General features: G+C 39.5%; 5 protein-coding genes across 11 annotated transcripts; 4 read left to right on the forward strand and 1 right to left on the reverse strand.

Annotated features, from left to right (window-relative positions):
- The first annotated feature begins 6,044 nt into the window (after nucleotides 1-6,044).
- Nucleotides 6,045-7,990, forward strand: LOC117501487 (protein OSCP1-like). Its single transcript, XM_034160383.1, has 3 exons — nucleotides 6,045-6,197; nucleotides 6,279-6,446; nucleotides 7,589-7,990. The coding sequence occupies exons 1-3, from the start codon at nucleotides 6,045-6,047 to the stop codon at nucleotides 7,859-7,861; spliced, it is 594 nt and encodes a 197-aa protein (XP_034016274.1). The 3' UTR covers nucleotides 7,862-7,990.
- Nucleotides 7,991-12,274: 4,284 nt separating this feature from the next.
- LOC117501488 (protein OSCP1-like) lies at nucleotides 12,275-17,623 on the forward strand. Its single transcript, XM_034160385.1, has 5 exons — nucleotides 12,275-12,402; nucleotides 12,482-12,536; nucleotides 16,924-17,069; nucleotides 17,148-17,208; nucleotides 17,285-17,623. The coding sequence occupies exons 1-5, from the start codon at nucleotides 12,275-12,277 to the stop codon at nucleotides 17,405-17,407; spliced, it is 513 nt and encodes a 170-aa protein (XP_034016276.1). The 3' UTR covers nucleotides 17,408-17,623.
- Nucleotides 17,624-19,142: 1,519 nt separating this feature from the next.
- Nucleotides 19,143-24,896, forward strand: lsm10 (LSM10, U7 small nuclear RNA associated). Of its 3 annotated transcripts, none has more exons than XM_034161289.1 (2): nucleotides 19,143-19,214; nucleotides 23,697-24,896. In XM_034161289.1, the coding sequence occupies exon 2, from the start codon at nucleotides 23,713-23,715 to the stop codon at nucleotides 24,130-24,132; it is 420 nt and encodes a 139-aa protein (XP_034017180.1). In that variant the 5' UTR covers nucleotides 19,143-19,214; nucleotides 23,697-23,712; the 3' UTR covers nucleotides 24,133-24,896. The 3 variants fall into 3 exon arrangements, with proteins under 3 accessions (XP_034017180.1, XP_034017178.1, XP_034017179.1); XM_034161287.1 differs by having other exon boundaries at nucleotides 19,162-19,295; XM_034161288.1 differs by lacking the exon at nucleotides 19,143-19,214 and adding an exon at nucleotides 20,193-20,254.
- Nucleotides 24,897-26,341: 1,445 nt separating this feature from the next.
- On the forward strand, nucleotides 26,342-33,274 carry eva1bb (eva-1 homolog Bb (C. elegans)). 2 transcript variants are annotated; one of them, XM_034161286.1, is made up of 3 exons: nucleotides 26,342-26,862; nucleotides 32,000-32,118; nucleotides 32,266-33,274. In XM_034161286.1, exons 2-3 carry the CDS (start codon nucleotides 32,052-32,054, stop codon nucleotides 32,688-32,690), a joined length of 492 nt encoding a protein of 163 aa, XP_034017177.1. In that variant the 5' UTR covers nucleotides 26,342-26,862; nucleotides 32,000-32,051; the 3' UTR covers nucleotides 32,691-33,274. The 2 variants fall into 2 exon arrangements, with proteins under 2 accessions (XP_034017177.1, XP_034017176.1); XM_034161285.1 differs by having other exon boundaries at nucleotides 26,343-26,862; nucleotides 32,022-32,118.
- A 3,448-nt stretch (nucleotides 33,275-36,722) lies between these two features.
- thrap3b (thyroid hormone receptor associated protein 3b) lies at nucleotides 36,723-60,359 on the reverse strand. Of its 4 annotated transcripts, none has more exons than XM_034161282.1 (12): nucleotides 60,020-60,358; nucleotides 52,504-52,652; nucleotides 47,579-48,105; nucleotides 47,311-47,491; nucleotides 45,493-46,113; nucleotides 45,198-45,364; nucleotides 44,956-45,064; nucleotides 44,787-44,862; nucleotides 43,950-44,089; nucleotides 42,970-43,201; nucleotides 41,181-41,333; nucleotides 36,723-37,654 (listed from the first exon to the last, which is right to left on the reverse strand). In XM_034161282.1, the coding sequence occupies exons 2-12, from the start codon at nucleotides 52,617-52,619 to the stop codon at nucleotides 37,430-37,432; spliced, it is 2,547 nt and encodes an 848-aa protein (XP_034017173.1). In that variant the 5' UTR covers nucleotides 52,620-52,652; nucleotides 60,020-60,358; the 3' UTR covers nucleotides 36,723-37,429. The 4 variants fall into 4 exon arrangements, 3 of the variants coding, with proteins under 3 accessions (XP_034017173.1, XP_034017174.1, XP_034017175.1); XM_034161284.1 differs by lacking the exon at nucleotides 36,723-37,654 and adding an exon at nucleotides 42,191-42,192 and having other exon boundaries at nucleotides 41,187-41,333; nucleotides 60,020-60,359; XR_004558240.1 differs by lacking the exon at nucleotides 36,723-37,654 and adding an exon at nucleotides 42,746-42,858 and having other exon boundaries at nucleotides 41,255-41,333; nucleotides 60,020-60,359.
- Nucleotides 60,360-60,948: the final 589 nt, after the last annotated feature.

Genomic DNA, 60,948 nt, shown 5'->3' on the forward strand with positions numbered 1-60,948 from the left:
TTAATGAAGACTTAGAACAGCATCTAGACACATTTCACACATAACTAGATTTAAAATACATAATAAATGACAAACCAGATTTAAAAACAAGAGCAATCAGAGGTTTGTGATGTCAGCCAATCCGGATCCAGATCACCTCCAAAATTCAGTGGTCTTTCATGCCCTAATATCTACCTGTGTTGCAAATTTGGTGAGAATCCATGAAGTAGTTTTGAAGTAATCCTTCCAAGACTATATAAAGGGCAATCTTGATCCAAAATCCAGATCTGGATCCAGATCACCTCTAAAATTTAATGGAGTCTTCCATGGTCTAAGATGTATTTGTGTCAAAATTTTGTCAAAATCCGTGCAGTAGTTTTGACGTAATCCTTCAAAGCATAAATAAAGCAGGAGGAGGTGATGGTCTAGTGGTTAAGGCATTGGGTTTGAGACCAGAAGAGCATCGGTTTTATTGTTTTATTATTAATTATTGAGGATTTATTTCATTCATTTAAAAGAAAAACAGAAAAGCAAAATTAACAAAACATTACAAACCATTGAACGAAAAGGAGCAGTTTGGAAGAACAAGTCATATATTCTGCCCCTTTTTTACAATACAATCTTGCAAAGCATCATCAATCGACATCATTGCATTTCTATGACTTTGTCACATGCCACTGACTTCTCTCCTAATTTTAACCATTATTTAAAAGACTACATCCCTAAAAGATTACATTTTAAACTTCAAACATTCTAAACATTATTAACAGATTACATTTTTGGCTTTGTCACAGCCCACTGACTTATTTCATAGTTTCATACTTACGAAATACATCAAGTTTAATATGTTTTTTAAATAAGTTAAGCGACCTTGATTCTTTGATTTCTTTGTTGAGGTTGTTCCATAATTTTACACCATTCACTGCAATACTCTGTTCCTTTATCTTGGTTCTGAATCTTGTTTTTTTTTTAAAGACTTCTATGCCCTTCAAATTATAACTACTTACTCTTTTTTTTCAAACATATTTTGAATGTTTATTGGTAAGGTATTGTTATTCGCTTGGTACATTATTTGTAGTAATTTCAAATCAACTAAATCATGATATTTAAGTACCCTATACTTAATGAACAATGGATTAGATGGATCTCTAAATCAACTGTTGCCAATCATTTTTAAAGCTCTTTTCTGCTAAATAAATAAAGGTTGTGTATAAGTTGTACATGTTGATCCCCAGATTTCTACACAATAAGTCAAATATGGAACAATCAATGAATTGTACAATGTTAAATCCCAGCCTGACTGGAAAATTACTAAGGGCCCTTGGGCAAGGTCTTTAATCCCCTATTGCTCCTGGTGTGTAGTGAGTAACTTGTATGGCAGCACCCTGACATGGGGGTGAATGTGAGGCATTATTTGTAAAGTGCTTTGAGCATCTGATGCAGATGGAAAAGCGCTATATAAATGCAGTCCATTTACCATTTACCATAAAGTGAAACTTGATCCAGAATCCGGATCTGAATCCAGATCACCTCCAAAATTTAAGGGGTTCTTCCATGGCCTAATATCTATCTGTGGTGAAAATGTCATCAAAATCCATGTAGTAGTTTTGCTAACAGACAGACAAGTAAACACCAATGATTTTATTACGTCCTTGGCCAACGTAATGAATTAAATGTTAATTTTGTGAAAAATCTCAGGGACTACACCAGCCTTTCTCAGAATAATCCTTTCACCATTTGTGGTCTCTGAGTGACCCCTAATGGTCTGTGAGTATATTGGTAAAATATCAATTTAAATTAATATTGTTCTAACTTAAAGGACATGTCGCACTGAAATCATAATTTAGATTTAGGCTGTTAGTGACCATCCAATGATCCACCAGGATTACTTTGTGCACTTCTGTGACCGGTTTCAAAGTATACGGCATTAGCAGCAAACAGCTATGGAGATTTCCGAAAACAAAGTATTCGTGAGTACTCGAGTGTTTCCGACAGGTGACGTCGTTACTAGAAGTGTCCCAACGTGGGCTTCATTGTAGCTGCTAATGTTCATCATCATCAATCATCAATTTTATTTATATAGCGCCAAATCACAACAAACAGTTGCCCCAAGGCGCTTTATATTGTAAGGCAAGGCCATACAATAATTACGTAAAAACCCCAACGGTCAAAACGACCCCCTGTGAGCAAGCACTTGGCGACAGTGGGAAGGAAAAACTCCCTTTTAACAGGAAGAAACCTCCAGCAGAACCAGGCTCAGGGAGGGGCAGTCTTCTGCTGGGACTGGTTGGCGCTGAGGGAGAGAACCAAGAAAAAGACATGCTGTGGAGGGGAGCAGAGATCAATCACTAATGATTAAATGCAGAGTGGTGCATACAGAGCAAAAAGAGAAAGAAACAGTGCATCATGGGAACCCCCCAGCAGTCTAAGTCTATAGCAGCATAACTAAGGGATGGTTCAGGGTCACCTGATCCAGCCCTAACTATAAGCTTTAGCAAAAAGGAAAGTTTTAAGCCTAATCTTAAAAGTAGAGAGGGTGTCTGTCTCCCTGATCTGAATTGGGAGCTGGTTCCACAGGAGAGGAGCCTGAAAGCTGAAGGCTCTGCCTCCCATTCTACTCTTACAAACCCTAGGAACTACAAGTAAGCCTGCAGTCTGAGAGCGAAGCGCTCTATTGGGGTGATATGGTACTATGAGGTCCCTAAGATAAGATGGGACCTGATTATTCAAAACCTTATAAGTAAGAAGAAGAATTTTAAATTCTATTCTAGAATTAACAGGAAGCCAATGAAGAGAGGCCAATATGGCTGAGATATGCTCTCTCCTTCTAGTCCCCGTTAGTACTCTAGCTGCAGCATTTTGAATTAACTGAAGGCTTTTCAGGGAACTTTTAGGACAACCTGATAATAATGAATTACAATAGTCCAGCCTAGAGGAAATAAATGCATGAATTAGTTTTTCAGCATCACTCTGAGACAAGACCTTTCTAATTTTAGAGATATTGTGTAAATGCAAAAAAGCAGTCCTACATATTTGTTTAATATGCGCTTTGAATGACATATCCTGATCAAAAATGACTCCAAGATTTCTCACAGTATTACTAGAGGTCAGGGTAATGCCATCCAGAGTAAGGATCTGGTTAGACACCATGTTTCTAAGATTTGTGGGGCCAAGTACAATAACTTCAGTTTTATCTGAGTTTAAAAGCAGGAAATTAGAGGTCATCCATGTCTTTATGTCTGTAAGACAATCCTGCAGTTTAGCTAATTGGTGTGTGTCCTCTGGCTTCATGGATAGATAAAGCTGGGTATCATCTGCGTAACGATGAAAATTCAAGCAATGCCGTCCAACAATACTGCCTAAGGGAAGCATGTATAAAGTGAATAAAATTGGTCCTAGCACAGAACCTTGTGGAACTCCATAATTAACCTTAGTCTGTGAAGAAGATTCTCCATTTACATGAACAAATTGTAATCTATTAGATAAATATGATTCAAACCACCGCAGCGCAGTGCCTTTAATACCTATGGCATGCTCTAATCTCTGTAATTAAATTTTATGGTCAACAGTATCAAAAGCAGCACTGAGGTCTAACAGAACAAGCACAGAGATGGGTCCACTGTCTGAGGCCATAAGAAGATCATTTGTAACCTTCACTAATGCTGTTTCTGTACTATGATGAATTCTAAAACCTGACTGAAACTCTTCAAATAGACCATTCCTCTGCAGATGATCAGTTAGCTGTTTTACAACTACCCTTTCAGGAATGGGGTCTAATAGACATGTTGTTGGTTTGGAGGAAGTAACTAATGAAAATAACTCAGACAGAACAATCGGAGAGAAAGAATCTAACCAAATACCAGCATTACTGAAGGCAGCCAAAGATAACGATATGTCTTTGGGATGGTTATGAGTAATTGTTTCTCTAATAGTTAAAATTTTATTAGCAAAGAAAGTCATGAAGTCATTACTAGTTAAAGTTAAAGGAATACTCGGCTCAATAGAGCTCTGACTCTTTGTCACCCTGGCTACAGTGCTGAAAAGAAACCTGGGGTTGTTCTTATTTTCTTCAATTAGTGATGAGTAGTAAGATGTCCTAGCTTTACGGAGGGCTTTTTTGTAGAGCAACAGACTCTTTTTCCAGGCTAAGTGAAGATCTTCTAAATTAGTGAGCTGCCATTTCCTCTCCAACTTATGGGTTATCTGCTTTAAGCTGCGAGTTTGTGAGTTATACCACGGAGTCAGGCACTTCTGATTTAAGGCTCTCTTTTTCAGAGGAGCTACAGCATCCAAAGTTGTGCTCAATGAGGATGTAAAACTATTGGTGAGATAATCTATCTCACTCACAGAGTTTAGGTAGCTACTCTGCACTGTGTTGGTATATGGCATTGGAGAACATAACAAAGAAGGAATCATATCCTTAAACCTAGTTACAGTGCTTTCTGAAAGACTTCTACTGTAATGAAACTTATTCCCCACTGCTGGGTAGTCCATTAAAGTAAATGTAAATGTTATTAAGAAATGATCAGACAGAAGGGGGTTTTCAGGGAATACTGTTAAGTCTTCAATTTCCATACCATAAGTCAGAACAAGATCTAAAGTATGATTAAAGTGGTGGGTGGACTCATTAACATTTTGAGCAAAGCCAAATGAGTCTAATAATAGATTAAATGCAGTGTTGAGGCTGTCATTCTCAGCATCTATGTGGATGTTAAAATCGCCCACTATAATTATCTTATCTGAGCTAAGCACTAAGGCAGACAAAAGGTCTGAAAATTCACAGAGAAACTCACAGTAATGACCAGGTGGACGATAGATAACAACAAATAAAACTGGTTTTTGGGACTTCCAATTTGGATGGACAAGACTAAGAGTCAAACTTTCAAATGAATTAAAGCTCTGTCTGGGTTTTTGATTAATTAATAAGCTGGAGTGGAAGATTGCTGTTAATCCTCCCCCTCGGCCCGTGCTACGAGCATTCTGACAGTTAGTGTGACTCGGGGGTGTTGACTCATTTAAACTAACATATTCATCCTGCTGTAACCAGGTTTCTGTTAGGCAGAATAAATCAATATGTTGCTCAATTATTATATCATTTACTAACAGGGACTTAGAAGAGAGAGACCTAATGTTTAATAGACCACATTTAACTGTTTTAGTCTGTGGTGCAGTTGAAGGTGCTATATTATTTCTTTTTGAATTTTTATGCTTAAATAGATTTTTACTGGTTGTTGGTGGTCTGGGAGCAGGCACCGTCTCTACGGGGATGGGGTATTGGGGGATGGCAGGGGGAGAGAAGCTGCAGAGAGGTGTGTAAGACTACAACTCTGCTTCCTGGTCCCAACCCTGGATAGTCACGATTTGGAGGGTTTAATAAAATTGGCCAGATTTCTAGAAATGAGAGCTGCTCCATCCAAAGTGGGATGGATGCCGTCTCTCCTAACAAGACCAGGTTTTCCCCAGAAGCTTTGCCAATTATCTATGAAGCCCACCTCATTTTTAATATGACAATATTACAATATGAGCGCATGTGCGCAGAGAGACTTACAATCATGAGTACTTCGATATTGTGTTGCTAACAGGGATGTTAAAAAAGGTGAGACATGTCCTTTAAAAGTGTTTTACAACCTTTTTAAAATGACTCAAAAGTGTAATAGATAGTGTAATAGATAGTAATATACTCTTGGAGCGGTTTAGCATACCTGTTGTTTTTTGATATGGGGGAATTTGATGGCCTCTCTTCCGTGGACAAACTAATACTGTCTTATTTGCTGTGCACAAACATGGAACCCAGTAATAAATATATTTTCATTCTTTTCTTGGGAAAATTCATCCAAATGCAGGAGTTTGGTCTGAGAACGACAGGAAAAGAGGTACAGATGCTTTAATTCTTGGCTCTATAGTTCTTTGGTTATTGTAGATTGACTATAGTTTCTATTTCCACTATTTGATGAGGAAAAGCAGTAGATTTCTGTCTATGTCATGTCTGTTCATTTCTGTCCATGGTACATACTTCCACAAAATTAACCACACTTCTGTTTTTGTGCCTTCAACCTTTTCTAGTTATGAATGACATCATTGGTACCATGTTTAGCAAAGCCTTTATGGATGAACTCCTCAAACCTCAGCATATGTACTCTCACCGCACCCTGAAAACGGTGCTGGCTCGGTTAGCCCACAGCTCCATCATGAGGCTGAACCCGGCCAGTATAGACAGGGTATGAGGGGCCAGGAGTCTGAACCCTGTCATGTGTCTATGCAAATACTTCATGTGCTTTTGTTTTCCCACCTCCCTGTAGCTTTATGAGCTGGTTATCATGGCTTTCAAATATCAAGTCTTCCTCTGTCCGCGTCCAAAAGATTTGCTGCTCATCTCCTACAACCACATCGACGCCATCAGGGAGTTGGTCCAAGACACCCCAGTGGTCCAGAACCAAGTGGATGAGACACATCGAAAGATTATTGAGGTATTTTTCACACAACTACATCACTGTTTTGCTTTAATGTAAAGGATAACATGCATTTTTTTAATGGATTATAAATTTGAATTGCTTTATTGTTGCAGCCGGTAAATGTGATCATTTCAAATTATTCATATTTTTTTTTATTAAAATTAGTTTTAAGATATTTCTATATATTATATATTATTTTATCTAAAGCTGAGTAACTTTGTGAACTTCCTTTGTGGACCAGTAAAAGTGTTAATATCAGGTCTATATCTAGGGGTGTCCACTTTCACATGCTAAAATATCACTGAAAAAAATAATATGACCTAAACAGTTTTTCTTAGAAATTCCACAGTAAATAACATTTTGTAAATAGCATTTTGTATTATAGGTGGAATTTTCATGAAAACATATTCCATCCCTGAATGTGCTGGCTATGGGCCTGAATTTAAAAGCTCCAGGTGAAATTCTATTGTACCTCCATTCATTCTCATACCTGTACTAATGGCAAATGTACAGCAGATGGAGATATTGCTCCATTTCAAGGACCTTGGGACTCATTGACAACCAACCTGTTGCATAGTAGATGCATTGATTATATTTTATGTTGTTAATTGAACTAGTAACTGACTGGCTGACAGATAAATGTTATGGAGTAAAAAAGTACAACATTTTCCCCCAGGAGTATAAAGCAGCAGAAAACAGAAATAAATAAAGCACATGTACCTCAGATTTATACGTTACTGCTGCACACACAGTGAGGCACCTTCGAATTTGGCTATTTTTTAAAGAAACTTTGGTCTTAAAGATATTAATTTGGGTCTAGTTGATATCCGGTCAGGTCTTTTGGACCACAAAGTAAATTATTGTTCTTATTTTTATATAATGTCATTTTAATAATAAATAAATCAATAACACAATACAATACAAAACAGGTCTAGTGAATCATTTAGGTCAAAACATTTTGTGCTTCATCCAGAAACACTTCATCAAGGAACTAAACAAGTCTAGTTGACCTGACTCAACCTACTTGAATTCCGTGACCTAGATGAAGAACCTCCACAGGGCTGTTGATAGGATACTGGTCCCCTGGTGGGCAGTAGATGAATTACATCCTATGCAGGCCGTGAGGCCCATTGACCTGTTTTCTTTTGTTGATGTAGGTTTACTCGTCTTTATCAGAAGGTGACTTCCAGCATCTCAGACAAACGCTGCTCATATTTTTTCAAGACATGCATGTCCGTGTGAGTCCTCTGCTTTTTCACAGAAAGAAATGTATCCAAGTAAAGTATTTCTCATTCACCAATTCTATTTTTGTTTTCACTCAGGTGTCTTTTTTCCAAAAGACCCAAGCACAGAATCCCAACGGACGTTTTACACTTTCGACGTCAGGCCCAGTGCCTCATGGAACAGATGTTCCAGGGATAATCAGGTGAATAAGCAACAACTGCACAGGGCCAGTGAATGTGCAAAGCAGTCTACTGATCCTAAAGGCGACTGTTTTGCTTATGTAGCAGCCCAAAGAAAACCTACCACCTACTGAACACTGTCACTTGGTGGGTGGTTAGAGGAAGCTGGGAGAATGATGGAAATTAGGAGCAGGTGTGGCTGTTGGTATGTGTAGTTTAAAGCGAGTGTGTTTCCGAAGCCAAAGCCGCCATTTTTTATTTTTTTTTTACCAGTTATGATTTTTCCATCAAAGATAAAACAAAATACCTGCATATCATTTACAAAAATGCAAGCACAATGAAAGTGCATTCAAATATGTAAATGTGCTACAACCCGAACCTTCACAAATATCCAACACCAATATACGAACCACAGGCTCTCCAACATATGAAGAATAAAAATAAATAAATAAATAATCATTTCACACACACTCATTTTCGTGTTGCGGGGGGCTGGAGCCTATCCTAGCAGTCATAGGGTGTGAGGGAGGGTACACCCTGGACAGGACGCCAGTCTGTCGCAGGGCCACACATAAACAAACAAACACAATCACATCCGCATGCACACCTACGGACAATTTAAAGTTTCCAATCCACCTAACCTGCATGTCTTTGGATGTGCGAGGAAGCCGGAGCACCCGAAGAGAACCCACAAGAACATGGGCAGAACATGCAAACTCCACACAGAAAGGCCAGAGGCGGGAATCAATCCTGTGACCTTCTTGGTGTGAGGCAAGAGTGCCACACTTTTAGAAACCCATCAGCCCTCCCTTGAAAACAAAACTAGATTCTACTTCAAGTTTTAAGAACAACATGAGCTGTTTCAACCATAAAGAAATAGAGGGGGGACTTGGAGCTTTCCAGGATAATAATATTCTGTGTCGTGCTAGCAATGAGGTAAAGGCAACTACATCCTCCTGCGAGTTAGTGAGGGACACAGTTGGGTCTCCAGGAACTCCAAAAATAGTGATCAGCAGACAAGGCTCCAGCCTGACACCATAAACATGAGAGATAATGTCAAAATCCGAAATCCAGTATGGCTGACGTTTGAGGCAAAGAAAAAACATATGACTTAAATCACAGGGAGAGGAGTTACATCTATCATAGAGATCAGAGACAATGGGATAAAGTTTGGACATTTTGGACTTTGGCAAATGCAGCCTGTGTACTACTACATAAGTCTTGAACAAGATGATGAAGTACGAATTCCATCAACTGCCTTATCCCAGAAACCTTCTCTGAACTCCAGACCCAACTCTTGTTCCCAGTTACAAATAGTTTTATTGACTGGATGATTGTCCATTGAGAGAACACGATTACGGTGTATCTCGAAACAGCACTTCACTTTTTCCACATTTTGTTGTTACAACCGTATTCCAAAATGGATGAAATTCTTTTTTTTTTTTTCAAGATTCTACACACAATACCCCATAATGTCAATGTGAAAAAAGGGGGGGGGGGGGGGGGGTGTTCGATTTTTGCAAATTTATTATAAACATTTTTAAAAAATAAGAAATCACATGTACGTAAGTATTCACAGCCTTTGCCATGAAGCTCAAAATTAAGCTCAAGTGTATCCTGTTTCCACTGATCTACAGCTTAACTGTAGTCCACTTGGGGTAAATTCAGTTGATTGTACATGATTCGGAAAGGCACACACCTGTCTACATATAAGGTCCCACAGTTGACAGTGCATGTTAAAGCACAAACCAAGCATGAAGTCAATGGAATTGTCTGTAGACCTCTGAGACAGTGATTGTCTTGAGGCACAAATCTGGGAAAGGGTACAGAAACATTTTTGCTGCTTTGAAAGTCCCAGTGGGCACAGTGGAAGACGTTTAGATCCATCAGGACTCTTCCTAGAGATGGCCGCCCGTCTAAACTGAGTGATCGGGGGAGAAGGGCCTTAGTCAGGGAGGTGAGCAAGAACCTGATGATAACTCTGTCAGTCCTCCAGCATTCCTCTGTGGAGAGAGGAGAACCTTCCAGAAGGACAACCATCTCTGGAGCAATCCACCAATCCGACCTGTATGGTAGAGTGACCAGACGGAAGCCGCTCCTTAGTAAAAGGCACACGGCAGCCCACCTGGAGTTACCCAAAAGGCACCTGAAGGACTCTTAGACCATGAGAAACAAAATTCTCTGGTCTGATAAGACAAAGATTGAACTCTTTGGTGTGAATGCCAGGTGTCATGTTTGGAGGAAACCAGGCACCATCCCTACAGTGAAGCATGGTGGGGGCAGCATCATGCTATGGGGATGTTTTTCAGTGGCAGGAACTGGGTGACTAGTCAGGATTGAGGCAACGATGAATGCAGCAACATACAGAGACACCCTGGATGAAAACCTTCTCCAGAGCGCTCTTGACCTCAGACTGGGGCAATGGTTCAGCTTTCAGCAGGACAATGACCCTAAACACACAGTCAAGATATCAAAGGAGTGGCTTCAGGACAACTCTGTGAATGTCCTTGAGTGGCCCAGCCAGAGACCAGACCTGAATCTGACTGAACATCTCTGGAGAGATCTGAAAATGGCTGTACACCGACGCTCCCCATCCAACCTGATGGAGCTTGAGAAGTGCTGCAAATAGGAATGGGCCAAATATGGGCGCCAAGTTTGTGGCATTATATTCCAGAAGACTTGGGGCTGTAATTCCTGCCAAAGTGCATCAACAAAGTATTGAGCAAAGGGTGTGAATACTTATGTACAAGTGATTTCTTAGTTTTTTGTTTGATTTTTTTTTTCCTTTTTTTATATAAATTTGCAAAAAAAAAAATCATGTTGTCATTATGGGGTGTTGTGAGTAGAATTTTAAGGGATAAAATGAATATACTGCATTTTGGAATAAGGCTGTAACATAAAAAATGGGGAAAAAGTGAAGCGCTGTGAATACCTTCTGGATGCACTGTATATAAGAATACAGCCTAAACATCCAGTATGAACAAAATATATAAAAGTTATATTAACTTTACTAACAAACCTACAGCTATCACACTGAGTTCACACAAGAGGGCGGTATGGTCCAGGCAGGTGAAGAGAAACAGACAGGCGTGACACAGGGCAAGTCGGTACAAATGGGGTCGGTTTGCAACTGTTCCAGCTGGCTGAGGCAGTTTTTTTTTTTTTTTCTTTCTTCCCCTTCTTTCCTCCTTTCTTTAGTGATCAAGGAACACTGTCAGCAGGTGTAGAGTTATTGTGCTTGATTAACAAAATGAACACTGAATGATATTACAGGAGGAAAATGTATTAATTATGAGAAAGCGCTGAACAAATTTCATCTCCGTCTGACCCACAAAAAGGCAAAAACAGCAACAGCCACAATCGGCCCACTTTACCTGTAACAGTGCAGATAGCAGTTATTGAAATGAAAATAAAAAAATAGTCTTTGCACAGGTCCTGCACAAACATGTCAGCATCCGATGCAGATTGCAGCCACTTTTTCTCTCCCGTCAGTAAAATAATGCGCAGTTTAGCTGGGTGCAGGAGCGCAGGCCTGAATGCCCACTTGTAGAGTTCTGACATGGTGCCATTGAACTTCACGCGCTGTCTCACCACTTCGGGGCTGTAATCCTCGTAGAACTGAATTTTATGGCCATTGTAGGTCAGGTCGTCCTTCTTACGTGCCTCGCAAATCACCAGGTCATTCATTTGATAGTCATGAAAATGCGGGATAACTGATGGGGGTTTTCTTCCTGGAGCTGGTTCAGAGGCTAAGTTCCATGGCGCCCTGTTCAGTTCCGGCGATGAAGCGAGCACCTCTGTTCCAAAAACATTGACAAGGAGTTGGGAGGAAAAAAAAAGGGCATGGACCCTCAATAGCTTCAGGTAAACCTACAATCCAAACATTCTGGCATCTGCTGCATCCTTCCAGATCTACCATCTTGGATTTTAACCACTCGTCTTTTCGGAGTGCAGCGCATTCGGCCTTGAGCTGGTCCAAACGTTGATCAAAATTAGTGTGCACGGATTCAAGAGAATTAATGCATAAACAGTGGTCATGCACTGCAGAATGGACACTGTCCAGCTTGGATGCCAAACTTTCAAAAGAAGGCTTAAAATCTGCAGACAGGACAGCTCTGTGGTCTTCCAACAGGAGACGAATCAAGTGGCGAAATTTCTCTGTCTCTTTCAGACTTACTCTTTGACTTGGGCATTTTGCAGCTGGGCAAAAAGCGATAAACACGAAAAAAAATAAAACTGAGATTCCAAACAAAAAGTGCGAGGTTTGCAAGGCAAAAAATTGAATAGTGCAGCAGAGCGAGCCGAATATGTGACTACTCACGAAACGCCATACCGGAAGTCCCACTGTTTGCTTTAAAGATATTTTCTAATTTACTCAGCATTTTCTATTAAGAAATATCATAATATTCAAGAGTGTCAATATGTTCATGTTTCCCAAGGATGTTTGACAGCAAAGGGAAAGAAGTGAGACAATGCAAGTTCCCCACAGGAGGAAATTACACCAGCTCCATCAGGCAAGGATCTTTTGAGCTACATGGAGACAGAGTCATCACACTGGGCATGAACATGTATGTGAAAACCACCAACCCTGGCATGCATGAAAGAATGTTATGTGTAGAATATAACTTTATTATTGTGATTTAAAAGGTATGATGTGAAATATCCTGAGAAATCACAGATGTGTACAGTTCCCTCTGTTAAGGTAATAAAAGCACAGTATTTTTATTTAGTAATGGCCATGTGAAGCCTTGTGAAGTATTTGGTGTTTTTTCTGAGCCCACTAGATGGCAGTATATATTTAAAAAAAAAGAGAGTTCAAAGGCCAACCCAGATCACACATGACCTTTGGCAAAAGCTTGGTTCAGGGTTGTCGTGCTTCAGCATCCCCTAGCTCAGGTCCTGCCCATGCCGGGCCAGGGCTGGCATGAATGACCAGTTTTGTCAATAAAACTGTTTAGTCTTTTAACAAATAGTTTTTCCAAGATTTTTGCAAATTGTGAGAGGATGGATACTGAGCGATAGTTTGTGAAACAATGTTTGTTACCAGCTTTATATAATGGAACCACTTTTGCGATTTTCATTTCCTGTGGGAATATTCCTGTTTGGAAGGATAAATTAAATACATACATCAGTGGGTTAACTATCACTCCAATCACTTTTTTAATGGTTTCCATGTCGATATCATTAAAATCTGCAGAGGTTTTTGGTTTGAACTCATGAACAATTTTCAGTATCTCCTCCTCTTCTATTGCATTTAAAAGCATTGAGCTCTTGTTTATTTCTACATTTTTATTAGCTTCTGCTTCTGCCTCATCATCATCTTTAATTTCATTGGCTAAATTGGAGCCCACATTCACAAAAAACTTGTTAAATTCATTAGCAATACATTTGTTATCCGTTATCATTCTATCCTCATGAATAAAATATTGTGGGTAAGCAAGTGCTTCCCTCCCTTTTCTGATAATTGTGTTCAATACTGCCCATAATCCTTTTGTGTTATCCTTATTTTTTTCCAATTTGGTGCTAAAATAATTTTTCCTGCAGCTTCTTAATATACTTGAGTTTATTTTTATATATTTTGTACCTTTTTCAGTATCTATTGTTCTTTCCTTAATAAATTCCTTATATAAAAACATTTTCTTTTTACAAGCATTTATAAGCCACTTTGACATCCATACATTTTCTTTTCTATTCGTTTTTATACTTAAACATTTTATTGGGCAATGCTTGTCATACAATATCCTGAATTTTTTAAGAAATGTGTTATATGCATTGTTAACATTTTTTCCTCACACACCTCACTCCAGTTTTGCTCTAATAGATCCTCCTTTAGGTTTGCTATTGATTGTTCTGATCTCATTCTTCTATATGTGTAACATTCTCATTTTGCTCTATAATATTCTCACCATCTATAACTGCAAAAACTGGTAGGTGGTCAGTTATGTCACTTACGAGTACGCCGGTCACTGTAGTATCTTCCAAGTCATTACAAAAAATATTATCTATTAATGTTGAACTGTACTGTGTTATCCTATAGGTTTTTTTGATCATAGGATAAAATCCAAGACTATATATTGTTTCAATGAAATCCTCTATTTTTTTTTTTATGGCTAGGGTTCTAAAGATCTATATTAAAATCCCCACTTATTATTGCTCTTTTATGATTGCCTGAAAACATTTCTTCAATTATTTGTACAGATGTTTCTATTTTAGACCCAGGGGTCCAATACATACAGCAGACCAACACATGTTTCTTTTTTTGCAGACACACTTCAATGGTAATACATTCTAACACATCATCAACTGTAAAGGGCAATTTCTCAACTAATTTGTAGTTTAATCTCTTATCCACAAACAGGACAACCCCTCCTCATTTTTTATTGACTCGATCTATATGTAAAAATTCATAGCCCATTAGGTGAAAGTCTGTGTGCTTATCTGCCGTTATCCACGTCTCAGAGATCGCAATTATGTTAAAATGTCTCTTAAGCTGCCCCAAATAATCTCATGTGTTCAAAGTTCAAACAGAGGCTTCTACTGTGATAGCCCACTCTTTTGATTCAGGGTCTTATTGAATTCATCCTCTGTCCAGTATTTACACATATTTGACATTTCATTGAAGAAATTATTTTCAGGATCGATATCTTGCTCATAATCAAACGTGTTATGATCAGTGTATCTGATTGTTTGTACCATGGAGGAAATCCCACCTAATCCACCGCATGCGTTTGACATTTTAACTCATTTCTTCTCCTCACTCGAGTAATCGCAGCTCATTTTGGTGTATTCCCCTGCCCCAATATCAGTACATTTGTCCGTATCCACAAAGTTTTCAGTCATAGTGTAATGTATTGCGTGCGCTGAGCGGCTCGATTAGCAGCAGTCTTAGCCCATACACAGCCGGCATATCCATTCAAACAAGGAACTGCATTACCTTATTATTCAGTCCAATGACTTCACATGTACTTATCCAACTCCGACATCTCACAGATGACGAACACTTTTGCATTCTCAGGCGAGCTGAGAAGTTTCACAAACACTTTAGGGGAGGTGATAGTCTAGTGGTTAAGGTGTTGGGCTTGAGTCCAGAAGATCATGGGTTCAAATCCCCGCCTGACTGGAAAATCTCTAAGGGCTCTTGGGCAAGGCCTTTAATCCCCTATTGCTCCCGGTGTGTAGTGAGCGCCTTGTATGGCAGCACTCTGACATCGGGGTGAATGTGAGGCATTACTGTAAAGCGCTTTGAGCGTCTGATACAGATGGAAAAGCGCTATATAAATGCAGTCCATTTACCATTTACTTTACAATCTCTCACCCACATCGCTTGGATCTTGTTTAGCTTCCTCAGGTAACGCGCCTTCCTTGCCATGTCCACGTTTCTTTTAATCAGATGGTCATTTACGTAAACATTGGTCCCACGCAGTTTTCGTCCTTGTTTCAGCAACATGTTTTTGTGTTTTCTGTTTGTAAAGCGCCGTATGATTGACGGCTTGTCGCTTTGATTTCTGCGCGGAAGAGGGTGGCACCCTTCTATACTATTTTTCTCAATGGAGATTTCCTTACTATCAAAAAAGCGCAGCATTTGTTGCTCTAGGAAGATTAACTCCGTGTCAGAGGGATCTTCACTCGATGCCCCAGCTGTGACTCTGGCGTAGGATCGATGCCGTGTTTCCAGCCCGCTAATGATAACATCATTGATGCGAGAGTACTGCTCAAGATCTGCCATTCTGGTCTCCAGCATTTTGCTTTTTTAACTCGCAAATCTCTCCCATTAAGTTCATAATGGTGCTCTGTTGTTTTGCAATTTTTGCAATTTCCTCATACAGAAAGTTTAGGGACTGTTTGATTTCAAACATTTAAAATGCTCTCTCCTCATCTGTACCCACACGCCTCTTAGCAGCCATATTTTTTTCACATCTCTGCACATGTAGGAATAGAATTTAATATTTTTAATTTGTGTGGTGATATGCACCTCTAAAGCTGGTTGCGACCCACCAATAAACAATAAAAAAGAAGATTAACTCTTAGATGTACACTTTGGCGAGTTAGGCAGGAATGAGTTTTTTAAAACACATTATTTTACTTGGAAGTTTTACATCATTTCTTTGTTTTTACTCGAGAACACGTTTGTTAGCAGTGACAATTTTGTTTTACCATTCTGTATTTTAACATTGGATGGATATTTTTAACCAGTCAGCTTCCTGTTTGCTAGCTTGTTTCCTACTTGAGCGCCTGTCTGTAACCAGTGAAAAAGCCTTTTCATTGGTTTGAACCAGTCTGACTGGACATTTTTCAACTGTTGGCTATCTGTTAGCTGGATCCTTTTGAATCCTGCTTGCATTTAGCAGGTGCTGCCTAACATCAAACCACCAGCTCATGATACCATCACAGGTATACTCTCACGAGCGCCATTATAGCTTAGCTTATGGCAAGCTAAAAGTGCATGCTCTCATTTTGGCCGAACAACTATACAGTTTTTGTATATTCTGTGTTAGTTCGCGCCTGCGGTCAACGTGCTTGATGAATTCCTACGCAAAAAGTAGTTCCCAAACAATGCTGCATTTGCGATGATGGTGCGTTTTCATGGGTAACAAAAACATAGTATATTTGGCACAAGAACTTGTATATCTCATGTGTTTTTACACCTAAATGATCGTAAGTCAATATACTCACACTCATCCAGCAGCATCTGCTCACGTCGGCAAATTTAGCACTGGGTCAGGTTAAAGTAGTCCGGTGAGCTATCCCACAAGGCCAAAACAGCAGAGATGTCGCTCCAACGAGAGCAGCACGCTGAGCAGTGTGCACCACAGGTTCTGTGGTCAAAGATTATCAAGGCTGCCCACGCTTTTGTTGAAGGGAGGAAGGACTGCTGTAAGTCTATAAATCTAGTGAGAGCTATTATGAAATGTTATGCACTTTAGTTAACTTGGAACCCTTTTTTGAATAGATACTGCCATCTAGTGGGCATATAACAAATAACAAATCTTCAGGAGGCCCTCATTTGGCCATCACTATTTTTCTTTGTCTTACATTGGTTCTTTGAAGTGACGCATTATTCTTTCTTGGGCATCTCCGCGATGCTGCAGACAGACGACACGCCCGACCCGCTGGCCACAGAGGAGCTGAACCTGCTGGCTCGTCTGATGGGCAGCATGAAAACCCAGATCGCTGCCAACACCGAACCTGGCTTTCGGCTCAATCTGTTTATGACAGACCTAGAACAGGAAGAGGCGTGAGTGTGTGTGTGGAATTTTTTTTCGTACTTTTGAGAAGAGATTTGTACAAATCTGATGTTTATTGTGTTTAATAGAGGAGCATCAGGTGGACCTGGGGTGTCAGTATTTGGAGTACTAAATATTCAAGCAATCCAGGTATAGTACCACTAAAAATATTCACAAGCTTGGATTTTTTTTTTTTTATTAATCATTAATGTTTTAATTTATTTAGGATTTGCAGTCTGCTGCTGAGCTGGCTCACATTGCTGGACAGTTTGCACAAGGGGAAAAGCATCTCGAAAATCAAGGCAGCAGCAAAGGTGACGAGCTGTTGGCTCTGATGGACGACCTGTGAACCATTTCAAACCGGGACCTGGATCCACTTATATCTCCATACCAGGACCTGCCCTAACAAAAGCAAACCCACCTTATAATCACGGAGATCCTGAAGACATTTTTATGTCACCTGGACAGTGGAGGGTCTGTAGTTCCAGATTCTTCACAAGGACAGTGTGAGTGAATGGTTCAGGGTTGCAACTGTTCAAGGACTTGCTGAGTCCCCACCATGGTCCACCATTTTTGAAGTTACTTAATAAATGTATCTTGCAGTAAAATAAATCATGGTCTGAAAAATAACAGCGTCTCACGACATCATCACCCATCTATCCCTGCAGATGACAATGATTCTGCTGTAAGGATCAGGATGAAGGTTCTGAATAAACACTTTGCTTGTGCATGTGGGGAGACAATTGTGAACAAATACATTTTGTGAGACTGAAAAGCATCTGAGGGGATTGAGTCTGGTTTTCACTGAGGCATTCCCAACTGTGCTTGACGTGTATCTGACCCCAGCAATTATCTGGCATTGTTGGTAGTCATGATGCTTGCTTGTTCAGTTATTGAAAAACTGGCCACGCCCACTATCCAGACTTAAGAAAAAAATCAATCAATAAATGCAGAATTAAATACATGTGGAAAGACAGAAATAACTACATTCAGAAATACCCAAATAAATATTCAAATACATAAATTTAAAAATAAATGAATAAATAAATGCAGAAATAAATAGCTAAGCTGAAAAAAAAATCACAGTTAATGTATTTAAAAATACATAAATGAATGTAGAAATAAATGCATAAATTTAGAAATGCATCAATCAACAAATGAATAAGTGTAAAATAAAAATGCAAATATAAATGAATAAAAATATGCAGCAATAAATAACTGCAGAAATGAATGAGTGGATATGCATAAATAAGCAAATTTATAAATACATTAAGAAATTGATGAAGAAATAAAGAGATGTAGAAATGGAGCCCAAATAACACCTAATGTATGGAAATCTAGAAAGAATCTAATCAGCTCAAACATGTGGACTGTGACTTATAACCATACGATTACTTATTATTATTATTGTTGTTGTTGTTGTTATTGTTGTTGTTATGATTATTATTATCATGAATATTATTATCATTGTTGTGACAGGGGTGGTGGCCAAGTGGTTAATGCGTTTGGTTTCAGTGCAGAAGGCTCCAGGTTCAAATCCCACCCCTGCCACATTTCTCCATGTAATGTGGAGTTGTGTCAGGAACTCCTCCCAAAGGGACTTACTTATTATTATTATTATTATTGTTGTTGTGTTATTTTTGTCTAATAATGGCAATTTTATGTTTGGAGTGAATCAATGAGTTGTTGTTTTTGAGCAGAATAAAGTAATTTGAGAGGAAATTCAAATTTCATTTCTGATTAGTCTGGAAAATCATTGCATAATTGGGGTCAAACTTAAAATTAAGTTAAAACGTTTGGAATGACATCAAGTGTACACTTTTATTTTATTCTCAAAACGATCATATTGTCACAGTAAGGAGACTTTAGCTTTTGTTGTTGTTTGTTTTGTTCTTTTTCTTTGTTAATTTAGTCGTTCATTGACATCCCAAAGTGATCACACCTCAGTCCAATAGATGGCGGTAATGCACTAAGATTGCAAGATGCCATTAGACGTCGAAGAAGAAGAAGAAGAAGGTCGCAGTTCTCTCTTGGTCGCAGTGTTATATAGAGAGCAGTGATTCTGACCACCTGTTGAGGGCGCTGTTGTTCCCTGTCGGAGGGAATTCGTGACGCAGGCATAACGTCACCACGTTGTACTTCCTCATTTGGTCCGTGTGAGTTTTTGTTGTTTTTTAACTTTCTCCGCAGCTATTTGTTTCTGTTTTCCGTCGAAAATAAGGATTTAACAAACGCGGGTAAATATAAAGCACAGCATGTGTCAAATACTTTCCAGTTCTTGTTTATCGGCTTGGTTCAAAACGGCCACACGAGCTCATTTTAAATATAAAAATGTGCCAATTAAACAAGATGCAGCTGTAATATCACTTTAATCTCACAAACACTGATTTTCGTCTTTAGTTCTGGTTTAGACACAAAAACGGCAACAAAAACATTTTAAAGGGGTCATATTATGTAAAATTGTTTTTGTCTGTGTTAACCCTTTACCTACTGAGGCTATAAATGGACGATTGGTTATAATTTTTTATTATAGCAATAAAATTAAGAAATAATGTTCTATGTTTGTGTGCTTTGGTACCTTTTTCCAAGAGTACCTGAATTTCAATTATATTACACCTGAATAACTATTTATACACGTTATTTGTAAGTTTTAGCATTTAAAATGAGAAAAAAACACAAAAACGAACTTTTTAGTGAAAAATGATTATGTAAAGGAAGTTTGGATTTCACATTTTTAACAGGAAGCTGTAAGTGTTTACAATCAAAATAATTAATTTTGTGTGTCTAGAACGCAGAACCAGTGCAAAAGTAAACATTTTGCAAGGCAAAAATATGCAAAAAGTAACCAATTTTAAAGTGCAGAACCAAACAATATGAATAACAACAAAGTGCAAAACGATATATAAATATATCAATTATTATCTGTATTATTAAAATGTGTAATAAATCACTCATGTGATCACTCATTTTGTGCAAAATTATACAATATGAATAAAACAATAAAGTGTCAAACTATATACAAATATATAACCAAGAATCAAAATTAGATCTAAACTACCTCAGTCAGTGTGGTACTGTTTGTAACAGTTTCTGTCTGGCTGAAGACAGAGGCCAATTTTACCCAGTTTGCACATCCAGCAGGTTGAACTCTTGCAAACCTTGCAAGAACGCCGCCCCTTTGTGGATCGCTGGCAAGGTGGGTTTCTGCTTGTTGGCACCAGGCAGTGGCTTGTGGCTGATTTTGCCATCACACCCACACAAACACGCACACACACCTTCACAAATGACACTAACACCCTGCCTTTTCCTCAAAAATTACTACATTTATATCTGCTGTCTGTCTCTGTACTTTTCTGTCACTTTTGCGCTGTTTTTCATACTTTTCCCTCGTTTCAAAAGTCACCGAACACACTTTACCGTAATATATGCAACATATAGCATACTGTTGGAAAGCACGGGTTCTTGGCTTGCTGTCAGTGTTGAAATTTTTCAGATTGAGGGCTTACATGAGAACTTACGGTAATGAGAATCAGCAGCGCACTAGTGTGAAACTTCCGTGTTTTTCCTCTGCGTTATGACGTCACAGGCTTACGTTTACCATAATACACCATATATCATTGGAAAGCCCTTGGTGTTAGCTTAACAGTGCACTTTGAATCATTCGGATTGGACAAACTATGGCGGAGTCACGGTAAAAAAAAATGCGCATATTGAAAATATGGCGTGGGCGCCATCGCCGTAGATAAAGGGTTAACAGAGATTCATGTTAAACAGCCATAAAGTGATACTTTTCTATATCAGTGCACAAAAACTCAGGCAAAGTTTATTAAAGGTGAAACGGTTCATTTAGGGTGTCACTATCTGCATCTTGTAAGATGTGAACCCTGTAAGACACGCCCACAGAGTCTCTGTGCACCCTGTAAGACACGCCCACAGAGTCTCTGTGCACCCTGTAAGACACGCCCACAGAGTCTACATGCACCCTGTCAGACATGCCCACAGAGTCTGCGTGCACCCTGTGAAGCCTGTATCACGTTCCCCCCACCAGATCAGTATATTCGCTGTGCGGACCAACGTCAGGTTTACAGGTGGATTATTTCCGGACACAGAAAGGCTAACCTCAGTACAGAATAAACTTCCGGTTTTTCAAGCCTACGCAGATAGTGAATATACAAATGTGGTATGGCATCATCTCAGTAGGTGACACCTGTATGCTTCTATAACTCCATGGCCACGCAATCATGTCAGCGTGGGAGTGATGCTTTTAAAATTCACTGTCACGTTGGTGGGTGTTATGGAGCTGCGGAGGAGTAGCATAAATCAGGCTTCCACCATGTTGAATTCATAGTGGTGCCAAACTGTTGAGTTACAGTCATGATTTTGAGTTTGACCTTTAAAGGTCATGTGACTTCATATTGGTGTTTAATAATAACCATTGGTGTGTATCGTTAAGCAATTCCTCAGAATGCCTATTTTAAATACGATGTGGCTGCAGTTACAGCAGTTGTAACTAAATCTTGGGGTGATTCTTGATCTGTGACTCAGTGTGTGTTATTAGCTCCTTGTTAGTATAGTGGTAAGTATCCCCATCTGTCCTGCAGGAGACGGGTTCGATTCTCCAACGGAAGACCCTTTTCTTTTTTTTTTTCTTTTTTTTTTTTAACGCTTGTCGTATCAACCAATATTTCTTGTTGCAGTTATTCTTTGGGTTCATGTATTTCTGTAAGATTGAGGTTATTTGGGCTATTAGGGTTAAGATTAGGATGTCACGTCACTGCCGTCATAATACCCTACTTTTGTAACCATAACTATATCCACACATTTTAAATATCCCCTGTAGCATGAGGCCAAAATTTTGACCTTTTGGCCTGTGACCTTGACCTTTTACCCAGGCCTGGCAATTACCTTCCAAGTTAGATCAAAGCAGTTTGAGTTATTTTGTTCACGTAGTGATGAATGGATACACTGGATTCTCGGTGTGTGCTGCCGCTGTGCAAAGGTGTAGTTACATATTTTTTTGGTCTGGTTAGAGGTCATTCTGTGTCAAGTCAGAATCTGACAGCAGAATTTCATAATTTTGTAAATCTTTGTGGGGTGGTTGAGATTCATAAGTAATGGCTAGAATTCTATTTTTGCACATGCCCTCTTAATTAATGAGATACATGCTAACAAAGTTTCAGCTAATTAGCACACACTCACAAAATGAAATGCCCATACCTCAGATGTTACAGCAGCTTGAGAGCTGGTTTTGTTTCCGTTTTAAAGCTGTATAGCATCACTTTCCATTGTAACCTCTAGAGATCAATTTTAACTTGACGCTAAGTTGAAAATTAAAGTAGTCAATGAGCAAGTGCAAGCTAAAGTACCAAGATATGTTACTAATGGTGATTTTTCAGATGACATGTATTTGCCCGTAGCTCAGAGGCTGTTTAAGTTCCCATCACAGATTTGTCTGGGAAACTAACTTTGGCAGGAATTTGAAGAAATTTGAAAGACACATTTCTGGGAAGATTCACATTTAAATATTTCAATTTGGCACCTCAGTCTCGTTTGGGGGCAGGCGCTAAAATATGACACATATGATGTAATTTCTACTTCTGGGGGAAAAAACACAGCATTTTGATTTTTTTTTTCTTTTTTGGTGGGGGGGGGGGGGGGGGGGGGCAAATTACATTCAAACAAAGTGAAAATGCAAAGAAAAAGTGACGATGTGTTGGAAAGTGGACATGTGTTGTGGTTTGTTTATGACCCGGAGCTCAAACATGATTAACACTTACCGACAAGACGTCTCCCATCTGCCTCGTCTTCACTTCTCCACTGGGAACCGGAAAAAAACTGCTTTGGTAATTGCACCCAAAAACAATACAGTACTTTTCTATGTGAACTTATGCTGTGTGCATATTGCACAACGGGACCGGTTGTCCTCATAAGTGGTCAAATCCCGCGATATCACGCAGAGATTGTGCTGCCCTATTTGAAGATTCAAGGTTCAAACAACTTAATTGATCCCTAAAAGGGTAATTCATATCACACCCAATTACCTCAGACAAAAAATACAGCAATTAATCCACAATTATTATTAGTTGAACTTAATAATGGCACACATCAGAATTAAAACACTGCACATATACATTTGTTGGAACTTTCACTCAGGTTGATGCTATGAAAAAGAGACAGAGAGAAGTTTGCGGAGCATAAAATGACACTGAAACCAACTCCATAGCCGCTATATCTTCTGAGATATGGACAATAAAATTAGCAAGGGTGCACTAATTAGCGGAAACATCTTTAGCGTGTATCTCAGTAATTAAGAGGACACAAGCAAATATGAGACTTCTGGGTGTTACTCATGAATCTTAGTCATCCCACAAAGATTCTTTTCACTGAACGACCTGTAGAGAGATCAGCGACATTTCAGAGTAACTTAACAGTGTTGAATCAGGCGTATTGTAAAATATTTGAAAAGTGTAAAATATTTGAAAATTATGCATTTTAAAATGTTTCACTGAGTGACACTGTAATTTTCCACGACACTTTCACACCTCGTCTCAACCTCTACCTCACTTTAAGTTAGATGTATTTATATTTCCGACTCTGATCAATTTTGTGGAATTACTTGACGTTCTGTTGACATGCAGGTAACCGTCAGTGTCCATGGAGTCAGAGGCGGCGGAGTCACCGCCGTCAGCGTCGCGGCCAGCAGCACCGGAAGTGTGCACCTCCATTCAGGAGCGCTCAATCGTGGAGAACAGCATGGTGGTGCTGCTGCAGGGCCTGCAGGGGGAGGTGACCACGGTGGACCTGAGGAACGAGACCACGGCGCGGGGCCGCGTGGTCAGCGTGGACGCCTTCATGAACATACGGCTGGAGGAGGTGCTGCACCGTGATCGGCGTGGTCGGCTCACTCAGCTGCAGGAGCTGTTCATCACCGGCAGGAATGTCCGCTATGTCCACATCCCTGACCACATGGACATAATGAAAACCATGCAGAGCCAGCTGGCCAAGATCCACCGCGTCCGCAACTTTGGCAGCCAAGGGGGCGGCAGGAAGGAGTATGCCAAGAAAAAGAAGTAGCTTTTTTTTTTTTTTTTTTTATAGAAGGATTTTCTTGAGTAGGACTTCTGTAGCGTCTAGACTATTCCAAAAATACCCTCAGCTGTTTTTGTTTTCTTTGTTTTCCAGTCGATGCTTCACTTTAGGGTATGAAGAAAGTCTGTTTTACTTTTGGAGTCTCAGCACCAGCAGTCAACTTGAGGGTCCACAGTAGGCCGTGCATGTTTTGTCATGTTAGTGCGTCTCTGTTTCACTTTTTAAATACGTGCCAAGTCACAATAAATGTTAGACCTCCTGGACCACAAAGCCCGTCTGTTTGTCTGTGAAAACAGCTGCTGGAATCCTGGAAAACATTACTCATCAGCGCTGGATGGGGGGGGCAACCCGACGTGCTTTTCTTTTTCCACCTGACAAACATCCCTCCTGTGTGTATCACTGAGCTGTCCCTGTCCTGTGATTGGCCGCGTGACATCCAGCGGCACACAGTGAAACTTTGAGATGGAGGCTTCCCAGGAAAATTAGTTCAACAGCCTTCTCCGATAAACAAACAAGACTGAGAATTCGAGGAATTTGTTAAAAAACGAAGGTATGTTATTCCTCCTCCGTGTCAGGAGGAGGACACGCTGCTGGTGGGACAGGCCAGCCGGTGAAACGGCACCCATTCTCAGCTGCAGCCCGACTGTGATTTTTAGGACTAATCATTATTCCCGGTGACGCCGCATTCTTTAAAACCAACCATTGAGGACGTCTGAGTGACAGCACACCACATAATGACTGTTTTGCTTCAAAAAACAACATGACCAAGCGCCACATCAACGCTCGCTAAACTCAGAATAGCGCTTTGCACAAACAGCTCGGCCTCTCAAACAGTTCTCTGCCCTTTTCGGTCTCGCCCACTTGCACAGAACCCAGACACCTGAAACAAATCCATGTGTTATTAACGTCAGAATCAGCGATTTATATCAACACGCGCAGGGCACCCGCGTGATGCCGGGAGTGAGATTTCATAGACATTTATTGCTTCACCTCTGACAGTCTGCGTTTGTAGATGATAGGTCTATGGATGGGCAGCACAGTGGATTAGTGGTTAGCACTGTTGCCTCACAGCAAGAAGGTCATGGGATCAATTGCCTCCTCTGGCCTTTCTGTGTGGAGTTTGTGTGTTCTCCCCGTGTTTGCTTGGATTTTCTCCGGGTGTTCCGCTTCCTCCCAAATCCATAGACGTGCAGATTAGGTGAATTGGGAAATTTTAAATTGCGCGTAGGTGTGTGTTTGTCTACATGTGGCCCTGCGACAGACTGGTGTCCTGTCCAGGGTGTACCCCGCCTCACGCCCTGTGACTACTGGGATAAGCTCCAGTCCCCCGCGACCCTTAATTGTAGTAAATGGTTGTAGATGAGTGAGGTATATGGATGAGTGAGGTCTATGGATTCAACCATGTAACAGAATTTAATTAATTGTATGTTAATATTCTCCATAGTGAGTTGTATTCATTTTACTCCTGCGTTTATGGTTGCTAGACAAAGATGGGTACATCAGCATTTTGGGCATTACCCCATCCCACTCTGCTTATTAGGCGAAGGGTTGCTCATTGTCTTTGATCTTGACTTGCTGCTTAGCAACAGTAACTGCGTTGCTGCATTGCTGCTGGACAACAGGCCGGTCACAGGCGGACATACACACCCATGTACATCTGACTTCTATATATATATAGGATGGGACGGGGGCCCCCTCATGGTGGCACGGCATGCAGCGACATGTTAAGTCCCTTCAGCTGCTTCCTTGTTTGCACTCGGGGTCACCACAGCAAATCCAAGGTGGATCTGCATGTTGAATTGGCACAGGTTTTACGCCGGATGCCCTTCCTGACGCAACTCCACATTACATGGAGAAATGTGGCAGGGGTGGGATTTGAACCCGGAACCTTCTGCACTGAAACCAAGCGCATTAACCACTTGGCCACCATCCATGCATGCAGCGGCATGTTGATACAGTGGCCATAAAGGGACATACATACTCTCTTTCGTATTTGCAGAGCAGCTGGTTGACTGAAGGAAAAAACAGGTGTTGCTCCCCTGTACGCTGTGTATTGGAGGCTACTGCAAGCTAACAAGTTTGAGAACCGTCGTTTTTGTGAAATGAAAGATCATACATATTGATTATCACAAGAGAAGGCAAGGGAGCACGAATGTCCATCGGCAGAGAAGTAAAAACATGACATAGCAGTGTAATGCAGTCTGCAACCTCACCACTAGATGACACTAAACCTTACGCGCTGCGGCTTTAAACACACCAACAAACCAGGAGAAGGAGTTCAATTAATCCTCGTGCCCACAGCAGCCGGGGAGCTATTTCCTGTTCCACCCTCCCAGTTTAACAGAGAGCAGACCTCAGTGTGGTCAGTTCACAGTCGGCAGAGTTCACGTCTTCCTCATCGGGAGAGGAGCTGACCCACACGTCCAGATTTATTTTTTAAATTTGAATAAGTGAGGTTCCGGTGTTGCATTTTGTGTTGGATGATAAATTCACACGTGCCCCGCCCAAACCCCCACAAGAAAAGGAAACACATCCTGCTTCCGAGCCGTCTGAAGCGTTTGAGGCTGGTCCTCCCTCCGAGGATGAGCAGGAGTGAATCATAGCTGCTCCTCTGACTCTGAACTTCTCAGCGATGGGATATCATCTGCATGACGGCTGACAGACTCCAAATATCTGTGCCATTCCCAAACCCTGCAGCTCTAATCCAAGACTGAGGTGAGTCCAGTTCACAATTGTTTTTTTTTTTGTTTTGTTTTTTAATAAATGTTTTTTCCACTTGAAGTAAGAAAGTTTCTGTCAGAAAATTTTCCCTAAAAAAAAAAGTTGCTCCCATTTTGGTAACTAAACCAGACGACAAAGTAGTTTATTAGTCTGCACCATGTACTTGCAAATACCGCAGACTATAAAACTTTATAGCCACAGCAGCTTCAATGTGTCTAAAAACTCACCACATTAATTATAAGCAGCTAGACACAGTTTTGCTGCTTGTTTTTATAGACGTTGCCTGTCTTAGAAATCAAAGTTTTTTGGACTTAAACTAAGATTATCTCAGCAGGAAATATGTTTGAGGTAAAAGCATGTTAGGGGTCAGTTAAACACCTCCGGCTGCTGGTCTTTACATGTGTGTGGTAGTTAATCCTAAACCTTACTGGAATTTGTGTTAAATCTATAAAACCTTTTGTCTCCAACCTGGACATTTTTAAAGCACTTTTTAAAAAATCTGATCTCGATGCTCAAAGCGCTTTACATTGATGCTTCACATTCTCTCTTGCACACTGTCAGCATGTTTCCATGCAGTGCGCTCAACTGTACACAGGAATCAACTAATTAAGGACCTTCACTGTACAAATGCAAAATCATGAAGTGTATGTTTAATTTCAAGTCAAAATATCTAATCTACATATAACACAGAATCACAAGTAAAATTTCAGTAAGACATAGTAATGACTTTTTTTTTTAGATAATACAAAACATAAGTGGAAAATGTCTTGAAACATTTTTTGACTCATTATAGATTTTTAATATACTGCTGTATTGTTGGTAAAAGATTTATCAGTTCCTCATACTAGGAAAATAAACCTTAAATGGCCCATTTCAAGAAATCTTAAGTGAATTTTTATTTGTTCCATTGGCAGATTTTACATTAAAATGGGTTTTTGACAGGTTAAAAATTAAAAATAAATAAATAAATACAGCGGTATGTAATGGTTTGGGCACCCCTGATGATTTCCATGATTTTTCTTTATAAATCATTGGTTGTTTGGATCAGAAATTATCAGAATATATAATATAGCAGACAAACAGTGATATTTGAGAAGTGAAGTTTATAGGATTTACAGAAAGTGTGCAATAATTCTTTAAACAAAATTAGGCAGGTGGATAAATTTGGGCACCCCAACAGAAAAAGTTCATCAATATTTAGTAGATCCTCCTTTTGCAGAAATAACAGCCTCTAAACACTTCCTATAGCTTTGAATGAGAGTCTGGATTCTGGTTGAAGGTATTTTGGACCATTGTTCTTTACAAAATATCTCAGGTTTGTTAGTTTCTGAGCATGGACAGCCCACTTAAAATCACACCACAGATTTTTAGTAATATACAGGTCTGGGGACTGAGATGGCCATTCCAGAACTTTGTACATGTTCCTCTGCATGAATGCCTTAGTAGATTTTGAGCAGTGTTTAGGGTCGTTGTCTTGTTGAAAGATCCAGCCCCAGCGCAACTTCAACTTTGTCACTGATTCTTGAGCATTGTTCTCAAGAATCTGCTGATATTGACTGGAATCCATGTGACCCTCAACTTTAACAAGATTTCCAGTACCTGCACTGGCCACACAGCCCCACAGCATGATGGAACCACCTCCAAATTTTACTGTAGGTAGCAAGTGTTTTTCTTGGAATGCTGTGTTCTTTTTCAGCCATGCATACCACCCCTTGCTATGTCCAAATAACCCAATTTTAGTTTCATCAGTCCACAGCACCTTATTCCAAAATGAAGCTGGCTTGTCCAAATGTGCTTTAGCATACCTCAAGCGACTCTGTGGCATGTACACAGAAAAGGCTTCCTCTGCATTACAGCATCATACAGCATCTCTTTGTGCAAAGTGCGCTGTATAGTTGAACGGTGCATAGAGACACTATCTGCAGCAAGATCATGTTGTAGGTCTTTGGAGCAGGTATGTGGGTTGACTATGACTGTTCTGACCATCCTTCGCTTCAGCTTATCTGAGATTTTTCTTGGCCTGCCACTTTAGGCCTTAACTAGGACTGTGTCTGTGGTCTTCCATTTCCTCACTATGTTGCTCACAGTGGAAACAGACAGCTGAAATCTCAGAGATAGCTTTTTGTATCCTTCCCCTAAGCCATGATATTGAACAGTCTTTGTTTTCAGGTCATTTGAGAGTTGTTTAGAGGCTCCCATGTTGCCACTCATTAGAAGAGATGCAAAGAGGGGAAACATTTGCAAATGGTCACCTTAAATACCCTTTCACATGATTGGATTCACCTTTGTAAGGAGGTTAGGGTCAGTGAGCTTCAAACCAATTTTGTGTTCCAATAATTAGTGCTAAATGTATTAAAAACAATTAAATGACAAGGGTGCCCAAATTTATGCTCCTGCCTAATTTTGTTTAATTATTGCACACTTTCTGTAAATACTAGAAACTTCTTTTCACTTCTCAAATATCAGTGTGTTTGTCTGCTATATGATATATGTAACTGAAATTTCTGATCCAGACAACCAATGATTTATAAAGGAAAATCATGAAAATTATCAGTGGTGCCCAAAATTTGCATACGACTGTAAATAGAAGGCACTCAGCAAGCGCATACCTCAGCCAAAGCCACATATGTTCCAAAAATTCTATGGAATATAATTTCTTCGACATTATTGATCTGCTCACCAAATTTCACCAACAACCTCTCTTACATGTTGGGATGTGCCAAACATTCTTCTGGGTCTCAGTTCCAGATTATATTCTGGATCACCTCCAAAACTGGCTTCCTTTCTCCACATCTATCTGCTCACCAAATTTCATTGAAATCCATTAATTACTTTTTGAGTTACCCTGTTAAAAGATGAACACAAGTAAAATATGACGTCCTTGGCAGATGTAAAATAAATAAATCTACCAGTGGAACAAGTAAAAGGTCATGTAGGATTACTTGAAATTCACAGAGAAAGCTCATTGTGAGCTTTATTTTATTAGTATAGTTGGAAGTTTTGCATCTTTTATGAATAACATTTTAAAAATCTTATGGTGAATCAAAAAAGGTGTATCTCCTGAGTCAAAACTAGATGTTTTCATTGAACAAGATTTTTCAGATGTCATCTAAAAGCTGGTCTTTATATCAGTTTAAGTGATAATCTGTGTGTAGATAATCTGACTACAAATTAGACGGGCGGGTAATTCTACAGCAACGGAATTACAATCGGAGCAACTTTTTTAAGGTAAGGTAAACTGGACAAATTTTGCAGTCATTGTAATTCTGTTGCCATAGAGTTGCTCGGGTATACTTGAGCCTTACTGATCCTCCTGTCTGACAGGGATTTGAACCAAGGTTGCTCTGGTCTTGATCCCGGCTGTTCAGGGGTTAAAGTTTGTGACGTTACCACAAACTGCTGAGTTGCCTCACTGGGATGTTCTGTTAAACTGTTCTAAAACATGTTATAAGAGGAATGAAAGTGTGAGCAGTTACAACCTGACCAACATATCTGATTGTTTGCATCAAAGCAGCAGTCAGCATCAGAACCGCTCGGTGTAGCTGGTGACGTTCAGTGTTTTTGTGTAGTTGTCCCGAGCAGGAACCAAACTGACTGACCCCCTCCATGGAAACAGGCTACTCTGTGACAGTTCTGTAGAAAACCCAAGTCTTGACTCAAATAATGTGGGGATTTGTGCCGAGGCGAACGCGTTTCAGGCCTTTATAGTTTTGACTTGGCAACAGGTGAACCAATAATAAAACTGCCCTCTTATGTCTTTAAAGTCAGGTGACAGCAAACCGAGGACACAGATGGTGACAGTATTAGATTCTCGGGAAATGAGTGTGTAATTGTTCCAAGTGAGTGAAGCTCGAGTCGTTACCATAGCAACTACTGCTGTAAATGGGCCCCCTCAGGAAAAAAAAAATGTACAGACAGAAGTCACTGGGATAAAGATCAGGGTGGGACAAACCCAGGCCCTGAGCAGGGCATGATTTGTTCCCCTGGAGGGAAAGCAGCAGAAAGGAAAACATTCTGCTCCCACGCACAGCGCGCTAATGACAGGGAACGTGGGAAATGTCAGTCGTCGAACGTTACCATGGGACCATCTGTGGCGGGGAGAAATCCCACACTTTAACTACATGTATCAGCCACTGACCCAACGGGCAATCCTGTGTGTCAATTTTTTTATTTTGGGGGGGGTGGGGGGCTACCAGTGGATAAGACTCCTCTGGTGTATGTCGCGAACATAAACAGTCTGACTCAAAGGGGCCCCATGCGACTCTAAAAAAGAAAACCCTAAAAAGGAGAAATGTCCTAACCAGCTGACCTTTGACACCGTTTAGATTGGGGCATCCCACTCATAAAACAGTTTGGATTCTGAAGGCTGTGTGACCCCAGCTGTGTGAAACATTGAAATTTCTTTAATATTTTGTGATTTAATATTTTTTATTATTAAACGATTAACTAGACCAAAGGTTCCCAAATGCTTTTACTCTGAAGAGCCATAAATTAATGTGGATGGAGGACAGGGGGCCAAAAATAATGTTGATAAATGAAGTATGTAAAATTAATACAAAATAATTAACATTTAAATCTAAAATGTTCCTGTTTAATCATCATAACAGTAATTAATTTGCAGAGAGCTTGTTAATGGCAGTGTCCAACCAAAACAAAAGCATTGTGGGCTAAATGTGGCCCTCAGCCCTAAATTGGGCAGTACTCAACGAGACCGTGTTAAAAACAAAAAAAAAAAGTGTGTTGAGGATTCAAGCAAAAGAATTAGCTTTATTTTTGGTACCCCCCCCCCCCCCCCCCCCCCCCCCCACTATCACATGACTCCTGGTGGAGGATTGACCTCAAGTTGGTGAAACCTGGTTTAGATCAGGGGTTCTTAATCCTCTTCAGGTCAGAGACCCCCTGAAGCAGAGTGACCCACTCTGGACAAACGCCACTGTCACAGCAAATCACAAAGCTCCAAAACTTTGCAACCATAATGAAGCATCATAATATTATCGATAATTTTAAGCAGTTTTGTGTGAGCACGAACTCCATCGCTGCTTTTAAAAGTGATGCTTTGCATCCTTCGGGTCGTTAAAATAAAAATTTAGATGCATGTTGACTGTCTGCTTTGTTTTTTGTTTTTATGCAGCAGGCGCTGCTGTGGGTGGAAGGTTGAGCGAATCCTGACCTCTGAACCCAGAATGGAGCCCGTTAAGAGCGACATGGAGCTGCTCAGTAACAGCATGGCAACCTTCGCTCACATCAAAGGTAAAACCTGAGAGTTTGTTTCAGTATTTGGCTTCAAATAGTCCAAGTGGTCCGCGTTTTTTAGCTGAACACTGCTGCTGATTTTCATGACTTTTGTTTTCCTCTCATCAAAAACATTTTGAGTCATTTTGTTTTTCATCCACACAGCCAATCCAGAGAGCTTTGCCCTCTACTTCATGATGGGTGTCTGTTTTGGACTGCTGATGGCGCTCTGCCTCTTGCTGGCAGGTTTCTCCTGCAGGACTCGCGGTCGCAGCAGGGCTCCCCGTTCAACTGAGAAAAGACAGCTTAAGGCGTCGAGCGTGGAAGACGAGGAGGAGGAGGAGGAGGAGAGCATCGAGGACAACGATGGAGAGGAGCTGGCCAAAGCGATGGCGGGCCCCATGAACGAGCACGGCAGTCACTCCAACAGCACTCTGAGGAGCGTAAATGTCTTCACGTCAGCCGAGGAGTTGGAGAAGGCGCGGCGTCTCGAGGAGAGGGAGCGCATAGTCAGGGAGATATGGAGAAATGGGCAGCCGGATATCCTGGTGACCGGGACGGGGACCATGGGCCGGGTGCACTACCACTAACTGTTCTCCAAAGCAGTCCACGCCACAGACTGCACGGGTCAGCAGTGAGAACACAGGCCACTGCCAAGACCTGACATTCCGCCAGATCTGGACATGAAGAGTTTTACTCATCTGTGCTTTGAGGCATTGAAAACTAGCACATAATCCACGGCGTCCTGGGCCAATGATGATAAGCTAACCCCTGACAAGGGATGTTTTCTGCAGAGGGTTTTAAAGTACATATCATTAGTTTTGATCTCTGACCCCAATGTCAATAGGCTTCTTGGGGTCACCATGTCTAACAAACATACCAGGTTTTGGTGATATTGAGGCAATAGGAAAGAAGTTATTGTGCTGACGAAATTTTAACAAAGTGCACTCCAGTGAAATTGACCTTTTGACCTTGAATTCAGTATGCTTCTTGGGCAGAATATACTGAACAGACCTGCCAAGTTTGGTGACATTCAGGCCACTGAAACCGAAGTTATCGCACTCAAGTCACGTTGCATGACTGAGTGAATCCACACACACTGACGTCTAGCCGGTTTGCTATGCTGCGGTAAAAAAAAAAAAAAAAAAAAACCACCAGCTCTCATTTAGTATAACACACTCAGCACAGGTTGAAAAACATAACTGAAGCAACTCTTCAGATCTAGCTGAGCAACTTGAGGCACTGCGTCTGAATCAGCACCAAACTCAACCACGTAACGCTGGAACCGTACTGTATCATAACCAACAGCGACAGTTCACCAAGAGCCCGTGGACACTCGTAGCAACCAGAAGGTACATATCGTATGGATCTCGACATTCATTTTGTTATTTTTGCCAATTTTATAATGCAATTTCTGTATTCTTGTTTTTGCGTTGTGGAAAAATAAACTTTTAACCACTTTTTATATATATATATATATATATATATATATATATATATATATATATATATATATATATATATATATATATATATATATATATATATATATATATATATATATATATATATATATATATATATATATATATATATATATATATATATAAACATGACTACTGGACACTGCTTCAGTGTAGACCAGTCTGCTTTCCCTCACAGTTTTCATTGGCTCCTGACCCCTTCACTTCCTGCTTCCTTTTCTAGCACGCGGTATTTCAGCTGCAATGCTGCAGCTTTCCTGCTAAAGACATGTTTGTTTGGCGCTATGAAAGGTCCATTTACCTCTAACATACGCCAAGATGTTAGCAATGCAGAGAAAAAGACTTGGGCCTTGTTTTCAAAACGCACCTTAAGGAGGTCGTCCAACCGTTGAGATTTAAGGTTACAGCAGTCATGTTTTAAGATACTTTAACAATACTTAAACATAACGGGTGAATCAAAGAAAAATTTATTAAAAATTAATAAAGCTTCAAACTGCTTTAAAAAAAAAAAAAAAACTACAGCTTAAGCAAAAAAAAAAAAAAAGTAGGATGGGTTGGTACATGCAGTATATACACAGTCAAAACTTGAACACAGCAGCAAGTACACAGAACTAGTTTCGCTAGTTTGTGTCAACTCTGAAGTTACACACTAAACATTGAGAAAATGTTTTGTCAAACTTGACGTTTCAACTTTGCAGGTTAGACTCCCTGACAGATTTTCTTTGACAGGATGCAAGAGGATTAATCTAAACTAGACTATATAATTCTGTACATGTTATCAGATGGCTGCAATGGCTATAATTTTTTTATTATAAGAAAAAAAAAATAATCTAAGTAGGGCTGCAAATTATTTTTTATAATCAAATGATTATTTACTCAGTTTGTGGGTCCATAAAATGTCATTATCCAGAGCCTAAGATGACATTCAAATGTCTTTGTCCACAGTCCACTGCCAGATAGGAGTAAAGCATTTACCAAAATAAACCAAAATCAAAAAAAATTTTTTTTTTTTTTTTAAGTGAGTAAAAAGGATTAATAATCAATTTATTGTTGCAGCTCTACTAAGAAGCAATCGATAAAACCGGCTCATGCCTACATTTTTATCAAATTGAAACACTTAAATTAGTGTCTTTTCTCCTTTTATGGTGGCTGAGGGACACAACACTTGCTAATTAAGGCATGTCAAATGCAGAAAACAGTCACACACCTCATATATATATATATATACACACACACAGTAGTGTTCAGAATAATAGTGCTATGTGACTAAAAAGATTAGTCTAGGTTTTGAGTATATTTCTTGTTACATGGGAAACAAGGTACCAGTAGATTCTCACAAATCCAACAAAACCAAGCATTCATGATATGCACACTCTTAAGGCTATGAAATTGGGCTATTAGTAAAAAAAAAAAGTAGAAAAGGGGGTGTTCACAATAATAGTAGCATCTGCTGTTGATGCTACAAACTCAAAACTATCATGTTCAAACTGCTTTTTTTTTTTAACAATCCTGTGAATCACTAAACTAGTATTTAGTTATATAACCAGTTTTTCATGATTTCTTGACATCTGTGAGGCATTAATTTTGCTGGTTTGGAACCAAGATTTTGCTCGTTTACTAGTGTGCTTGGGGTCATTGTCTTGTTGAAACAGCCATTTCAAGGGCATGTCCTCTTCAGCATAAGGCAACATGACCTCTTCAAGTATTTTTGACATATCCAAACTGATCCATGATACCTAGTATGCGATATATAGGCCCAACACCATAGCAGGAGAAACATGCCCGTATCATGATGCTTGCACCACCATGCTTCACTGTGAACTGTGGCATGAATTCAGAGTTTGGGGGTCGTCTCACAACCTGTCTGCGGTCCTTGGACCCAAAAAGAACAATTTTACTCTTATCAGTCCACAAAATATTCCTCCATTTCTCTTTAGGCCAGTTGATGTGTTCTTTGGCAAATTGTAACCTTTTCTGCACGTCTTATTTAACAGAGGGACTTTGCGGGGGATTCTTGCAAATAAATTAGCTTCACACAGGCATCTTCTAACTGTCACAGCACTTACAGGTAACTCCAGACTGTCTCTGATCATCCTGGAGCTGATCAATGGGTGAGCCTTTGCCATTCTGGTTATTCTTCTATCCATTTTGATGGTTGTTTTCTATTTTCTTCCACGTCTTTTTTTGTGTCCATTTTACAGCATTGGAGATCATTGTAGATGAACAGCCTATAATTTTTTGCACCTGCATATAAGTTTTCCCCTCTCCAATCAACTTTTTAATCAAACTATGCTGTTCTTCTGAACAATGTCTTGAACGTCCCATTTTCCAAAGAGAAAAGCATGTTCAACAGGTGCTGGCTTCAACCTTACATAGGGGACACCTGATTCATACCTGTTTGTTTGTTTTTTTACTAATAGCCCAATTTCATAGCCTTAAGAGTGTGCATATCATGAATGCTTGGTCTTGTTGGATTTGTGAGAATCTAATGAATCTACTGGTACCTTGTTTCCCATGTAACAAGAAATATACTCAAAACCTGGATTAATCTTTTTGGTCACATAGCACTACTATTATTCTGAACATTACTCTGTGTGTGTGTGTGTGTGTCATATCTATATCTCAATTCAACGAGTACGTACATCAAAGTCTTTCAAATTGAAAAACACTTTCAAACACATAACACACACAACCTATAGAACTATTTGATTTGAAAACTGCTGCCACTGCAAAACCAGAAATACTCTTAAGATCCACAGCAAATGTAAAACTAATTACACAAAAAGAAGTTTCTGCCTGCAGGACATATTTATACTTCTCATTACAAATAAAATAAAAACTCATGAATAAAGTAAATTACTTTACTTTGGTGAATGGAGCACCATGACACGCTCACGGTCCATCAGTTAAAGGCATCCGGGCAGAAACCGCTTTTTGTCCTGGATCTTTGCAAAGCATCTGTTTGGTTAAACTGTCTGAATTTGCAGCAGACACCTTATTAAATTTGTGTGAGCTGCAGATTACACTGGTTTGTGTTCTCTGTTTGCAGGCCTTAGTGTCCATGGGCAAGATGTTTTTGATGCAACTACCAGTTGAAGAATTGATGCAAGGCTTTGTTGGGTTATTTTTTTTTTTTGCATTTTGAAGTTTTCTGCTTTTGTTAGTGTTGTTGTCTCCGTCAGCCACCGTACCCTTTAATTTACAGATACAGTTAAGTCAACAGCCTCTCGAAATGTCAGTGAAGTTGCACTACAAGAACAATCCTAGAATAAGATAAAGTGGCAAACATCAATCACTGAGGGGTAAAAAGTCATATTTGATCACTCGTGATAATCGGGAGTCTCACGCCCACGACTGGTCCCATGGAACAAGGTATAAATCCAATATTTCACGCAGTAATGTCAAATAATGATCACAAACTGAAACGCAAACAGGATCACAAAAAAATCAAAAACAATCTCAGACACTGAAAAGGGTACAAATTTTTGCCTTTTGCAGCCAAAACTACAGATTAATAGTATTTTACTAATTCCTAAGGCACAAATGCATTTATTTTCTCATGTAATCACAATAGTGAGATTTTAATTTTGTTGCCTCAGTTTTTAAACAAGTCGTCAATCAACAGCAAAGTAACGACACTAAAAAATAAAAACATACCTAAATGAAGCTAACCTCAGTAACAGCGTCGCTCTGCATTTAAATCGCTTACAGTCTGTTGTTCTCATTTTTAAGAAGGTTCAAACTAACTGTTTAATTTTAAGCCACTATTCGAATGGGGGGAAACAATGTGACAGTGGGACACGATTTCTGTGATGACGGCATAATGGAAGCTGTGACTGAGCGCTTTACTGCTTTGAGGTGGAGGCTTCAACACTCTTGGTTTCTTTAGGTTCAACCTCCAAGCCGTCATCTCCCAGCTCCCCTTCTTCAGTGCCCTGGAACATGTCGTGGGTCCACTTCGGGCTGCTACCACCTTTACGGTAGACAAAGCGCCCCCGGCGAGTTGGGAAGGAGCCACGCCCCCGTCCGCGGTTGTCGATCCAAGTTTTCTCACCATCACGATCATCGTGCTAAAAGGACATGAGATGGTTAAATTCAGGACATTCTGCGTTGTGGTATAAATAATCATTAGCTGTTTTCCTACCTGGACCACTAACTTTGCGAATACACAGGACTAAACCTACACACACAAGCTGAAAGCTTCACGTTGGCTCAAAATGGTGTCAGGTTTGTGATCCACTTTATGCTACGAGAGGCTTAATTTTTTCCCCCCTGCTTGCTGGGTCTCACAAATGAAACATATTCAAAACTGCAGAAACCTTTCATTTTACCACTTTTTATTACATTTTCCTGCACATCTTAATAAACTGGGGAGACTGGCCATGAGTTTGTATAAAGTGAGCCTGACAATTTGATTTCCCCATTTCATCTCAACGCACAAAAACTGAAGGGATTTGCATACCTACTTTATTCAAAAATAAATGTTTGCACAATCCAGATCCTGTAAAAAAGCAGAAGGGGGAAAAAACATCCTGAGAAGACCAGTCACCTGACAAAAATTACACGAGTCCTCGATTTAACTGCAGGCTGGACCAGCCAAAGCCAAAATATTTTGCAACTTATTCTTTTTCAATTTTGTAAAAAGTCAAAGAATTCAACACATTTTCCTTCCTTTGTAATTTATTTATGACGCAACTGCCTTATCCTGTGCACAAGAAACTTTGGAGTTCTGTGCTTCTAGGTAAGACTGGGATGTTTCCCAAGAGATGCAGGACTTGCAGTTGAAGTGAAAACTGAGCTCACAGACAGGAGCCCCAAAAAAAAAAAAAAAACAAACAAACCCCAAACTAATAAGGCCTAGTTCAAAATAATGAAGCCTAACTGCTGTTTTGCATTGCATTTGTCATGAACAAGCTATTATTTTATTTAGCACCATCCAGATTTATCTGAGTTTCCTATAGTCTCTTTGACAGGTACTGAAAATTTCATGGAAAAATTCCACACGGTTCCACAGATACAAGGGCGTAGCACCAAATTCTGGGCCCTAGGTACTAGCCATATTGAAGACACCACCCCCCACACACACAGTTATGTTTTTTTTTTTTATTAACGCAAACACCAAATTTCTAATGTGCAGTCAAACCAGGTCTAAACCAGGACCTTAGATCACACCTGGGAGTCAGAACCCTTTTGAAAGTTGGGGGAGCAATATTGAGTTGAGGGGTCTGGGGGACCAAATTGCACCATTTTCTAGAAAAATGGTGCAATTTGGTCCCCCAGACCCCCCAAACCAATATAGCTAGCTTTCAAGCTCACCTCTCTTTTCAAAGCATTTGGTTAGCAGCTGCTTTCCCTCATTTAGATTTTTCCCTGTCCTTTTTTCTCTTCTTTTTTGAAATCCGGAGTTTGATTTTTTTTTATTTTTTTTAGGAAAGACGTTTTATTTCAGCCTAAACACTAGGGCTGCAACTAACGATTATTTTAGTAATCAATTCATCGGTTGATTTTTTTTTTTTTTTTTTTTGATTAATCATTTTGGGTTTTTTTTTTTTTACTTACATGTGAGTTTTGCCATTGAGTTATTACTAAAAGGCCTTTATCATGCAACATCAATGTTTGAGCTTGTAACAAACTTATGTTATATTCTCATCAAAAACATACCTGGAGTATTGTTTTGTTTTATTCTGCACATACATACATCACTGACACACCACAAAGAGATTTCTATCAGGTTTCACCCAATTATGAGCATTTTTAGATGCCTACAGCAACTATCTCAACCGCTGACAACATAATACAGCAAGAATCCACAAAAGTATTTTAAAGGCCTGACTACAGTAAAATATGTGATCTTTAAAAACATGTTTTCATTTTAAATATTTTGCATTTTATTTTTTCTTGTGTAAAAACACAGCTTAGATGTAGTTTGATTGAAACAAATTGTTACTAAACTTAAATAAAACAGGGATGAAGTGGAGGTTTAAGAGTCACTAGGTATTAACAGGAAACATTTTTTTCTGTATTTATTAATGTTCATTGTTAGTTGGATTTATCTTTTCTGATGTGTTTAATCAGGTTCTTTTGTTTCTTTCTCAAATTGTATTGTAACATTACTAGTTATCATTACTATTATTGTTGCTGTTGCTATTATTACTAATGTATAAATAAAAATAAAATATTACAATTTGTAATATATTTGACTCTTTTACGACAACAAATGCTGAGCCATTAATTATTATACAGAAAACAAATGCACACAAATGTCCTGAGATGCGAACTGCTTAATGCTAACTTTAACATTAAAAACGCCATAGACATGCTACCGCGTTAGCATCGGTCCCGTTTTTAAGTTATAAAATACACCTATCAACTGTTTCAGAAGATTGAAACAGGTCGGTTTAACATGAAAAGGTAAATATTACTCACAGACATATGCTCTTTGGGGTTTTAGCGGGGGAAAATTAAGATAAAGCGAAATAAAACAATGAATCAACGAAGCAGCAGATCGAAGCACTGCTTCGATCTGCGAATCACTGCTTCAATTGGTTCAAGGTTCAAAGCAAAGCCGCGCTGCAGAAACAGTTGATTATATGGAAGAAACGAAACATCTGCGGTAAAACAAAGTTATTTAGCAACTAATCGATGAGTAAATTAGTTGACAACTATTTTAATAATCGATTTTAATCGATTAACTCAATTAGATCCCGTTTGAGATGTGTGTGTGTGTGTGGGGCAGCGTGCTGCCTGTGTGCCTGGGCTAAACCATTGTACAACTGTGCAAGGGTGGAAAGGCCCTCAGAGATCTTTCAGTATTACTGTTAGAGCAGACATTATGTTTCACAACATTCATACATTCATTCCAATTATATATTCTTTTACAACATGAATTGTATGGACATTCATAACATGCAACACAAAAATGTATTTAATGCCAGTTTTTTTTGTGCCCCCCACCACCATCCTTTGGGCCCTGGGTACATATTACCCTTTACCCCCCAGTCTGACATCAATTTTGTGTGACATTGATATTTAGCATTATCATTTCAAGTCGAATGTTAAAGAAATAACCTTGTGTTTTGTCAGTTTGTTTGTGCTTCATACTAACACACAGTAATACATTTTTGTAAAGGTAGAAATGTCATTTCCTACAAAAAAAAAAAAAAAAAAAAAACGTTTCTAAAGCAAGGTAAAACTGTCGCAAGCGTAATGCTGAGTCCTTGATTTATTTGTGTCAAAACCTTAGTTATATCTCCTACTCTGCTTCAACAGAATAATTATATTACTTGTTCAATAATACCAGGAACTAATGGACAGAATCTTTGTTTCAGACTTCTGCAGAATAAATAAGATCCCTCCAACTGTTGTCGCAAGCGTTACGCTCTAGCACATTATAGTATATATGCACCGATAATTTCTAGCAACGACTGAACTCAGACCAATAGAAATATTGAAATAGAAATAACCATACCTAAAATAACAGTTCACAAAAAAGACCACTTTTAAATTTTGATGGTTATGTCACACTTTGGCTTCATTATTTTTGAACTAGGCCATAAACAGAAACAACATAATGAATTTAAAGCTTTAGACACTCACCAAGTAATACTTCCTGCTCTTAGGAGTATATTCAGGATCCCACTCCTCCTCTGGGGGGCGCACTTGGACATTCATGGTGGGAGGGTTTCCATTGCTGTTGTTGCCTTGGTAGTTGCCCCGGTTCCACCCTCTTCCTCCTCTCATTCTGGGGAACTGAAACCAGAGCAACAGGTCAACTCAAATGTGATCAGATCTTTAAAATGTTCTGTCACTGAATCCAACATGGATGACAAAGTGAGTGTGAAACAGCCAAATTACACCAGAGAATGATGAGAATGCCCCCCCCCCCAGTCCCTTTTTATTGTTTTGGGGATAAAAATAACTTTATATCCAATCTAGATCATTTTACAGTGCATCCGGAAAATAGTCAGAGCTTCACTCTTTCCGCATTTTGTCATGTTACAGCCTTATTGCAAAATGGAGTACATTAAATTTTCCCCTCAAAATTCTACTCTCAACACCCCATAATGACAACATCAAAAAAAGGTTTTTTTTTTCTTTTACATTTTAGCAAATTTTTAAAAAAATAAAAACTAATAAAAATAAAAACAAAAACGTACATAAGTATTCACAACCTTATTTGTTGATGCAACTTTGGCAACAATTACAGCCTCAAGTCTTCTTGAATATGATGCCACAAGCTTGGTGCACCTATCTTTGGGCAGTTTTGTTCATTCCTCTTTGCAGCACCTCTCAAGCTCCATCAGGTTGGATGGGGAGCATCAGTGCACAGCCATTTTCAGATCTCTCCAGGGATGTTCAGTAAGAGTCAGGTCTGGGCTCTGGCTGGGCCACTCAAGGACATTCACAGAGTTGTTCTGAAGCCACTCCTTTCAGATCTTGGCTATGTGTTTAGGATCACTGTCCTGCTGAAAGATGAGCCGTCGCCCCAGTCTGAGGTCAAGAGCGGTCTGGAGTAGGTTTTCATGTCCAATCAACTGAATTTACCCCAGGTGGACTCCAATTAAGCTGTAGAAACATCTCAAGGATGATCAGTGGAAACAGGATACAACTGAGCTTAATTTCGAGCTTCACAGCAAAAAGACCGAATACTTATGTACATGTGATTTCTTTTTTTTTTATATAAATGTGCTTATATTAAAAAAAAAAAAAAAAAAAACTTTTCCACATTGTTATTGCGGGGTATTGTGTGTAGAATTTTGAGGACAAAAATGAATTTCATCCATTTTGGAATAAGGCTGAAACATAAAAAATGTGGACAAAGTGAAGCGCTGCGAGTACTTTCTTGATGCACTGCACATCGTCACACACTTTTTACTACAACACCAAATATTGCTTTTTGCTGCAGACAAGCCCATGAAGTAGTTCTGGTTGAGGAAAAGGAAAAATAAAAATGTTCCCAGTTACGAGTCCTACCTTTAAAGTCACATTTAACAAAAATCCATGGGGGGGGGGGGTTGATTTTAACCTGCTAACAGACACAGACAATCCCAACACAACCTCCTTGGAGGCGGCAACAAAGCATCACAATTAAAGAACAAATGACTAATATCAGGCACTTATTGAGTAATTAGGTAACATTCCACAGATTTGCGCTACATTACCTTAATTAACTCAGGTAGTGCATGGGAATATGTATGAAAGACTGTCATCATTATCATCATCCACATTATGTTCCTTAGCATTAGGAGGAAGGAACAGAGCAGAGAGGCGTAGTCTACAGTGACGCCATTAGGACAGAGAATTGCAAGAAGATGAGATGTCAGTACCTCAGAGGAAAAATTACACTTAGTTCAAAAGCTGAAAAAGCCTTAGAAGAGGAACTTACAAATCCACGAGCTCGGCCCCTCTCCGTGCTGTGGCCCTCATAGTCACGAGGACCTCTGTCCATAGGCCCACTGTACTCCCGTGGAGGGTAACGTGTGTGAGTGTAGCCTTCTTCTGGGTGTTCCATCCCCTCTCCCATGTACTCTTTACCTCTATAAGGTGGAGGATACGGGGATGGAGAAGATGAAGACGAAGAGGAGGATGGAGAGCGATCCCGCTTCTTCTTACCCTTCCTGTAAGAGAGAGAAACCTCAATGTGAACATGCTCTGGCACCTTTCAAAGCACTTGAGAAAACTTTACAATGCATCACACATACTGTTAAAACAAATAAAAGTTACAGTAAGACGAAAAGTTAAAATAAACTGGAGAAGCATAGAAGAAAAAAAATATATTGAGATTAAGCTGGGTAAACTGATCAGATGTATTTTGAGATCAGATTCCCCCATTCCTGAGGTACTGCAGCATTATGGAAACCAAACAGGGATGTGAACGGAGAGTGAATTTTGCTCAGATGTAAAGTTGAGTGTCATCAGCATAATAGGGAAAAACAGATTCTGAAATGATGTTATCAAAGGTGAGGATATACATAAAAAATAAAAGGGGTTCCAACACTACTCCCTGAGGAACACCACCTCTAACTGGTGCAAAGTTTTACTGAACAATTTCTCTTTGTAAAAAAAAAAAAAAAAAAAAAAAAAAAAAAGAGTACAGAAGTGCAGCACCATATTACGATTGGAAAGAAATTCAGGAAACAAAACCATGATATTGTAGTTTTAGAAACACCCTACTTTACTGGAATATAATGCTCAACTCTTCCGTAACATGCAGCACGTCTCTTTTCAGAAGCTGCTGTATTATCCATCTAGATTTACAGCCCTTTTTGGGGTCCATTTTGCTGACACTGAGCACACACATGGAGACCGTTCTGTTAATCACTGGACTGGAGTTTCTAGCACACAGAGACAACATAATAAGCATACTTTGATTTCTTGTGGTGCTTTGCAGATTTTTCAGAGGACCTCTCCCTGCTCGGTCCTTGGTCCTTCACAGCAAACCTTTTACGTCTTTCAATATCCAAGCGCAGGTCCATCACATCACCTTTAAACTTTTTACTTGGATCCTGCAAGATAGATTTGTAAGTTAATAGACCAGCCGGGTGCAATCCTGATGAGCTAGTTTGAGAAATAAAGTCATCAAGCCAACATGTAAAACAAATTCAGAAACTGTAAACAAAGAAGGCCAGATTTACAACATATGCATCACTGCAGTTTAAGTGAAAGGGCACAAAATGTTAATCACTGTGTGCCCTCTAGTGGAAGAGACAAAAATACACTTGTGAGTAGTGGCAATTTGATTTTAAACTATGATATGTAACAGTCTGGCACAAATGCAGTTAAACAATTTGCAGGAAAATAAGTTTTCTTACAAATTTTAGAACAACTCATGGAAACCAGCAGCATGCATATAGTTTTTTTTTTTTTTAATAAAGTCAATTTCACAGTTCTTTCGTTGCTTTTTTCGTTTGTTTTCGGAAAAATACTTACAAGGTAAAGGCACAGATAATCGTCCCTTGAGAGGCTTGGGTTCAGGATCTTAATTCACTTCCTTTTAGCCTTTGCTTTGGTTCGTACATACCCAGTCAATAACCATATCTCATAGGCTGGGGACTTGCTTGGCACTTACAAAATGCAACTGTGCTGTTTTGATTTAGAAATATGCATCCTTTGAAAGAAAAGCAAAAAAGCTGAATACTGCTGCTTTGGACCGTCGCAAATTTGCCTTTTCCAAATATGTCATATATCAAACAGGCTGGTCACCTTGTAGCTTGTCTCCTCCAAATCCTCAAACAGGTGAGAGTGCCTCTTAAAGGCACTCGGGGAAACATCAATTCTCCTGAGAGAACAAAAACATTGTCAATATATCATCAATAGCGATCGTTCAAAGTCAGCAGGAAGCTGTTGACTACGTCGAGCATAAAATAAATACCTGTGGATTTCTGGGCTTTTCCTTGGCCTCATAACTACCTCTGCAGCTTTTCTTTGGTACATGGCAAACCGCTCACTTAAAGTCATGTCTGAGGAGGGGAAGTGTTGTGCTACAACAGACAAAATCATATTTCACATAATAGCAACAAGCGTCATTTATAGTATCCAGCAGACGTCGTCAGTTGTCCAAAGAGCTGCTGCCATTAGCTCAAGCCTCCATTTACTGCACAGATCATACTATACCTTTAATGTAATGCACAATCGAGACTATGTGCTGAGCAAATAACTCAGACGGGCTGCGACGGAGGTGTGCTGACTGAATGTGCTGGAAAATGGAATGGAACTCTGGGTCTTTCTTAGTTGGATTCACCAGATCTCGGGGCACAAGGCGTTCTTTGGACACAGAAGAGCTAAGTGAGAAGAATACAAAGGAGAAAACATTTTTAAAAGTAGAACAATAAAACGATTTAATACAAAATAATAATAATAATAATAATACCCCAGTGTGCATAATGTGGAAGAACGTTACTACACCAACCTCGGCATTTCATCTATGGAGCACATTTTGTTTTCAAAGTCCGCCCTTGATGAAGACAGATGACGTATAGGCGACTCCTCTCTGGAAGCAAACGCTCCAGGAAACAACGGCCTGTCCTTCTCCTTGGGAAGAGCAGGTGGAGGGGAAGGACTCCTCCTGGCTTTCTCCTTTTCTTTCTTTTCCTTTTTCTTGGCCTTTTCCTCTTTCTTGGAGCTGTGCTTGCGGCTCCGATACAGCTCCTCTTCTATCGACTCCTCTTCGTCAGCATCTCTCCGACCTTTCTCCTTCGCAGATGTGTAAGAAGCCGAATAGTTGGAGTCATCTTCCCATTTCCCAAAAATGTCACGGGCCGTGAGGGTGGTTTTGATGTTATCCTCTCCACCTTCTTCAATGTCCCTGTCTTTCAGCCCATGAGACTTGAGGAACTCCTCTTCTCCATCATCGAAGAAGGGCATGCTCTTGTCTTCCTTGGGGTCAGCAAAAGAAGGGGGTGAGATGTTGAAGCAGTCTGTGGTTTTGATGCTGCTTTTCTCCAGTTCCCTCTCTGTGGTGCTCTCCTCTTTATCAAGATCAGTCTCCTTTTCTTCATCTTGCTTTTTGCCTTTAGTCTCTGCCAAGAATCTAATGAAAACAAAGCTGAGCTTTAGTGCAAACTGCGCCACATGGACTGTGTGTGTTTCTGCACTTCAATTAGAGGTAAAGAATGAGATTAAAAACAGAAGTTAAATGCAATCTCACGGGCTGCAAGTAAAAACAGGAAATACACAAGATGGGCAGGATAAAAACTCAGTAGCCGTTTTCATGAATTTCTTTCATAGTTTCCTGATCAAAGGTTCATGGAGGTGATTTCACACATCACCCTCAACCCAAAGTAATCCTTAAAGAAAAGAAAAGTAACTACTTTCAGGATTCCTACAGTAAGATTTGTGTACGGCCAAGTGCTGTTCGAAGATCTACTGGCCCTGGTGCCGGAATCTGAGGCAGAGGCATAGTGCAGACGAGAGACCAAAGTGGAACTGAGACGTACCTGCCACCTCTAGGTGCGCTGATTGTGCAGTCTTGCTTCTGACTTTGCATGTGGGATTCCACTGCCTTGATTCCCACTGTGCACAGTTTAAAGGACTTCCTGTATAATATGCACTGTGCCTTGAACACATTCCCTGGTACTGGTTAAGCCCACACCACAGACTCTTCCATGAAAAGCCCATTTTCATTAAGTTTACACTTCCCCACGTCATCACGTTACAGTGAGCTAGCTGAGTGGCTGCCCTGAGTGACCCGGCAAGAAACAAAATTATAAACAAAAATTATTTTATTTGAATTTATATATATATATATATATATATATATATATATATATATAAAATGTTAAAAACAAAATTAGGTATTGCCATTTATGTTGCTATTTCTAATTCCAACCCTACTCTCTGTGCCTTGGCATTTTTGAAAGACTGATTTAAGACATTTTAATGCCAATCAAGGCCTTATTTTTTACATTAGCAAACTGAATATCTTAAGTCGTTTTAAGGATCTGCAGAAATCCTGTTCTTTATACCAGATAAACATATGTACCTTTTGTTAGGCTACTAGTTTTAATTTTCTGCCCTGGTAACATTACATAACGACAACGATGTGCTCAGAATGTGACAATTCATGGCGAATCCTCTCAGTTAACAGAAAATGACACCTCCTTGGACCAGGAGTGCTACATATTCCACTTTAAAAGCTGCATTCTTCAAATGTGAACGTTTCAGTAGTCATGAAGATTTTAAACAAATGTAATCACATCCAACTGTAATAAAAATGAAAAAGACGTACTTTTTGAAGGCTGTGGTAATGACAGTCTTTTCTCCAGCTTTAGTATCTTCCTTTGAGAAGAACCCAAAACCGCTGAACGAGGCCGCTGTCCCAGACTTGGGGCTCTTTGATGGAGGAGGAGACACGCTGCCAATGGTTCTCCACAGAGGACCACCACCTTCAGGCCCTTTGTCTTCTGGACCTGTGGACATATCCTCTTTCTTACAAACAAGACGACCAGTGTCTGGGCTGGACTGTTTGGAGCTGGTATCATAGTCAATCCATTTACCTCCAGACGCCGTCTCGGTAGCTGTGCCTTCTGCCCCCTGACCTGCTGTCTCAGTCTGGTTTTCAGCAAGCTTGTCTTTATCCTTGGATCCAGGCTTGCCTTTACTTCTGCGTTGGCGTGGGGATGAGGACCTGGACCGAGAGGAGTAGCTAGAGCCCCTGGAGCGTCGAGATCGAGAGGAGCGATCAGAGTAGCGGGAACGACTGCGACTACCTGAGCGCTTCCTAGGTGTGCGGGAGCGTGAGCGCCCCCGTCTAGGACTGTGTGAGTGATGGTCCTGGTCATAGTGGCGATCGTGCCAGCCTCCACCACCACCCTGCCAATTAGATTTATAGCCATAGCCACCTCCTCCCCTGTTCTGATAGTGACCACGGGGGTAGTAGCCTCGGTTTCTGCCACGGTAGTAGTAGGGCCTCCGGTAGCCACGGTTGTAGCCCCGGAACCCACCTCTGTTGTTCTGATAGTCCCGGCTGGGGTAATTTCTGTAGGATGGAGAGTGTGAACGAGAGCGGGAACGAGACCTAGAACTGAGAGGGAGAGAGAGAGAGAAGACACAAAAGTGAAACATTAAAAGACATTTCTAACTGTTTGCAAAGTTGGTGCCGTTACAGACAAGTAAAAGCAAATCTTAATTCAAATTGTTGCCATGCCTGTATGACATCAATTCACCACAAAAAATGGCTACATTGACATCCACAAATTAAGTGACTTAAACAAGTCTGATTTTTTTTTTTTCCCATGTAAGAGTTCTTCCGAGGGATAGGAACTGATTAGATTTTGTCAATATCGATGCCATTATCAATTCTGATTATCAGTCCGATTCTTTATCAATTCTCTTATAGATTTTCTTAGTTCTGCCACATAAATTTGTGGTCCTAAATGTATTTTGTATACAATATGTAGTTATGTGATTCATATGCAACGGATTTGATCAGCTACGTCACTTACAAACGTGCACATTATGCTTTGAGATGTTGCAAAATCACATTCTGGAAGCTTTCATCAAGACTGAGTAACATGACTGATCATCTGAATCAACAGGGGGCACTGTAACCTCAGTTATGTTGGGAAAGGAGCTCGGCAAGTATGTTACTCCGAGTGCTTATTTAACCCATTCCAGCTCACGCATATTAAACATCTACAAAGTATTCCATTGGTGTTACTGTCATGTCAACAAATTATTGTGAGAACTGGCTGAAATGAATGTGATTTACAAAAAAAAAAAAAAAAATTACAATGGAACTTACTTTCACTTGTGACAACTTGTGAAACACTCAGAAATAATCTGGTCCACAACTTCCAAAACACAACTTCTGCATAACAATGAAATGTAAAGTGGCAAATAAATTCAAAGATGGGAGAACAAATGAGTGTGACATTAACACATGCAGTCCAATAATTTACTGGTTTGTAAAGCCTGTAAATCTGTGGACCAAACTAACTGCATTTAACGCTTAAAATGTCTTATCGGCTTACCCCATTAGAATAGAGATCCTGGACTGTGCACAACATAGAACAGCAATTTATGGCAGCAACTCCGCTTATCGCTCACAAATCATTGACGAAGTGTAATAAAGCTCCCCGGAAGAGGAAGAAAAAAACCACTCCTACTGCTCAACATGAATGTGTTTAACTCTTGAGCTCCCAAAACATACATGGACTAAACTTCACAGTGAGCAGCGTGACTGTGCATGTAAGACATCAAATGGAATATTCTGAATGAGAGCTCCCATTAAAAAGTGAGGACATTCCTGATAAACCAAGGTGTACTGAAGGCAATTAATTTTCACCATCTGATTTCTGCGTTGACAAAGAAAAAATGCCAGACAAAGAACGCAAAATATTACAGATAACCATCAAAATCTGCTAAATTCCGCATAACATTTCTTTACAATCCTCTCACTACTTTCTGAGATGCAGTGTGCACCAACAACCACATGATCTCCACCCCTCTTCCACAGTTTGACAAAAAAATAAAACCAATAACAATGTGCTTCTAGTTAAAGCTGTATTTTATTGAATAACAATATGAATTTGATAAATAAAACTAGATGCTGGATGCAGAGTATATACCTTCAGCAGGGTAACCAGCACTAAATCAACCACTAACTCATCTCAGAGACATTATCTGGGTGTCCAGATGTGCCTTATGTTTGCAGTTAAGACAGAACTTGGCTTTATGTTACAAAGATAATCTAGAAGGCTGCAGTTTACAACTAATTTATCTGTAAGAAGACACAGCTTCTACTTGGAGGCAGTTAGAAATAAGGATGCGACCGATCTGGTCTGGTATCGGAATCGGCTTCCGATACAGATATAATTGAAGTATCGGAAAATACCAATCCAACGCACGATGTTTTCTGATACGTGAGGAGTCACTGTGAATCCTCTCAACTGCTGCTGTTTCTCTCTGCTTTGTTTGCTGCCGAGCGGGAGGAGGGGAGGTTTCTGAAGCAGAGCTGTTTGAGAGCGCTCTCTTCCGCGGTGTTCTAGCTGCGGGTTGCGGCAAATTTCCGCCTGGCTCTCGGTTTCAAATTGTCTGTTCGTTGAGCATGGATTTTCTGAAAAATGAACTGAATTGTTGCTGAAAATGTGTGCTGTGAAACGTTATGAAACGCCAGCTCAGATTGCAGCCAAGGACGACAGCCAAACAGAGATCCTGTCCACTGAAAGGGAAAATCTTCATTAAAATCCTGCGCGTGAGCATTGCTGATGATATAGTTAGAAATTTACGGTTTATTTTACTGTTGAAAGGCTTTGTGTTTCCAAAAAGTTTGAAGTTTGTGCAGCACGAAAACAGCAACAGAGACAGAGGGAGAGAGAAAACTTAATTTTTAATTTTTACTCTTAACACTTGCTTTGACAAAGTAAACATGTTTCCCAAGTCAATAAAGCTCCATTGAAATTGATGACTGAGAAGGAGAGACAGACAGAGAGAGACAGAGAGAGAGAGGCAGACAGAAAGTGAGCGGGAGAGAGGGACAGAGAGAGAGACGCAGACAGAAAGAGAGGACTTAATTTTTACTCTTAACACTTGCTTTGACAATGTAAACATGTCTCCCTTATCAATAAAGCTCCATTGAAATTGAAAATTGAGGAGGGACAGAGACCGACAGAGAGACAGACAGACACAGAGAGAGAGAGACACAGAGAGAGAGCGAGACAGAGATGTCTTTTCTCTTAAAGTCTATAAAATAAGGCTATTAAAAAAAAAAAAAAAAAAAAAAAAAAAATGAAAGTACTTAATTCTTTCACCAAAACATCAAATATAGACTTTCATCTTCTGACAAATTGTAGCTGAACTTTCAGGTCTCTTTTTTAAGAAAATCCTCATATAAAATCAACAATAATAATATTAAAGCAAACAGAGCTCTGGTATCGGATCGGAAAAGTATCGGTATCGGCAGATATCCAAATTCAGGTATCAGGATTGGGTCAGAAGTAGAGATGGGTATCGAGAACCGGATCTTTGAGTATCGTTAAGAAATTATTCGATCCACCGATATCAATAGCCTTTTTGCTTAACAATTCCCTTATCGGTCCTTCAGAGCAGCTGTTTTTGAGGGTGTTTGTCAGGAAAATGATCATTCCTCTACGTTGATTACAGACCCTGTAGCGGCAGAGGCTCTGTAATCAACCGTTCCTGCAGCGCGACACAACTTTGAAGCATGAACCAATGAAACAATGCTTCGATCCACTGGCTGATGGTTCTTGGATTCGCTGCTCTTCAGAAGCGGTAAGTCCGCTTCTTAACTCCTCTCAAAGCCATTAAAATATCATGAGTCACTTTTGTGTGGATTAAAGTCACTAAGACACTAAGTCACTAAGACTCATGTCTTGTCGCAGTCAAGAAACAAGAATCGTCCTCCATTCCGTTGGCACAGCTCCAAACGCTGCAACAGAGTCCGGTCGGAATTAATAACTTCAAAAGGAATTGCCACTTTAAATAAATAAAATGGCACCTCTTACAAACGCTGTAATACAGAAAAGAAACTACAAATCGACTAAAACGTTTTTTTTCTCCCAAAATGAGACATGCTGCATTCTTTATAAATTACATCCTGACGTGCAGCACAGCCGGCTGCAAGAACTCAGCTCAGATGTATGGAGTGACATTCATGCCAATAATGTCTGAAAGGAAATGCTTTTGACAATAACTACAGATTTTGTTTATTTCTATTTATGTCGAGAGATCAAGGATCCACCATGTAGTTTATTATGTCCAAAGTTTAAGGATCCAGTGACCAATTTCATATTTATTTACTTTAAGACTCAATAAAATGTTGTTCAATTTCAATTCAATCGGATTATAAAGCACCAAATCACAACAAAAGCCATCTCAAAGCACCTCACACAGAACAGTTCAACATAAAAAAAAAATTAAAATAAATAAATTAAAAAATTCCAATACATAATTAAAAACAGAAGTAAAGGAATAAAACAGATAACAATAAAAACTATTCGCAAGAAAGAGAATAAAAATAGGCTTTAAGTCTTGACTTAAAAATGTCCACATACTCTGCCTCATGGTCGCAGGAAGACCGCTCCACAGAGCGGGTGCATGATAAGAAAAAGCTCTTTGACCCTTTGACATAGAAAACCTGTAAAGGCTACTTTTAGTACACAAAAAAAAATTCACAAGAGGTATCGATAAGGGAGTCCAATCGATAAGCGGAATCGATAATGTATCGACACTGATAAAATCTTATCGATAACCATCCCTAGTCGGAAGTGAAAAATTGTGGATCGGTGCATCCCAAGTTAGAAAATAAACGCACAGCAGTATAACAGTCATTTCTTTAAAAATACTGAGATTAACTTTGTCCTTTGAGAATTTGTAATTATTCAGACTGTGCTTCTAAACACAAACTCAAAGTGTTTGACTGTACTGATGCAAACAAAAGAACAAAAGTCAATGGAGTTACCTGTAGCGACGTTTTCTGGACCTTGAACGAGACCGGCTTCTAGAGTGAGATCTTGAGTAAGATCTGGACCTTGATCTGGTTCGGGACCGAGCTGGAGACTCCAAAGGCTTTGACATCTTCAGAATCAAGCTTGTGGAAATATTCCTTTCCTTAAAAACATAACCAATGGAAAATAAGTTATGATGCTTAACAATGTTTCTCAAAAGCCTGTATGCAGTAAATGTCAAATACCACCACACTGAACTGAACTGCCTGGATGACAAGCAGACACTGGGCCTTGTCAGCGTGTCTGCTATCAAAAAATAAAATTAAAAAATGAGCTGACAGGGTAGAACAGGCTGGATTAAATGACACCTGTTCCCCTTCATCAAGGCCAATACACCTCGCTGCCTACAACACTACAAAAGCGCCTCATGACAAAAGCAGACACACCATACCTTATCTTTCAAAGTGTAGACAGATGGTGCAGCAGAAGCCACAAGCAACATGAAATGAGCATGAATTTAATGGACACAAAACAGGCATTCTTAAGACAAGTGAAAGCTACAAGGACATCACACAAAATGCAACCCAAACAGTGCAGCTACCCAAGGAGGCGGTCCTCAAAATTCAGGGGGAGGAATTTGGCCTAATCAACAACGACAGTCTGCTGTCTTTACACAAGACACCATTTCACTGTGCACATTTTGTTAAACATTTACACAAAAACTCAACTTTGACAAGAAACAAACTGTTCCGTTGGTTTATGTTGCCATCACGTTAACTACTGAATCAAAAAAAAAAAAAAAAGCAGAGGAGAATTTCAGCAGGATTGAAGAATCCAAAAAGTCTACGGAGAAGTTGTAATTTAGTTTGTACCAACACTACAACCATAACTTAACATTTTCTCCATTCTTAGTAGTTTATATGCATTTTCTTTTTTGTAAAAACAAGTCAGACATTTTGACCAAATATTCTTATTATCAAATGTTCTATTTAAGATTTTATTGATGACAGGCTTTCAGCAACATAAGATAAACTTTATTGATACCACAGCGGGGAAAATCACTTGTTGCAGCAACAAGAGTTGTACAGTAGTAAAGAAAAAAATATTTAGCCTATATTAAAGAAAGATGACTGAAGTCTAACCTATTGCAATCTTTGCTGGTGGGTGCATAAATACTGACGTGAACAGATTACGTGAAAAATCGAATGAGTACACTGGTCAACAGTGGTTTTGCTACCTGTTGAATATTAGCTGATATAAGGTATTTCAGGTATGCTGATTCCAAATGTGTAAATCAGAATTTGTCTAGCACATCAGGTTCGAGTTATGCACATGCCAATATTTAGCTAATCTATTGCTATTATGGCGCTTCTCATGCAAATGTAGATTGTGTTAAAATTTTTTAATTTTAGAATAAAACAGAATTTAGCACTAATTTGGGTGATTTTGGGTTGCTGAATCCAAATATGGTAAAACAATTCAATCAATAAACTGCCATACATATGATTAATCTAGCCTCAAAAATAGTTTGTTCAATGTTCTAAAATCATAAATGCAAAATATGAAAAAAGAGACCTAGAGATATTTGGCAAATGCATCAAATCTAGCACACTGCAAATGTTTATGAGAAAGGAACGACCTATCAAAATCAAGATCAAGATGTGGCCTGAACAAGTCCAACACACAGTTGGAAAACACAATGTAAAACACCAGGCATTGACTGATCCACAGAAAGTATACCTTCCTCCCCTGCATATAAAACTTGGCCTCATCAAGAACTTTGTCAAGGCAATGGATCATAGCTCAGATGGCTTTAAATACCTGAAGCAAAAATTTGGGGCAGTCCAAAGTGATGCCAAGCTTAAAGCTGGGATTTTTGATGGGCCTCAAATACGTGAGCTTATTAGAGACAAAGACTTTCCATCTAAGCTCAGACCCCTTAAACTAAGAGCATGGGAATCATTTGTGCAAGTGGTACAGAATTTCTTGGGCAGCCACAAAGCCACAAACTACAAGTATGAAGAACTAGTTGACAACTTGTTCAAATCATACAAATGCATGGGGCTGCAGAATGTCACTTAAGTTTCACTTCCTGCACTCTCATCTTGAGTTCTTTCCACCCAATTTGGGTGATGTGAGTGATGAGCATGGTGAAAGATTCCACCAAGACATCTCTGAAATGGAGACCAGGTACCAGGGGTGTTATAATGCAAACATGATGGGTGACTACTGCTGGTTTCTACAGCGTGAAACGTCTGTGACCCACAAGCACAAGAGCAAGTGTTTGGCTCACTTTTGAACTGTTAAGACTAACTGTGGAGTGTATTAATTTGAGTTTCCTCATAATGATTGATATTTTGGTATCTGTGTAATTTTTTTCACCAGTTGTGTGTTAATTTCTAATAAAATCATTGAGAACAACTTGGCGACTGGCGTTTATTGGTATAGTCACATAACTCAAAACCTTGACGTGATAGAGAAATGCTGTTTGCATATTTGAAATCAGCATACTCAAATTAGTCAAAATCAGTTGTTTCTCCTCAGGTAGCAGACAAAAAGGTTTTTTTTGTTGACCAGTACTATAAGTATGTATAGATATGGTAAAATTATCGTACAGGATCAACAGATGTGCATGTAATAAAGCATAAAAGGTGCCAGTACACGTAATTAATAGTGCAAAATCAGCAAGTGATTATGGCGCTAAAAAACATTTTGAGGTATTATAGAGTCAGCTGGAATAAATGACCTGTGGAAGCATTCTGTTTGGCACAGAGGGTGGGCCAATGTGTTACTAATAGCTAACCTCAATTTGTTTAGCCTGCTGGGCAAGATAAAGTGCACACTATTCGGATTTTAACTTTTCATTTAATTAACAAATAAATGCAAAATACCAGTAAATGGTTTTCTTTTTAAAGATACTGATACAGATGACTCTCTTTCAGGATGGGATTAATGCAGAGGACAAATTTCATTTCATGTACAGTGATAATAAAAGCTTGTCTTTGTCACACTGAAAAGGACAACAGTTGCTGTGTGTCAACAACGGTTGCTATGTGCCCATATAAGGTTTCGCTGCCTGTCCAAACTGAAAGGCCATTTAAAGGTTTATGACCACCTAAGCCAAGCTGGGGGACAAAAGACCACAAACCTCCAACCATACCACAGTTTGTGAACAAAACATAAAAATATATATATTTTTATTTATTAATAAACTGAATGAAGACTTTATTATGGAATCCACTGGAGACCTTGGTTTCTTACAGCTATAAAATATTTTCAACACTGCAAGATGTGGGAAGAGTTTTTTTTAAATCATTTCCTTCACTAATTAAAAACCTAAATGCACATATGGCAAAAACACAGTTTCAAAATCATCTGAGCTAGCTAGATATCTAATAGTTAAACACATCTACACTCCTAATGAATGCCTTTTTAATTAGCTTGGTCCCACTGCTTGTTAGGTAAAAAAGCAACCATGCAAGCAAAGGCTCAGGAAAATAGCCTGCAGCAACGTCCCCTAACAAGAAAAACACTGGCCACACCTTTTGTCATCTCAAAACTAAGCATCAATAACAAATGCAACGTATGACACACCTATATCCTGAAGACACTTGCAAAAACATAATGAATTGCCTTTTGAAGAGATTAGTGGTATTAAAAAAAATTATATAAAATAATTTTTAAAAAACTGTAAAATGAAGAACTGCAAGATATATTGTTATAATTTTTGTCTGACGAACTTGTGTTTTGCAAATTAATTCTTCAATTACTATTAAGCATATACATTCTGAAAAAGTATGCATGGCATTCTTTCATACACAGCAAACTTTGGTCTACAGTAGAGAAGCTTGAATCTTTGACTGGATTGGGTTACTTGATGCAAGGACATTTAGCTTCTAATCGCAGAAGCTTCCTCAGCTTAAAATTCTTGCTCTGGTAGTCTGACTTCTGTCTTGACTCTTGTAGAGAAGACTATGCATAAATAATCTAAATCTGAGGTGTTTGATCAATCAATCAGCTATTTTCAAAGTCAATTACAAAATGATTTATCAAGAATAATGCACAATATGCTTATTTGGTTCATCTTAAATATTAGATGGTCAAAAATTAATAACGCACAGTCATCCTTAAAATTATTCATACCCTTGTTAGTTTATGATTTTTTATTTTTGTGATGAAATGAATGCATGTTTGTTTGTGTTATATGTGACCAACAATACATAATTCAAGAAATTCTTCATTTCAGGAGCATTTTAATCATGAATTTTCAAAAAATTCCATGCTCAAAATTATTCATATCCTAGGTTTACGGAGTCCAACGTCTTTCTTTAATAGTCAATAGCATAGCCTCTGTTTTTATGACTGCTTCTAGACTATTCTTGTATGCGTTCACAAACTTCCTTCATGTCTCCTGTCGGATCCCGGGCCACTCTTCCTTGGTGAAAGCCTCACGCATGGTCAGGTTGGGCAGTTTCCTAGCCATCACTCTGGTCTTCAACACTTGCCACAATTTCTCAATCAGATTCAGGTCAGGACTCTGACTTGGACATTCTAGGACATTGACATCATTGTCCCTGAACCATTTCTTCATTCCCTTGGTGGTATGTTTTCGAAAACTGTCCTGCTGGTGCTTTCAACTGTGGCCAAGCTGGACATTTTCAGTGGATTCTTTCACGTTTTCATCATGGATTCTGATGTAATCCTCCTTTCTCATGATTCCTTGGACCCTGATGAGGTTCCCTGTGCCACTAGAAGAGAAGCACCCCCATCGCGTTACGTGTCCACCACCGTGCTTGAAGAGGGGCAGTGTTCTTCAGTTTGTATGGTTCTCCTTTTTTTCCTCCAGACGTATTCAGCACCCATACGGCCAAATAACTCCAACTTTGTCTCATCAGACCACAGGATGGTTGACCAAAAGCTGGGATCTTGCTTCAGATGACCTCTAGCGAAGGCCAGGCAAGCGTCCAGATGTTTCTTCCTGAGCAGCATCATCTTCCGAGGCCTTCGTCCACAGAGACCGCCTCTGTACAAGGCTCATGCAGTGGTGGAATGTGACAGGTTCATCCCTGCCTAGTCAAGCATTTCAATTAGGTCTTTTGTTGTGGTCCGGTTGTTGATCTCTCTGCAGATTTTAATGGTCTGAGGACACCTTATGCTTATGGCCATGCCCACTGAGGTTTTTAACAGTGTTGAACCTCTTGTGCTTGTTGGTTATTCTCTGGACGGTTGTCACAGGGACACCATACTGCTTTGAAATGGTCTTGTAACCCTTTCCTTCATTGTGGGCACCCACAAGACATTGACACTGAGCTCCTTCTTCTTGGCCATGATGATCAGAAACTGAGAATGACCAAAACACTTTTCCTCTATTTACTCTTCTGGAAACAGGCTATTTTTTTTTTTTAATCATTGTTTAACATTTGGTCAACAACAACAACAACAAAAAAGGTATTTATTCCACTGGAACATCTTGAAATAACTATAGGGCAAAGATTAGTGCATTCACAGGAAGTGAAAACAATGGACACAGTAATTACCAATATTTTAAATGAAAATGTTGTTTCCCCATTATATGGCAGCATGATTGCAATATTAGGTTGTTAACCATTTCATTATTTTACTGTTCCAATAGTCAGTGTCTATAATTCATACAAAACTATAGAATGGACAATTTTCAAGTTGTGCCGCTATCTTGAAACCGAGACTTCCGGTCAGTGAGCCTCTCACTCGCTTGTTTGGCATCATCAGAAACACCAGCTCACCTGTCAGATTTCCAGGGAGTGAAATGGCCACTGGAGACAAATTCCATGCCGTATCGGTAAGTAATATTGTTGCTATTAACCCACAAGGAATGAGGAGTGCTGCAGTGGTGTGAATGTCGATGTAAAGCCCCAGTCACACGGCACTAACGAAGGACAATGAAGCCAAAACGAAACAAGAAATCTGGACTTACGCTGACTTTCAGAGACATCATTTAACCATCGTCCAGCTTCTTTCTTGTAGCTGGCACTTTGCCAGAATTTTCAAACTGTTGAAAAATGTGAAAGAATTCTGACATCAACTTTAATTCATCCATAATCCATTTTGCTTTCTGTCTTGATGGTTCCTCATCATTTGCGTAGTACCCGTACCGTCGGCGCTCCATTTGACTGTCGTCCAACCTCTCAAGTCCGATGTCTTGCATGAACATTGACAATAACTGAAGGGATCAATAACTAAAGATCCTCTCCAGCCAGAGACGGCACGCGAACGTGCACACAGCCGTCTGTGTGTGTGTACAGCCTCTCCAGCCACAGACGGCATGTGAACGTGCAGATTTACTGTTTCGTTTTGGCTTCAGTGTCCTTCGTTAGTGTCGTGTGACTGGGGCTTCATTGCTAGTAAAGTTCAGTGACCAAAATACCAACATTCTGGGCGCAATGAACATGTTTCCACTATTATTTGATTTCTTGGGCGAATGACATTATTCAAGCATTCAAAAGGCTATTCCTACCTCCACACAACTCCAACCACACACACAAGAAAGTTTCTTAACAGGTCTTGTTGTTGAACAAACCAACGTCTCCCTAACCGGAGTTTTTCCGTCATCATGCATGCACGTAGGCAGTGTCTAGCGACAACTTGAACATCCCCCATTTGCACACTGCTTCCAAAATATCCTAGAGAGTGCTGTTGCTTAATGCGTGTGGTGATGTCCATACGAACATCATCTATGTATGCTATGGCTATGAATAATATCACATATTTATTATACAGTGCACTGCCATTTGTGTTCACATTACTGCCATTCTGGAAAGCTCTTAAACTGGAAAAACCGAATCCATGCTATACTTTAATTAATTAAAAGATCTGTCCTAGATTTTTTATTGTGTCTTTTTTTCTCCTGACAAATTATATAACCTAAATAAAATAAAACTATCCTGAACCAGTTTAGTTTATAAATTAGGCCAATAATTCTGCAGTTCTTTCTCAGTCTTGTAGAGTCAGATACCTACAACAGTTCATTTTTAACCAGGTTGTCCTCACATAATCTGCATTGACAAAGGAATCGTTTGCAGTAAAATGTAGCCAGACTGGTTTTGCTGGCTGCTGCCTAAACAGACCAACAAAAGACTGACGCAGGAGATATCTTCAAGCCGGAAAAGACACCGGAACCCCGCGCTAGACAGTCACAAAAAAATGTACGCTAATTTTAATGGGGTCAGATTCGCTTTTGGTGGCGCAAGCGAAATTTCTATATCGAGCAACGAATCCGTTTCACTAAATGCAAAACCTTGATTACGCACGGTTAAAATCGTCCATTTTATTACAAATTCGTCGACTTATCATACAAATGTGCGCCCGCAAGTCAAATACTCACAACAAAGAAAAATGAAAAAAAAAATGAACAAAGGCACATGTAAATAAGAATTAAACGTGGTTTACAAGGTTATAGCACTTTCCCTCCATCGTCATTCATTTACCTCGCGTCACTTTGCTGACGGAAAGAAAATTGTATAATGTTAACCTCAAACTTAGTGTCGCGTTTACCTTTCCGTTGCTTGGAGCTGGATGGGAATAAAGTGAATTCTTTCAGAAGTCTGAGGCCGAGTCTGGTTCCTCCTTCCTGGTTTTCCTGCAAAGGACTGAGCTAAACTGAGCTAGCTCGGGTAAGCTAGCGGGTTCGACACCACGCAAAGAAAACGAACTGTAATTCGAACGCTTTAACTTCAGATAGGTGTAACATTTCCCATTTAATTATCCCAAAAGTTATATGCAATTCTTACAAATAAGCAAAATGTCTGTTTGAAAGATCGGAATTTAATAAAAATCGTCAATCACCATTAGTTCGCGATGCTACAGGCAACGCTGTGCCTAGTTCACGCGAGACTTGGGTGGCGAAGCGAGAACGATGCAAATGGCGAACGTGTGCTCTGAGTGAAAATACTGCATCGTTTTACTGCACCGTTATTATGGCCCCACATACAACCATCGTTTAAAACGTTTCAAAAGGTTTCCGAGGTTTGAGATGGTGCGCAGCGCAGCCTGCAGTCAGAGCTGTGCGCTAGAACCATGGGTGTAAATAGAATTTTCTGAAGGGGGAGGGGGGCTGGCTCAGCTGGTTTTCTTTAATTATTTTGCTAGCTGCAAAATGTAAATATATTAACATTGAAGGTTATTTACATATTATTTAATGTTAAAAAAATTAATAATTAATTTTAAATAAAGGCTTTTTCCTCTCTAACTGACATGGTTCAACTGGATTAGCAGTATTTTTTTTAAAGCTTATCATTGCCCCACTAGGGCTTGATGGTGTTTATATGGATGATTACTCCAGTTGCTAGTCTTATTCTTGTTTTATTTGACTGACAATCCTTTAAACTTGTTTTATACACATAAATTTGTATTCTGTGTTTTAATTATTACTGCAATCTATTTTACTGTTTTATTTTACATCATTTTATTATTATTTTTATTTT

Source organism: Thalassophryne amazonica, chromosome 20 (genome assembly GCF_902500255.1).
Source record: "Thalassophryne amazonica chromosome 20, fThaAma1.1, whole genome shotgun sequence".
Taxonomy (NCBI): Eukaryota; Metazoa; Chordata; class Actinopteri; order Batrachoidiformes; family Batrachoididae; genus Thalassophryne; species Thalassophryne amazonica.

Coding starts and splice junctions, on each gene's coding strand:
- LOC117501487 (XM_034160383.1), top strand. CDS start 6,045: ATGAATGACATCATTGGTACCATGTTTAGCAAAGCCTTTATGGATGAA. Junction 6,198..6,278: donor ACCCGGCCAGTATAGACAGG/GTATGAGGGGCC, acceptor ACCTCCCTGTAG/CTTTATGAGCTGGTTATCAT. Junction 6,447..7,588: donor CACATCGAAAGATTATTGAG/GTATTTTTCACA, acceptor TTGTTGATGTAG/GTTTACTCGTCTTTATCAGA.
- LOC117501488 (XM_034160385.1), top strand. CDS start 12,275: ATGTTTGACAGCAAAGGGAAAGAAGTGAGACAATGCAAGTTCCCCACA. Junction 17,070..17,147: donor GACCTAGAACAGGAAGAGGC/GTGAGTGTGTGT, acceptor TGTGTTTAATAG/AGGAGCATCAGGTGGACCTG. Junction 17,209..17,284: donor TAAATATTCAAGCAATCCAG/GTATAGTACCAC, acceptor TAATTTATTTAG/GATTTGCAGTCTGCTGCTGA.
- lsm10 (XM_034161289.1), top strand. CDS start 23,713: ATGGAGTCAGAGGCGGCGGAGTCACCGCCGTCAGCGTCGCGGCCAGCA.
- thrap3b (XM_034161282.1), bottom strand. CDS start 52,619: ATGTCAAAGCCTTTGGAGTCTCCAGCTCGGTCCCGAACCAGATCAAGG. Junction 46,114..47,310: donor ATTACCACAGCCTTCAAAAA/GTACGTCTTTTT, acceptor TGTTTTCATTAG/ATTCTTGGCAGAGACTAAAG. Junction 45,365..45,492: donor TCCATAGATGAAATGCCGAG/GTTGGTGTAGTA, acceptor CTTCTCACTTAG/CTCTTCTGTGTCCAAAGAAC.
- eva1bb (XM_034161286.1), top strand. CDS start 32,052: ATGGAGCCCGTTAAGAGCGACATGGAGCTGCTCAGTAACAGCATGGCA. Junction 32,119..32,265: donor AACCTTCGCTCACATCAAAG/GTAAAACCTGAG, acceptor TCATCCACACAG/CCAATCCAGAGAGCTTTGCC.